The sequence below is a fragment of the Macrobrachium rosenbergii genome, chromosome 41 (assembly GCF_040412425.1).
Source record: "Macrobrachium rosenbergii isolate ZJJX-2024 chromosome 41, ASM4041242v1, whole genome shotgun sequence".
Taxonomy (NCBI): domain Eukaryota; kingdom Metazoa; phylum Arthropoda; class Malacostraca; order Decapoda; family Palaemonidae; genus Macrobrachium; species Macrobrachium rosenbergii.
Genome location: NC_089781.1, coordinates 80737879 through 80809967, shown reverse-complemented (window position 1 = coordinate 80809967; position 72089 = coordinate 80737879). Strand labels below are relative to the sequence as shown.

General features: G+C 40.2%; 1 protein-coding gene and 1 pseudogene across 3 annotated transcripts; both read left to right on the top strand.

The window, feature by feature from the left end:
- The first annotated feature begins 29190 nt into the window (after positions 1 to 29190).
- On the top strand, positions 29191 to 52913 carry LOC136826918 (GDP-L-fucose synthase-like). Of its 3 annotated transcripts, none has more exons than XM_067084485.1 (7): positions 29191 to 29274; positions 39023 to 39162; positions 40519 to 40633; positions 44133 to 44261; positions 44573 to 44764; positions 50653 to 50800; positions 52159 to 52913. In XM_067084485.1, exons 2-7 carry the CDS (start codon positions 39029 to 39031, stop codon positions 52392 to 52394), a joined length of 954 nt encoding a protein of 317 aa, XP_066940586.1. In that variant the 5' UTR covers positions 29191 to 29274; positions 39023 to 39028; the 3' UTR covers positions 52395 to 52913. The 3 variants fall into 3 exon arrangements, with proteins under 3 accessions (XP_066940586.1, XP_066940587.1, XP_066940585.1); XM_067084486.1 differs by lacking the exon at positions 29191 to 29274 and adding an exon at positions 29335 to 29384 and having other exon boundaries at positions 52159 to 52530; XM_067084484.1 differs by lacking the exon at positions 29191 to 29274 and adding an exon at positions 37964 to 38064.
- An 11526-nt stretch (positions 52914 to 64439) lies between these two features.
- Positions 64440 to 72089, top strand: part of LOC136826917 (GDP-L-fucose synthase-like) — a 166613-nt pseudogene continuing 158963 nt past the window's right edge.

Below are 72089 nucleotides of genomic sequence, written 5' to 3'. Positions count from 1 at the left end.
ACGATTTCTACCTAGCTCAGATCGCAAGCAAATCGTGGTCACCCACACACTATTCATCAAAGACTTCAACGTGAGCAGATATGGCACCTTCTCGCAAGGAGCTGCATATATTAATGAACTAAATTTAGAACCAGGAAATTGGTTTAATTTTATACAAGTTATCTTTTAATTAATGCATATATATATATATATATACTATATATATTGTCACAAAGTGTTCCAAGTACCTGGTTATTATACAACTAATCATAGAATTCAAAAGCTTACCTCACTTCAGCCAGATACCTGAACTCTCATAACAACAAAATTATGACTGAGTACTCTAAAGGCAACAGTGATTTCTTAAAAAAGCTTACTAATCAAGTGAGAAATCAGACTAAGTTTATCAAAGCTAGTGTGAGGTATCAACATTTAGACAAGAAATATACTAAAGTAAAATGGTATCACTCCATCAAACAACTTTAACTGTCTTCCCAGATTAGAGTCACATCAGCAAAACTGAAGGAACAAAACATGTTTATCACTATGCCTTATGCACACAATTAATACTATCACTGGTGGTTAATAAATGAAACACTATTGTAAAAATTCTAAATACAAAAATTTATTTTTAAATTCAAAATTTTAATTAATCAGAATTCACAATCTCACTTTTAAAGAAAAAAAATTACTATTACTTTAAAACAGCACAAAATTTAATTAATTCTTGAATTAAATTATTAAACAAAACTAAATCACAAAAACTTTTTTTTATCAAGAAATTAAATTAATCAAGCAAAATTTAAGCTATTAAGAAATGCTTAAGATTTGAAAAGAAAATCTAAGTAAATGAAAATTAAATCAGGTATGCAATGTTAAGCTATTAAGAAACACTTAAGATGCTAAGTGAATAAATGTTAAATCACCACTATATAAAATGTGAAAGTTGAGAGATTGCAAATGAAATGTATAAAAATTAAAATGAAAAAGATTTACCAAAAATAATTTCACTTAGTTGACCGATCTAATAAACACAAATCAATCCAATTTGAATAACACCTCTTCAAACTTCAAATTATGCTTTTAGCCATGGTCAAAAGTTGCAAAAACTCACTTTACCTTACCCAAACTTGTGAAAACTTTCTCAAGATTACCCAAAATTGCTGCAACTTTTCACTAAACGCACTCTTCTGATAGGTGCTGTTACTGGATAAACACTAATTGCAATGGTTATCTGATCTCAAAAGCTAAAATTAATATTAATGACCACAATAAATTTACTTAACGTTAAAAACTTCCCTTTCTTGAAGAGAGAGAGAGAGAGGGAGATATTACAATTAAAGTAACAAGCATGGTATCCGGTCTTACAATGAAAAGGAATTTTATCTTCAGTCAAAAGCAAGACTCCCCTAGATCATTCTAGCAAAAAACGATGACGTCATTATCAGAGCAAAAGTTTTGGACGAGATCTCAATGCGATCGGGACAATACTTGATCAGAGTTTAAATGACGTAATAGCCATGTGCTTTTTGTGCAATAACCCCCTTGATCTAAAACTTTAGTTCATTAAGCACTGCATCATGGTAGTTCTACAGCAAAACAAAAATTTTTTTTATAGCCTATATCTTTATAATAATAGCAACACAATCACACAGTCAATTCTAGATTCATTAAGTCAGTAAGCCTAAGTATTATAATTATATATATATATATATATATATATATATATATATATATATATATATATATATATATATATATATATATATATATATATATATATATATATATATATATATATATATATATATATATATATATATATATATTTTTTATATTATTTATTTATATATACTGTTATATATATATATATCGTAATATTTATATATATATATATATATATATATATATTTATAAATATTTACGCTGTTAGCCCTCGGGGATAGTAGTATCAGCCTGATCAAGACAGGGAAATTGCTTTGTCCCATGCTGGGAGCAGCTCAGTTCAAACTAACGTCCGTTGAAAAAAGATAAGTAGCATTTAGCCATTTTTTCCCCTATAGGAAGATTCCCATATCAGCCTTAAAAATAGGTGGTCCTAAGGTCCTTTTTCCTTTCTACCTGTCTCTTGGCGAATGTTTTGAAAACAGAACTGCGGACGCCTGGGGTGACTGTTCTGACCCAGCACCGGTCAGGGAACGAGAGAGAAAACTAGCCGCCGTCTCGAGCAGACGTCTGGAAGGTGGCCCTGTCCCCGCCTTTGTCTATTATATTTTAGTGAATGGTGGAGCAAGAAACACTACACAACTTCATCACATCCGTTGTAATGCGCGCCAACGCTTCGTCCTTCAGGTAGAGTCTGTGTGCTGTTCGAAACTTCGTCCATTCTTTTAACCTCTTTTCTGTATTTCCAACTCTTTCTTTGTTTCATTCTCCGGCCACCATTGAAGGTAATCGCTTGCACGAAGTCTAGATTAAGCCAAATTATTATATTGTTAGCTTCAACCCCGTTATTCCAGTAAAATACCTAGGTTAGGGTAAGCAACACAGTTTTAAGTCTCGACGCTTTTGTATGCCTCGCGTCCAAATGCTTGGAAGAACCGTTGCGTTTAAAATCAAATCCATCTCAAATATTCTTGTTAAGGTTAATTACCCTTAACTGGCGACCTTTGGCTAATTAACGACTGTCTTTGAGGTTAACTTTTGGCTTCAAGTGGCAGGTTACGTGTAATCTTGGTTTGCAGGGCCGTAAAAAATTACGTAAATTGAATAATACATGATCAACCAAGACCCTCACATGTAACAATATATATATATATATTATATATATATATATATATATATATATATATATATGTATGTCTAATATATACATATATATATATATATATATATATATATATATATATATATATATATATATATATATATAATTATATATATATATATATATATATATAAATTATATATATATATATATATATATATATATATATATATATATATATATATATATATATATATATATATATATATATATACACATACATACATATTATACGTATACACACATATATGTATATATATATATATATATATATATATATATATATATATATATATATATATATATATATATATATATATATTTATATATATATATAAAAATTTCCACTACTACCATTTTCTATATATATCTACTGTATATATATAATTTCCAGTTACCATTTTAATTCAGCTGTATACTTAGACCTACTGACTTAATGAATTTAAAATTGATTGTGTTGCTATCACTATAAAGATATAGGCTATATATAAAGTTTTATTTTGCTAGAGAACTACCAGTTTCCTTCAACTACAATAACTTAGGCCTACTGATTTAATGAATCTAGAATTCATTGTGTTCCTATCATTGTAAAGGCATATAATGACTACTTCTTTTGCGGCCGATGGGTCTTTTCTCATGTAGTTTTTCTACTAGTGTTACGTAAGCATTGTTCCTTTTCCCTTTCCACAATATTCTTTGGATTTTACTTTCCAAAGACAAAGAAGATCTTGATAAAGTTGGATGAAATCTGGCCAAAATTCTCGATCAATGTACATTGTCATCCTAGGATGTTAAAGCAACAAGGGTTGCTCACCAACTGAGGATACTGCATGATGAGCCCATACACATCACGATCTTCAATGTCGGGTGTAAATTGGGATCCCGAACCTAGCAATGTCAAGGCCCCCATACATGCAACGATTATAGCACAATATTGGTATCTCAAGTAAATCGGCGTGTGTATGGGGTCACCGCACTGCCAAGAGTAAGCGGAGTCTCGAGATAGCACAATCTCGTCGGCAACCTGACACTGCTAAGTTCAGGCTCCTGAGTTTACACCCGATATTGAAGATCGCGATGTGTGTGGGCTAATCGTGCGATATCCCCCTAAGTTGGTTAGCAACCATTCCGCCACATTAACATCTCAGGATGACAACACACTGACCAAGAATTATGGGGGGATTACATCCATCTTGTCTTTGGAAAATAAAATCCAAAGAATATTGTGACAAGGGAAGAGGAACTATGCTTACGTAAAACTACCAGAAAAACTACGTGAGAAAGACCCATCGGCCACAAAAGAAGTAATCGTTATATGCCTTTACACTGATAGGAACGCAACAGATTCTAGATTCATTAAATCAGTGGGCCTAAGTTATTGTAGTTGAATGAAACTGGTAGTTCTATAGCAAAACAAAAAATACTTTATGGCCTATGTCTTTATAATAATAGCAACATAATCAGTTCTAGATTCACAAAGTCGGTAGGCCTAAGTATTATAGCTGAATGAAAATGGTAGTTGTGAAATTATATATATATATATATATATATATATATATATATATATATATATATATATATATATATATATATATATATATATATATAATTTCCACAACTACCATTTCATATATATATATATATATATATATATATATATATATATATATATATATATATATATATATATATATATATATATATATATATATATATATATATATATATATATATATATATATATATATATATATATATATATATTATTTCCACAACTACCATTTTCATTCAGCTATAATACTTAGGCCTACTGACTTCATGAATCTAGAACTGATTTTGTTGCCATTATTGTAAAGACATAGCCCATAAAGTATTGTTCCAAGTACCTGGTTATTACACAACTAATCATAAATTCAAAAATTTACCTCACTTCCAGCCAGATACCTGAACTCTCATACCAATAAAATTACGGCTGAGAGGCTACTCTAAAGGCAACGGTGATCCCTTAAAAAGCTTACTAATCATGTGAGAAGTCAGACTAAGTTTATCAAAACTAGTGTGAGGTATTAACAGTTAAACAAGAAATATACTAAAGTAAAAGGGCATCACTCCCTCAAACAACTTTACCCGTTTCCCTGGTCTTAATTCACTTCAGCAAAATTAAAGGAACAAAACATGTTTATCACTATGTCTTATGCAAAAAATTAATCCTATAACTGGCAGTTAGTAAATGAAACACTACTGTAAAAACTTTAAATACAAATTTTTTTTTTAAATTCAAAATTTATAATCAAAATTCACAATCTCACTTTTAAAGAAAAAAATCAATATTACTTGAAAATAACACAAAATTTAATTAATTCTTGAGTTAAATCACAAAGGTTAATTTATCAAGAAATTATATCAATCAAGTAAGATTTAAACTATTAAGAAATGCTTAATATTTGAAAAGAAAAACTAAGCAAATGAAAATTAAATCAAGTATGCAATGTTAAATTATTAAGAAATATTTAAAATGCTAAGTGAATGTTAAATCACCACTACATAAAATGTGAAAAATTAAGAGATTGTAAACATATGGAACATGGCAAAGTGTTAAGTTCACAAAGAACTAAACAAAGAATTCAAAGAGAATCAAATAATTCAAATGACATTAAGAACACTATTTCCCAAAACATCCCTTAATATATCGACCTTATTATACCACGGTAATAATAAGTAAAAGTCACTTTACCTTACACAAGCCTGTGAAAACTTTCACAAAATCACCCCAAATGCAGCTGCTCGAGATTCACAAAACACACTTTTTTGACAGGCGCTGTTACCTATATATACTTTTTTTACTACTGTTATCAGATCTCAAAAGCTAAGATTAATATCAATGACCACACAAATATTTTACGTTAATAACTTCTCTCTGTTCAAGAGACAGAGAGATAGAAAGAGAGAGGGAACCACATGAAAGGTCTCTGAAATCAGAGAGAGCAAAATTTTAGGATTCCAGCTAGAAGTAAAACCCGCATAGAATTACGTCATTACATTTTGGGAATAAGATACAAGAGGAAATTCTAGAAAAGGATGATGATGTCACTTCCTGAGCAAAACATCTTGGGTCCAAAACTAATGTGTTAGAACAATACGTGATCAGAGCAATGTAATCTTAAACATGATGCAATTGCCATGTACTCTGGTGCAATAGCCTGTTTGTATTTCTCAAAAAGGCACAGGTGTCTTTACCAGAAAATTGTATGGAACAAAACTTTTAACAGACTTAACTCAATCAAAACAGACTGCATCTGGCTAACCATGATTGGCATGTTTTTTTAAAACAAGACAAAGACCCAAAATTGGTTTTCAGAAATATTGTATGTAGTGTAATGTCAGATCTCACAAGAATTAATAATACGTGTTTAATAATAACGTAGTATATAATCACACATTTTGTCTCCCAGTAACACGTGTTCCAAGTACCAGGTTATTACACAACTAATCATAGAATTCAAAAATTTACCTCACTTCAGCCAGATACCTGAACTCATACCAATAAAATTACGGCTGAGTAACTCTAAAGGCAACAGTGACCCCTTAAAAAGCTTACTAATCATGTGAGAAATCAGACTAAGTTTATCAAAACTAATGTGAGGTATCAACAATTAAACAAGAAATATACTAAAGTAAAAGGGCATCACTCCATCAAACAACTTTAACTGTTTCCCTGGTCTTAATTCACTTCAGCAAAATTAAAGGAACAAAATATGTTTATCACTATGCCTTATGCAAACAATTAATCTTGTCACTGGTAGTTAGTAAGTGAAACACTATTGTAAAAACTTTAAATACAAAAATTTATTTTTAAATTCAAAATTTATAATCAAAATTCACAATCTCACTTTTAAAGAAAAAAATCAATATTACTTGAAAACAACACAAAATTTAATTAATTATTGAGTTAAATCACAAAGGTTAATTTACCAAGAAATTAAATCAATCAAGTAAGATTTAAACTATTAAGTAATGCTTAAGATTTGAAAATAAAAACTAAGTAAATGAAAATTAAATCAAGTATGCAATGTTAAATTATTAAGAAATACTTAAAATGCTAAGTAAGTGAATGTTAAATCACCACTAAATAAAATGTGAAAAATTAAGAGATTGTAAACATATGAAACATGGCAAAGTGTTAAATTCACAAAGAACTAAAAGAATTCAAAGAGAATCAAATAATTCAAATGACATTAAGAACACATTATTTCACAAAACATCCCTTAATATGTCGACCTTTTTATACCATGGTAATAATAAGCAAAAGTCACTTTACCTTATACAAGCATGTGAAAACTTTCACAAAATCACCCCAAATTCAGCTACTCAAGATTCACAAAACACTTTTTTGATAGACGCTGTTATCTATATATATGTTTTTACTGCCATTATCAGATCTCAAAAGCTAAGATTAATATCAATGACCACACAAATATTTTACATTAATAACTTCTCTCTTTTGAAGAAAGAGAGAGAGACAGAACCACACAAAAGGTCTCTGAAATCAGAATGAGCAAATTTTTAGGATTCTAGCCAGAGGTAAAACCCCCACAGAATTATGTCATTACATTTTTGGGAATGAGATACAAGAGAAAATTCTAGAAAAGGAAGATGTCATCACTTCCTGAGCAAAACACCTTGGGGCCAAAAGTAACACGTTAGAACAATACATGATCAGAGCAATGTAATCTTAAACATGATGCAATTGCCATGTGCTTTGGTGCAATAACTTGTTTGTATTTCTCAAAAAGGCACAGGTGTCTTTAGCAGAAAATCGTATGGGACAAAGCTTTTAACAAAATCTTAACATGATCAAAACAGACTGCAGCTGGCTAATCATGATTGGCATGTTTTTTAAAACAAGATGAAGGCCCAAAATTGGTTTTCAGAATGGAGAAGCCTACTGTTATCTTGACCTGTGAATACGCTATCTTTCATGATGACACTCAGAGCAAAACAAAGCATTCACTATCAGTACAGAACACATGTGTTGCTGGGAGACAAAAATGTATTATTAGTTCTTGTGAGATCTGACATTACACTGCATATGATATTTCAACAATTATTATTATTACACAGAACACATGATATCTAGAACAATAGATATATAAAAATCATGGAAAGATATACATTTTAAAGAAAAAATATATATATATATATATATATATATATATATATATATATATATATATATATATACTAATTAAATATATAACTTGTATAAAATTAAAAGATAACTTGTAAAAATTAACCTGGTTCTAACTTTAGTTCATTAAACAGTGCATCGTGTGATAGCTCATTTCTCTTCGTTACCTACTGTTTAACCCATTTCCTCTTCGGTTTACCCTCTATGTCAGCAAAATAAGCCACAGCAGCAGCTCCCAATGTTAATATATACAGCTCCTGGTGAGAAGATGCCACATCTGCTCACAATGAAGTCTTTGATGAGACTGATGATTGCATGCGATCATCGGAATAGTGTATGGGTGACCACGATTTGCTTGCGATCTGAGCTAGGTCGAAATCGCGACCGACGATCATTTCATGTACAGCAGCCTTCAGGTTGCTGGCAAGATCGCGCTATCACAAGACTGCCCACTTTTGGCAGCGCAATGACCTCATACACAAAGATTTACTTGCGATACAGATATCATATGCGATAATCGTTGTGTGTATGGCAGCCGTTACCCTCATTTGCGATTTCTACTGATCTCTAAACTGACTAGATAGGAGGTTTTGTTGGCAAAATCCCTGCAGAAGATTTTGTCGACAGCAGGGCTCTCATTGATGGCACCAAAACTTCCTCTAGAATGCTGATACATTGGGAACTGTTCAGTTGTGCATCTATTTCTGTAAGTTCCCCTGGACCACTGGCAGCCATCCTTCCCCATAGGGATGCTGCAGTAATTCTTCCGCTCTTCCGAGATGGTTGGATGTTTTCAGGATAATAGCTATAAGTGATAAACGATTGTAAAAGATGAGGAAAATTATATCATTAAGAATATGAAGAAAAAAGAAGAATATATCCTAGGCCTACTCCCTATCTCAGTATATGCAAAAGTGTTCATATAATAATTTACATTTAACGTTTGCATGAAATATAAATGGGCCTTTTCCAAGGGAAAAACATGCTAGAATAAAACCAATATTCTCTAAAATATACACTGAATATAATAGCTCTATAACGAAATAAAACCGTAATTCGTATAATAGACCTATATTGACACAAATATCTAATTCAAATAATAGGTCAAAGATGATATGAAGATCAAATCCATATTATAGCCCTATAAAGTGTCATACAGACCTTCGCTGAGTGTGGACATGTTTTTGATCGCTCATGTACTTAGCTTACAACCAAGGTTTGTCCTACATGCCTCACAGGCAGTTTACCTATCAGGAGAATGGCGAGTGCAAGTGTAGATCACTACGTTGCGACTTTAGGACACCCAAAGAGGACGGATTCCATTGTCCTACAATTTTCTGTTCGCCCAAATTATGAGATGGCGTGCTTTGTCACTTTTGACAAATTAGGCTTGGAGGAGATCGACATAGCGGGATTCCAGCAAATGGCTAACGACAGGGCTATAGTGAAACTTCAAGAACGCCTGCTTTTTGAAGAATTCGTTTAAAAGTTTGATGACAAGCTTACTGAATTTGACAGCGTGAAAACGGTAAGAGTAGTAACTTGAGTAGTGCAAGCACATGTTTCCATTCATTATGCTCCATTTGATATGAAAGATGAGCTCCTACTTGGGGTTTTGAGTCGATATGGAAAAGAGTCTTTTATTAGACACAATCGCTTTTTGTATGGGAAAGCTAAAGGTTTGTTGATTGGTACTTGTAGAGTTAAGAAGGTCGTGAAAAGTAACATTCCATCTTCAGTGACTATTTGTGGACATACGATTGCCTTTATGTATCAGGGTCAAGTGCAGACATGCTATAAATGTGGAATAGTTGGTCATGTGGCTGTGAATTACGTGATGGACAAGGAGAACAGATGAAACTTTTTCAACATCACCGATTTCCCGTGTTTATCTACTGAGAGACCGTATCAAAGGAAGGGGTGCAGAAAAGTGACATAAATAGTGAGGAAATTGCCAGAGTATTTACACAACAGGTGCAGTCAAACCTGGTAATCGAAGGAGATACGATAGCCAATGGAGAGAGCATGAACCCTGATAACTTAAGTAGTGTGGAAACTGTTATTGAAAAAGCAGCTGCCAGGTAGAACATGTACAGCTATGCTCAAATATGAGGCGACACGATTCTTTTTGCATCATCCAAAATCTCAGACTCAACATAACATGGCCAAGTAGTCTTAAACTTTTCTTTTATTTCCAATGTCATACATGTTGACAAGTTTGCAAATTCACAGCTAGCACTATTTTCCCTATGGTTATATAAATGTGACCCCTTTTATGCATTGGTATATTTCGTAACCTGTGTGATTTGAACTAATTTTCTTTTTTACATTGTTTAGCATAAAGCACAGTGTGATAAAGTTAGCGGTGCTGTCAATGACAACGCACTTAACATGCTCCTCGAGCTGGTCAACATAACTACCTCTGCAGCATTATAACCAGGCCTGTACCGAGGAAGGAGGTCGAACGACCCCCAAAAAAAAATTTCTGGAAGTCCATATTTTCTGTGACTATCCTTTTCATTGAACTGTACTTATAAAGTAATAAATAACAATCTTTTGTTTTTTTGGCAAATCTTCTTTTATAAATTTTGTTATTAAACATTAACATCATTCTTTAATAGTAGGAAATACAAGAGTGATAGTAGGAGTATGATATAGGCCACCATATTTGTAGATTTTAGTAAAGAAACGGTAATTTTAAAGCTGTGGTACGATAATCTGGTCAGAGAAATTTGATGACACTGCAGCGAGGCTGCCGAAACATGGAATTTACGTCATCAAGAAGGCTAATCTACTCTACATCTTCATCAAGCATGGAATGTGGAATCCGAGTGTTAATAAATTCCACACTTTGTAAAGAGATGTTGCATGTCGATTAAAATATAAAAAAAGTAATAAATAATTAATATGAGTGTTTTATTATAACTAAAATAACATTTTCAAGTATTTCATCTTGTATATACCTATATATGCAATGACATATATGGAAGAAAGGGTACAGTTTTGGGAAAAATGACCCACCCCCCGTAAAAAACTCTGGGTACGGGCCTGATAACAGTAGACCTAATAAGCTCAACAGTCTTAACATTTTCAAAATAGGAATATTGTAAAGTCTCCGCTAAGCGGGTCTTATATGATGGCGACCCGTTCTCTGTGCCGCTCCTAGGATAACAGGTCATGCAGGATCAGCCATACCCAATCATTTAAACTAATCTATGTAAATATTTACCTGTTACTAACTTGTATGGCATATGTTTCTTTTGCTCATGTATCAGAATGTTGTCAACTTCATTATTGTCCATTTTTGCAACTCAGAGTGTATTTATTCATTGTATTTATTGTCAAATGTTATTGACCTCAGGTCACCCTGGCTATCATTGTATTCCTCAGCGTGACGTCAGTCCGCCGCTATACTGTATAAACCACCTGTGTCCTCAATAAATTAGCCGTAACTTTCTCCTGCTCGTTTCTTTAGCACCTCTTAAAGTGGTGACCCCGGAGTGGTTCCCGGAGCCATTAGCGGACTCACACGGCGACTTAGTCGTGGCTCCAGGAACTACCCACGCCCGTAGTGAACTTATTACAGCGCTGTAACCAGCGTTCGGGCGTGCTGACTCTCATCGGCAAATCACCAGCATCATTAACGGACTCACACGGCGTGCTCCCAAGTGAGTATTGACGCGAGTATCCCACTCCAATTAAGAGGGCTAGAGCGAGCATGGATGTGGACATTCCCTCCCACATTCAGTTAACCGCGAACCTCGCAGACTCAGACGTTTACCTCCCACCCATATCACCCGCATCAAGATTCACGCACTCCTCCACACCGCTACCTGCACCCCGCACACTGCCCTGCCCGGCAGGACAAACAAAAACCACCCTCGCCATAAAGCTGCCACCTTTCACACAGGGAAACCCATCATCATGGCTGTACAGGGTCGAGGGTCAGTTCAGGCTGGCAGAGCTCACGGATGAGGTGCTGCAGGCTGACGCAGTAATGAACACCCTGCTGGAGGAGGTCTACAGGGGACTCGTCCCATGGGTGTCCACTGCACGCCCCCTCACCTACCACCACCTGAAAGCATCCCTCATTGAGACTTGCTCCCTGCTGGTCGCCAGGAGGGCCGCCCTCACCCTCGACCTTGTCATCAACCCGCGACAGGAACAGAGCGTCATGGAGTCATGGGGCATGATCCAGGACCTCCTCACCCTCCCTGGCACCAACAGCAGCGGCAGGCAGTCCAAGATCAGCCTGTTGAGGGAGATCCTCCTCCACCAGCTCCTCCCGGAGGTCCAGACCCAGATCCTCGGGCCTTACACCATGCCGCTCGAGGACTTGATTAGGACGACGCAGCAGCTGACCGACTCCGCAAGGGCAGCGAAGCGGGCATCAGCGCTCGCACACCCCATCAGTTCCATTCAGCAGGAGGAGGGCGCAGAGGAGGAGATAAGCGTCGTCACCAAAAGGCGGCCACTGTATCATCACAAGAGGAACCCACTAGGCCCTTGCTACTACCACCAGAGGTACGGCAAGGACGCCTGGAACTACCAGCCCCCGTGCTCATTCACCCATCCAAAAAACGGGGGAGGCAGTGGCCAACAGAACAGGCCACCATGGCAGCAGAGGAACCCATGAGCCCAAAACCATTAGGCTTCTATGTCCGCGACACCATCTCCAGCAGGATGATGTTGGTCGACACCTGGGCCGTTAGATCAATATTTCCGCTGTTCAGGGAGGACCGCAAGAGCCCACCGGACCTGGCTGCCTTCCTGACAGCCGCCAATGGGTCCCCCATCCTCTCCTATGGCACCAGGCTCCTGTCGATCTCCATCCTTGGCCGGAGGTATTCGTGGAACTTCGTCATCGCGGACGTAAGGACCCTGCTCCTGGGTGCAGGTTTCCTCGCCCGCTTCGGGCTGGCAGTCGACGTCAGTCGCAAGCGTCTCCTTGACACCGACTCCTACCAGTCCCTTCCATTGGCAACAGGACCCAGTGCGCCTACCATCTGCTCCGTCGCCCCCCACAATACGCCCAGCTGCTGAAGGAGTTCCCCAATGTATTCAAGCCCGAGCTCTGTCAGGTACCCAGGGCCCCAGCAAAACATAGCATCTATCATCACATAAAGACAAAGAGCGCCCCTGCACACACAAAGTTCTGGAGGCTTCCCCCTTGGCGCCTTCAGGAGGCCAAGGACGCCTTCACCGAGATGGAGCGGATGGGCATATGCAAGAAGGCCTCCAGCCCATGAGCCTCTCCCCTCCACATGGTGCAGAAACCAGATGGTTCCTGGAGACCCTGCGGTGACTACAGGCAGTTCAACCTTGCAACTGAACCTGACCATTACCCTCTGCCGAACATGCAGGACCTCACGGCCTCCTTCCACGGGGCCAAAATATTTTCTAAGCTGGATCTTTTAAAATCTTACTTTCAGGTACCAGTTGCTCCAGAGGATATCCCGAAAACCGCCATCATCATGCCCTTCGGGTCCTACGTCTCCGCCCTCTGCACCTGTGTCTGCTACGTGGATGATATCCTTATATTTTCCAGGTCTCATAAAGAGAATCAGAGGCACATCCGGGCGGTCCTGCAGCGTCTGCAGGAGAACGGCCTCATCGTCAGATTTGACAAGCGCACCTTCGGCGTTGAGAAAGCTGACTTCCTAGGCCACGAGATATCCCCGAATGGCGTCCGCCCGCTCACATCAAAGGTCGCAGCCGTCGCCAGGTTCCCCGTCCCCACCTCCATCAAGGCTGTCCAGGAGTTCCTCGGGATGGTAAATTACTACAGGAGGTTCATCCCCAGGATCACACACACCATGGCCCCCCTGACAGAGATCCTGAAGGGCCAACCAAAATCCTTAGTGTGGGGACCCAGCCAGCAGCAGGCCTTCTCCCCGACGAAGGCCGCCCTCGTGGAGGCAATGGCCTTGGCCCACCAGGACCCCAGTGCTCCCCTCCAACTGACAACGGACGCCATTAGTGTCACCTGCGGAGCCATCCTGGAGCAGATCGTCGACGGCGCCCCCCAGCCCATCGCCTTCTTCAGCAAAAAGTTCAACCCCGTGGAGGCCCACTACAGCACCTTCGACAGGGAACTCTGCGCAGTGTGTCAGGCGGTCTGGCACTTCAAGTTCCTCCTGGAGGGCACGCCCTTCACAATCTACATGGACCACCAGCCGCTGCACCACGCCTTCACCAAGCAGGGGGACGCATGGTCTTCCAGGCAGCAGCGACACCTCACTGCCATCGCGGAGTTCACCTGCTCAATCAAATACCTCCCCGGCAGGAAGAACCCTGTAGCAGACGCCCTCTCCAGAATCGAGCTCAACGCGGCGCAGCTCAGGATCAGCTATGGGGACCTCGCCTGGGAACAGGCCACCGACCTAGAGACTCCAGCCTACCACACCGCCATCACGCCCCTGAAGTGGAGGGACGTGGCCCTCACACCCGGGGGTCCAAAACTCCTCTGCGACGTCAGCACTGGCCAGCCTTGTCCCCTGGTGCCCGCCTCCCACCGCCGCCAGGTATTCGACGTCATCCATGGGCTGTCCCACCCCTCCGGCAGGACGACGGCCAAGCTGCTGACAGAGAAGTTCATCTGGCATGGAATGCGGACGGACGCGAGGACTTGGGCGAGATAGTGTCTTCGGTGCCAAACCAGCAAGATAGGTCGTCACACCAAGTCCTGAGTAGGCGAGTTTCCACAGCCGGGGCAGCAGTTTGGCCGCATACACATCGACGTCGTTGGCCCGCTTCCTCCGTCAGGCGGGGCCAGATATCTCCTGACGATTGTCGACCGCTCAACCAGGTGGCCCGAAGCGAAGCCCATGCAGGAAGCCAACGCCAGTGCGTGCGCCAAGGCCCTCCTCTCCAGCTGGATCAGCCGGTTCGGCGTCCCGGACCACATAACCACCGACAGGGGCCCTGCCTTCCTGTCCGAGTTGTGGTTCGCCCTGGCACGCCTGCTGGGGACATCTCACCACACCACCACCGCTTACAACCCCACTGCCAACGTGTTGGTGGAGAGGTTCCACAGGTCCCTGAAAGTGTCCCTCATGGCCCACTGCACCGCTGAGGATTGGAAATACCAGCTGCCGTGGGTCCTCCTCTGAGCCAACGGCAACCCGTCCGCAGTGGAGAAAATCTACGGGGAGCCCCTCGTAGTCCCGGGCGAACTGGTCACAGAGGACCGCCACAACCCATCAGTCCAGAGGCTTCGCGACATAGTCGGCAAGTTCGCCCCCTGTAAGCGGACATACACCGACAGGTCAATCACCTTCACACCTCCTGGCTTGTCCTCCACCACTCACGTCTTCGTCAGGGATGACACTGTCTGCCCACCGCTGACCAGGCCCTACAAGGGGCCCTTCCGCATGCTGGAGAGGAACAACAACGCTTTCCGTCTCGCCCTTCATGGACAAAACGGCTAGGTGTTGATCGACCGCATCAAGCCCGCCCTCCTGAAGGAGGAAACAGACGTCACCGCACCACACCCTCCGCCTGAGCAGTTGTCTCCGCAGCTGGGCCGCCGCAGAAGGAGGTCATGAGGCCGCTCCCGGAAACATCCTCCCACACCTGCAGCCAGCCGCTCCCACGCACGGCGCAGCCCCCCGTTCACTTCGCGTAGCCGTGGAAGTCTTCAACACCCCAGCAGATACGTGGATTAATCAGACGTTACCCAAGTCTTGGGAGGGGGGAGTATTTGTAAAGTCCCAACTAAGTGGGTCATCTATGATGGCAACCCGTTTTCTGTGCCACTCCTAGGATAGCGGGTCAACAGAATCAGCCATAACCAATCATTTAAACTAATCTATGTAAATATTTACCTGTTACTAACTTGTATGGCCTATGTTTCTTTTGCTCATGTATCAGAATGTCATCAACTTCATTATTGTTCATTTTCGCAACTCACAGTGTATTTATTCATTGCATTTATTGTCAAATGTTATTGACCTCAGGTCACCCTGGTTCTCATTGTATTCCTCGGCGTGACGTCATTCCGCCATTATATAAACCGCCTGTGTCCTCAATAAATTAGCAGTAACTTTCTCCTGCTCATTTCTTTAGCACCTCTTAAAATATGAATTACTACGAGTTTTCTTTGAATGTTGAAGTTTTAGGCTGTGATCAAGCTGCCTGTATGTTGCAAAATGATTTATAGGTCTAAAAAATAATCGAAGCCTTCTGAGGTGTAATCTTGGTTACTAAAGAATTTATTTGTAGAGATTACCTGTTCTTTGAAAAATAAAAGATGATGATGGAGAAGATGGCTATTAATCGAAATATCTATTAGTATTAATGTCAAGGCCTATGGAACACTTGTTTTTTAACCGGCTGAAAATATTATTTTCTTGAAAGTCCTTCTGCTCGCTTTTGGTGTATAATTTGTTCATTCATCAGGTAACTTGAAATGCAAGGATGTGTAGATAAGTTTATATGCTTTCTGGCCAGAAATTGTTAATATAGAGGTGTGAGTGTTAAGTGTAATGTATATATAGTAAGTAAAGAAATCTAACACGCCTAGGCCTAGGAACAAAATCTCAGCTTTAACAAAAGAATAATTGCACAGGCGAATATTTGCTAGTAAGCCATAATTTTTTAAGTGGTTAAGAAATATAACTTGAATAATTTTATTTTTATGAAAATCCAAATATTCCTCTAACAAATATAAACTAAATTTTTTCAAGATAATTTCAGTCATTACTCATTATAGACCTATGTGCCAGGTGGTTGTGCCACTGCTCTAATGGTTGCTTCACACACTCCGCTCACTTGTTGGTATCGATGGATGCATTCTACTTTTGTATTTACTTATTTATATTTTTTCAGCGTTGAGGCGTAAAAGCAATCAAATAGGACTATTTCAAATTTTATGGTTGGATTGGAAGTTGTATTAATGTTATGAAAGATTTTTTGTTTTTATTTAGCATTTGAACTGAGGTTTGATGATGATTTTTTTTGTCAAATGCTTTGGCGATGGGTGAATGAAAGTTTTGAAATATATGAAATTTCAGCCATATGAAACATATTATGGCCTTATTGTATGAAATAAGCATGTTTTCGAATTGAAATAATTGATTAATATGGAGCACGTTATGTTGCCAGTTCATGAATTTTGAACACAATCCTATGCAGTCGTGTTGCATCACTTCAGAGCATAGCTGTACAAGCTACTGCGTTTTTGAATTACCATGACATTGAACATTCTGTAGAAACTAAAGAAGTTTTTGAAGGGTCCATGCATGAAACAGAAGAGGTCCCTCGAGTAGAGGAAAATGTTTTGTTTTCTGGAGCGAATGAAAGCGACAGTGGAAAGTGTACATAAGAATGTGAAGGCCTGCAAGAGATGGTGGTGGAAACATCGGTACACGGTGAGGATGAGTCAATGGATGTACTTTTTGACAGTGGAGATGAAAATTTTTCTACTGGTATGGATGCTTAAATACTAGAAGTTAATACTGAAGGGAAATGGAATTTAAACCTAGAAAAAGTAGGGAAATAAAAATTAACTGGGGAATCCTTATGTCGAGAGAAACGGAAGGAGCAGAAATCAGAGAAAGGTGTAGGTAAAAATGCTGTGAAAAAGGAAAAGTTATGATTTTCTTTAAACACAGGCAATGTTTTTGAAAATTGCAACCTTGAATATTAACGGAGTGCATGATGTAGGTAAACAAATGAAAGTTGTTCACATAATGAAATATTATGGTATTGATATTCTGTTATTGCAAGAAGATAATAAGAAACGTTTATCAGAACTGGAGTATATAAGCAGTTATTTTGGTATTGTTTTTAAAACTTCTGTTCTCGTGAAGGGTGGAGCGTTAAATTGTATTTCTAAGCAAAAAGGTACAAAAATTCTGAGGGATGAAATGGATGAAAATGGGCGATTCTTGGGTGTGAAAATATTGTATGATGGTTGTATGATTCCTATCGTTAACGTTTATGCCCTGCAGGAACGAACAAGGTAAAAGAGAGGATTTTTTTTTTTCCGAAATGATGTACTATTCTTTTTAAGGCACAACGCAACCTCACTGATCACTGTGTGTGACAACCAAACCACAAGAGATTGTAGTAGTGCTAACAATAATTTGGTATCAAAGGCCTTACTTGCTCTCATTAAACAATTGAAATTGAAAGATAATTATCAATCCTGGGGTGTAATGCCAGAATATGCCTATATTAGAGATGGATATGGTTCCCGACTGGACAGAATTTACACTGTAGGTCTTTTCAAAGGCATTGTGGATTCTCAAACTACACCATTAAGCTTCTCTGGTCACAGTATGGTGGTCTTAAAACTAAAGGTTAATAAAAGTAAAATAGGCAAAGGGATTTGGAAACTGAATGTGCAATTTTTAGAAACTGAAAACATTGCTGAGATGTTTTTAAGAATTTTTAGGAGGATTTGAAATTATCCAAAAGTCGCTTTGTAAACATATTGTTGTGGTGGGACTGGGCAAAACTGGAAGGTAAACGGTTTTTTGCTACAATGAGTAACAATTATCAAATGAGAAACATAGTTTGTTGAAATTACTGCAAGTGCGTTTGAGGCAGTTGTATGACATCCATTATCGCACTGGTGCCAAATACGAATGTATATAATTAATAAAGCAGAGGATTAGTCGGATTCAGGATGAGATTTTTGAGGGAATTAAAGGGCGAGAGTTTATTTTGTCAAGGTGAGAAAGTGTCTGCATACTTGTTGGGTAGGGAGAAGAATGGAAATAGTGATCACAGCATTTCCAAAATAGTTTCGAAAGATGGGAAAGTGTTTGACAATAAAGACGGGATCTTAACCTGTTTAAAAAAAAAAAAAAACATTCTGAGGAAGTGTTTACCTCTGTACAAGGCGAAAAATCTCTGCTGGATTATTTTTTGAATTTTTGTTGATCCTTCGAAGATGGAAGGTTTGGGTGACACACTTCAGGATGACGAAGTGTGGCGCGCGATTAAAAGTATGCACAACAATAAATCTCCCGGTTGAGTTGGGTTACCCATTGAATTTTATAAAAAGTTCTGGGGAGTCATAACAGATGAGTTTCTTGACATCCTGAGATATAAAAATGTAGCTGGAACCATGTCATTAAGTCAGTACCAAGGTATTATTAAATTACTTGCTAAACAGGGAGACAGGACTGATAGAGAAAACTGGAGACCAGTTACCTTGCTTAATACAGACTATAAAATGTTTGCGAAGGTGCTGAAAAATAGATTCCATGATGTGATGCCAGAGGTTATATCAGATGGACAATACTGCTCTGTTCCAGGCAGGTCAATAATAAACTGCAATAATACTATTCGGGATTTTTTTTTTATGTGTAAGATACAAGGAAGGATATTTGTACTGAGTCTCGATTGGGCGAAGGCTTTTGACAAGGTACATTTAGATTTTTTGTATCAGGTATTGTGTAAATTTGGTTTTCCTCAAAGATTTATTGACATGATAAAAATATTGTATAAAAACTGTGAAAACAGTATATGCATGAATGGTATTTTGGGTGATTCCTTTCATGTGACTCTCAGTAAGACAAGGCTGTCCCTTGTCTATAAACCTTTATTGTCTGTTTCAAGAGCCTCTGTTGAGACCGATAATTTGAAACGAGCCTCTGTTGAGACCGATAATTTGAAACCCGAACATAAGTGCACCGAGGCTTCCTAATATGGAAAAGTAAAACTACAAGGTTTTGCAGATGACCAATATGCTTTTATGGCTACAGAGTTGTCTGTATATGAATGTTACAAGGTAATAAATAATTTTGAAGTGGCAACAGGTGCAAGTCTGAGTAGAGAAAAAACAACTGCTATGGGCTTCGGGAACTGTGAAGATAAGGCCCTAGCCCAGCTACCATGGTTGAAAACTGCATCCGTCTGAATGTTACAAGGTAATAAATAATTTTGGAGTAGCAACAGGTGCAAGTCTGAGTAAAGAAAAAACAACTGTTATGGGCTTCGGGAGCTGTGAAGGTATGGCCCTAGCCCATGCAGCTACCATGGTTGAAAACTACATCCCGTCTAAAGATCCTTGGCATTGTATATTATACGGTGTTTGAGGAAACTTGTGATGAGACTTGGAAATTGTTGGTAAATAAAATGAAGAGTAATTATGATGTGTGGCCGACCTTTAACAATCTTTCAGAAGGGCATTCTTATCAATCCATTGCTGTTGTCAAAGGTGTGGTATGTGGACCATACTGTTCCACCTATAAGGAAGCATGTTTCTGAAATAAATTCATGTACATTTAATTGTCTTTGGAAAGGTATGTATCGCCCGGTTCGAAGAGAGACACTCTGTTAAGTAAATTTGAAGGTGGTCTAGCAATTATTGATACTTATTCTAAAGCTCTGTCGATTTTTAGTTGTACCGCATTACGAGCGGTCAAAAATGTAGGACTGAGTGTATATTATTGCAAAATGAGGGTAAACTCTTTATTTGAGACTCCTTTTCTGCGAGAATATGGGCACTGTTCCCCGTGTTTTTTTTCGATTGCCATTTCAGTGTTTCGAATAGTATGTAAGCATAAGAGCTTTCCTGTACTGACTAACAGGGATATTAATCATACTTGAATGTAACCTGGCGCTGCACCGAAGATTGAAGAGCAGTATCCTCTCTATAACTGGAAAGTGATATGGAAAAGAGTTAACAGTGCATTAGTTGGAAATGTTGAGAGAGAATTTCTGTATAAATATGTACATGGTGCTATTACCACTAACCATCGACTAAGTATTTTAAAACTTGAGGATCATGACTGGTATGATAAACGCGGAGAAACAGAATGTCTTACACATATTTTACTTTGCGTTCATTTACGACCTGTTTTGTGGTATTTCCAAAAAGCGTTGTATGACACTTGTAACATAGCACAAGACTGTTTTATAAATGTCCTAATGTTCAATTTTCCGAGCAGACCACGAAAGGTGACTAACAGTATGTTAGTGTTAATTACGGGGTATCTTTATGCAGTTTGGGTCAGTAGAACAAAAAGTTGGAATCGGAGAGAATTGCTGTCATTCGTCAAAAGTAAATTCTGCTTTGACCGTTGGTTACTAAAAACGGTATACAAAGGGAATCTGTCAAAAATGTTCACGGGCCAGTATTTGAAGTATGCTTTAAAATTGTTTTCCTTTCAGTTAAGTGTCTGTTGAGTTTTTGTATTGTGAATGTTTTCCTTCCTGAGTTTGTGACTGGTAAATTTATTAACATAAATAAAATTTACATACATTGATTTTGTTCCCATCAAATTGTTTACAAAGACATTGTCTAGAAAGTGATAATATAAAAAAATAAAATCTGTAGTCCCAAATATTTGTAAACAAAACCGACGAAAGAAAAAGCTAGTAGGCATTTCTTTCCAATCTAAGGCTTTAGGCTTAGGATGACACCGAGAAAGAATAGTTAAGTAAGGTATAACATAAAGTAATTTTGACTTATTTGGAATAAATAACAACAAAAATTCATGCAGAATCCGTAGGCACTTGCTAGGTTAAAGATTCTTTTCCATGCTGTTGCCATTCTTAAAGGCTACTTTTTCCTTGCCGTGATGGTGCTATAACTTTCACCAAAAAAATTATTTTTATATATTCGAAAACAATTTGTACGTTATCAAATTAATAATTTGAGGGCATAGGCCTAGCCTAGGCTACCAAATTTCATTTTGTTGCTGTTACCAATCTATGAGACGTTTGGTTCGATGAAAACACATTAAGCCAAGGTTTGTTACACAAAAAAATACGAATATTTTTCACTTCGATTAGAGCAATAGAAGTTCTTTTCTTGGATTTGGTTAAGTCGTCCAAAACACTTTCCCGGTAATACGTTTAAAAGACGAGACTTGTTGACAAAACCAGTAACCTATACATCTACTTGCTGCTAAGCCTTTTCAGTAACGGTCAAGCTCGTTTTTACATATGATAAAAAGTTAAGTATACCTTAGTTTTACCAGACCACTGAACTGATTAACAGCTCTCATAGGGCTGGCCCGAAGGATTAGACTTATTTAACGTGGCTAAGAACCAACTGGTTACTTAGCAACGGGACCTACAGCTTATGATAAGGCATATATAAGATGAATGAAGTTGCGATTTCAAAACTGAAGTCACCAATGCCCTTAAAGGTGCCACAGTAATATGTTGAAAGTATGACATTGACAAAAAAAAGGATTTGCTACAAATAAAAAAAATCCACAATTTAAGATCGAATAATAGTTGTTTTTTACATTTTGTTTACATTGTCCTGAAATTTAATGCTCTCCCCAAGTGTGACGTTTTGGAATGTTGTTGAGAAACTAAGTATGGTGGTATGTATTGTGTTAAACAACACTGACTTTTATGTCTAAAACTGAAAAAATTATGGCATAGACCTATCGTACAAGCCTACATTCATACTGAAGATAATTCTTAATGACTGACAAAATACAGCAGGCCAGTGCATATTTTAAGGAAATTTCACTGGGCGACCAGATGGATATTATGATGTGCAGTATGGGGAATACTACAGTACTACTGCTAAGTGCCGTAGGCTTTCCCTGTGGGGTCCCAAACTTTTAGTGAGATTTGAAGGCAATTGAACACATTTCCATTATGACAATTACAACTGCAGATAGTCAAAATTTTATGATTAAAGAAAATAATTTTATGACTAAACCCTGCCACAAAAAACTAATAGCCAACCTTAGCCCTTGCCCTCCCTTACAAATATGTATTTATTACAACTGTTGTAAGTTTTCCATTTCTTAATAATAATTCCTGTCAATTTTGGGGATTTGTCTGGTCACCCAGTAGTCAAAAATTCTTCCTACTAGGCGACAATTTTTCTTCACTGGGCAACCATTTGGCCACCCAGTTATAATGTTAAAATATGCACTGCAGCAGGCATCCTCATGCATCACAGTTACATGCTTAAAAGACAAGACTGGTTGATACGTCTCGTGTTATGCTTATAGGCCTATGTACTACTAAGCATTTTTAACAACCATCAAGATCGTTCTTACTTTATATCACATATCATGTGGCATGCACATATTAATGATATTCTGATATTAAAATTTAATTACCATTACACTTATTTGTGTGCCATGATAATATGCTAAACATATGAGACATAAAGAGAGAAAGTGGATCTACTGCTACAACATATATCTGACTAGCACAAAATTAAGGATAAATAAGTTCAATTATGCATCATTTACCTGTGAAATGATGTCCCATTTTCTCTTGAAACTTGTTTTTCCTATTTTGGCAAACGTAAGTCGCACACCATACCATTATTGCGATCAGGATTAAAAAAAAAAAATCACAATTGCACTAAGACCCTGTTCAATTTGCACGGTTAGCAGACCTTTCAAGATGGCCACAAAGCTCTGCAGCGTTGCCGCGGTGGAAGGCCACCGAACTACGTAGTGCTGGTACACAGATAGGATCTCCTGATATCTACCCTCTATGGTTTTCCCGCCCACGCGATGAGTGACGTCATGATGAACAGTGTCACTCAAACACGGAGGAAATCTTATTCTTTATCTTAGATTGAAACGAATATCTATAGATATCGACATTAATTTAATCATTTGTCTTAAATATAAATATTCGAATGCAATAGCACAAGTAAATGGTCACAGTCATTGAAATTTTGAAAAAGATCAACATGCTCCGTACTTCAATTCTCTAATTGCACCGAATGATAGTTCTGGGTTTGAAAATGCTTCGGTAAATTTTATTAATTCATGTTATTTTTCTGCCAATTTTATATATTATATTGTTTGTATGCATATTAATCTTATTCTGATTGTAAACTTTGGTTTCTGTGTGATTTTAAGAAGAAAGAAATATCTATTGGTGAAAGAAGTTCACTAAAAAGTGTGCCAGAACTTTCCAGGGCAAGAATAAAATATTTCTCACGGTTATGTTTCAGATTCTTCTTAAATTATGAAACAAAACAAGATGTTCCAAGAATGAGAGAACCAAAGTTATTAGACTTTGGAGAGAACTGCAGAGTTGCATAGCCTTCAACGTTCCAAATCTCTTCTCACAACCCGTTACTGCTCACATATGACTCCTTAAGTCTGTTAACAGTTTATACGTATCGATGAATTATGTGACTGAAGGAAAGCCTTCCGAAAGTGAATAAAGAATTGATCGAGAGGTGAGTTGAAAATCTGTTCACCTCTTCATTCGTTGGTAACTAAAAATATTGCGCAATGTTCTGAGCGAAGGAACAGGTGCTTCTCGGAGTGTGATTACTTGAAACAGATTTTTAGCAAGATAAAGAATTGTAAGTTAAAAGTTTTATGAAACTGGTATAAAAATACACACGGTATCAGGTTAAAGTTATAAAAACTTGAGGCATTTTTATCTTCAGTATCGGAAGCTCATTACGACTTGAATCGTTGAAACTGATGTGTTCGTAAGATTATCTTCTAATAATGTACAAAAGAAAGCTCTCAAGAATCTTCTCGGTTGTCCTTTGCAGATGAAACTCTTTTATACATGTTTGTAAGATTCTTGCAAGTACATCGTTGTGAATTTGTTCCCGATCATTATTATTATTGTCATTATTGTTATTATTCATGATATGCAACCAAATGTGAAAAACAAAAAATAGTGGAATTAAATCGGTATCATTGATAAAAAAAAATTAGTTAATAACCAATGCACAAAATTTCCCTCTTCATGAGTCTACGTTGTAAAGTCACGTGACTTCAGTGTTTTTGGTGCATGTATGCCAAAGCCAATAGTGCATGCTCAATGCTGAAGCCGTGTGACAGACGAGAAGGCCCTTTAACTGTTAGAATCTCTCCCCGCATACAAATCTGAATTATCAATACTCTTGAGCCAAATAAGGGTGGGTATTTCCACTTTCGTCTAAAATTCCTTGCCCAGTACAAAGCTTATGTATTTTAGGGGGGGTTCATATTTGAACCTGAGAGGTCGCTGCCCACCTGCTATTTGTTTGTTAAGCAATGAAGTTTATAATTCTGGTTTAGATGATGAAATGTACGGAACTCCTTCAGTGAATGAGAAAGGAGGGGAGAACAGCAGCATTCGCTGAAGATTTTTGGCATTAACATTTACTACAATATTGTGATACGAAGCAAACCATACATATCATATATCTTAAAGTGTCATCTTCCTTACAGTGACAGACCCGCAACCAAGATGTAAGTGATCCCTCTCTTCCCTACGTAATGCCGTCAACCACATGCATATCCTGGTGGGCTACCTTGGATATTTTAAAAATAAGGGTAGCTATCCCTGGGGTAACTCCCTTTGGCACTATTCTGAGAGATGAGGGCCCTGTTGGGCCATCACTGAATTTCTTAAATCTAAAAAAATCCTTCCGTGCACATCTGACTTCAGTTTAAACGGTTTTCACTACGCATTACAGTGCCAGGTCATGTTCTTTAACCATGCATACCAAACATCCTTCTAACACAAAGAGAATAATAAGCGCAGAAAAAAATAAATGAAAGCAGCCAATGAAGAGGAGTGACAGGGACCTTGAGTAGTACCTTTCCCTACGTGTGAGGCCACAGCGAGCATGGACAGTCACTGCTCGGCGTACCAGGTAGGTACCCGAGATGACTCCGCAGCCAGTAATTACGGAACAGGTGAAGACGAATGCGTGTGAAGAGTATAGAAACCATGAGATGATCCAGATATTTTTTACAATTATGAAGGATAACGAATCAGTGAAAGAGAAAAATATCCATCTACTCAACAGCCGTGAAAATATCTCTATCAAAAGTTTACTGAAGAATTCATTTTAACCATACATCTTTCAGATGAAGTCCGATTACTCACTGTGACTTCGTTATTCATACATAGGCCCTGTGGTGAAAAAGTGATCGTATAAATAAAGTGAGCTGTATGCTTAATGTTGTTACTTGGTTAAATACCGCTAAAAGCCTACGTAACAACACCACGCTCCCTTTGCGGTTTCTAAATTACGGGGGAGATATCTCTCAACATTCAGCGCTAACGAGGATAACACACTAAAATCATTAATGAATATTAGCACAGTTAAGTACTTCCACTTACTGTGCAGTCCCTAAGGACACGAACTCAGATCATAAGTTGCTGTAAGATAAGACGAGAGGTGCTCCTCTCTCTCTCTCTCAAAATTTTACGAGTACTCACGGGTTGATTTTCAGACCTAAGAGGACTCGATATAATATTGTTACCTCGTTTCTATAAGTTACTTGCGTAACTTCACAGTAGGAACACAATAGAAAGTTTATCAGATCAAATTATATTCACCATTCGATGAAACAGGATCACGGGAATATGAAATAAAATGTAGGAACACTGAAACGCACATACTGAATTTAAACGTAGAATTAATTTAATAACTAAAGGTTAAACATATCAAATGGGTAATTATGTAGGAAATAAATGAAAATGAATTACTCAAAGCGGGGTTACAGTTCAAAGGCACTCAAAAGAACCAAAATTACGAAGTTTAAAGAACAAAGCACGCACATCACAACACGACACCAGATAACAAGTCAACTCCAAGAAAAAGGGGGTGCCGGGCAAGAAGCTGCTGGTTCCCTCTGCAATCGGGTTTTATTGGGGAAAGGGAGACAAGTTATACAATTACTGCGAATACAGAACCGATTTACAAAGTTCGCATGAACAAAAAACTTAAAGATAATTATCAAGTTCCTTATCAAAAGTGAATTACAAAGACAATGCTCTGGAATTTCAACATATTTGTTAAATGTAACGGGTTAACTGGTGGTGCGATATTACTATTTTGGTTGATGTCATGCCCACACAGTACACGCAGTACGCGCACACATTGCCAGGTACAGTGCTGGAAATGGCAAAGTGACAATCGTCGGGCATCATCAACTGTTACGCAGACGTGAGCATCTTTTTCATAAACATACTACAAAACTCTCCCCCGACTCTTCCTTTCAGCTTCTTCACAAAGTGATTTAAGCAGTATTATAGAAAAATCAAACAAAATAATGTAAGAGTGTCATTCTCGAATAGATGTGGTCCCTTTAACCCTTATTACCATGACATGCAATAGAGACGTACATATTTCTACAAAACTCATAACATACAAATATATTTGGATTTCACATCAATAACAGACACGAACAACATAGTTCTCGTCTGTTGATTACCTGACAGAAGGCAATTCACAATAAAAGATAAAATCAGTAATTTCCTTATGACAACAGACGATACTAATAATTCAACAAAATAGATCATATGAAAATATGTTAGTACACAAAACATCATGAAAGGATTGTTGTGCGGGGAATTTTCCACAGGCCTGACGGTTTGATTGACTGAATGGCTTCAACATATAGCATAGTTGTTTATCAGAGGAAAAGAGGCGGGAAGAGATTGGTCAGCATTAACGAAAAGACAAGGCATATTTGTGGTTGTGTGTGTGAATGTGAATGAGTAATTGATAAGTCCCTTCGAAGATTCTGAAAAATAAGAGCAAGTTCAAGTTAACATCATCATACCTGCGCGTTAACACTGCCTTACCACCTGTTTTGATGTAGACCCGAGACCCGCAGTGTTGCCATATTTCCACACTACTGACTTCGACGCTTACCTAAATTTTATGTTAATGCAACCATCGTTAAATTTTTCTAACGTATATATAGAAATGTATGCTTTTCTTTACTGTCTAAAGATTGCTTGCCGTAAACATATGTTAACCGGAAAATCTACATGTTTATCAATATTTATGGGTCTCTTGACATGCTACAACATTAGCTGATAATGAGACTATTATATACTGTAGATCTAAACATTAATTGCATTTACAATATCACTTTGCAAAGAACTTCCCTTAAGTTAATCACAATCACTTTTTACAATTATTAAAACAATTCTAAACAGATTTAAGTTACCTTAACTAGATGGAAACCTAAAGCTGTCATTCTGTTATTGTCTGCATTCGATGTGTCAATCAAGACATCACTCCTCGATCGACTTCTAATTCTTCATAAATTGTCGCGTAAACAACCATTCTTTGATGGTTCCTCATTCAGTCATTTACTATATGAGCATAGCCTACATATAAATATGCAAATGACCGAGAATATAGGTCAATGAATCACATGATATAAGAAAATAATATATTTGACCACAAGAAACCCCCAAAAAGAGTGGAAATTATTTCCATTCTTGGTGTGGCAGATCGTAAAATGAAGGCGCCACTTCTGCACCTGATCATCTTGTGTATGAAAACTTCCACACCGGAGGCCACATTTTCACGTTTCGGCAACACTGGCTGCAAGCCATGAGCCAGATTTCCCAATTCCACTGCTGAATGACAAGCCTGATGAGTGATTACTGACTGGTGTGTGTAAAGTGTGACTACAGTTCCAGACGTACGATAATTATCGTACGAGTACAATAATTTGACCCTCTGTACGATAAACGATAACGTGCGTACGATATACGATAATTCCCGATATATGTAAGATAATTACTGGAAATGTACGATAATTTGAACCTTTTCGTCAACTTAAAGGAATTTAGAAGATTCAAGGCTATAAGACATCTAAGGCCATTCACCGCCTGAAAATAAGTAAAGCTCAAAAGGACAGAAGACGTCTTCTAATCTCATTTGACCACCTTGATCCAACCATGCAAGACATTGGAGGGTCCCTTATAAGCACGTTTAAGCACCCAGGCGAAGGAAATAGTCTACAATGTTTTTAAATATTTACAGCAAAAAAAAAAAAAACCGGACCATTAATTGACATCTCAAGACTGATGGATCGTGTAACGGCAATCAGTGAAGAATTGAAAGTAAACAATTATATGATTTTGCTGGATATTTTTTTTGTCTTGTATTGGTGTTTTAATTTGATTTTTAAGAACAATTGGCAATTTTCTTAAAACAATACTCATGTTAGTCGTGATTTTTTTCTCTTTTTTTACGTTTACATTGGTGATATATAATGACAATGATAATAATCACTGAAGTACTAAATAGGCTACTTTGTACAGCCTACAGAAAAGTTATCTTTTTGTTCTATTTTTTTGTCATTATTAGCAATAAATAGGACTGCTATCACGATTTTTATATTTAGCCTTACATTAATAGATATAAAGATATATTGGTGTAGGTGGAATACAGCTATACTGCGAAATGAAAAATGTACGATAATGATAAAAAACGATAATTTGAAGAGGTATGGTACGATAAGTTGGTCTGATACATCTGAGAACCCTGGGTCACCGTCACCGCCGCCAGCCCGCCACTACACTCACTAGTCAGTCAGTGCGAAGGCGCCGAGCTTACAAACAGGTTGGTTGTATTTCTCCGGCAGTTTCAGTTGGGACTCTGTCCTGGCAGATTATCTGCATACTCCTGAAGCGTTTTGGAATCATTCTTTATTATTTTACTGTGTTTTGGAGGTGTTACCAATATATCTGAAAGATCTCAAAATGTATTATTTTGTTAAATTGTATTGTAGCTCGAGAATTTAAGACCAAATCAGTACACTGTTCATGCAAAGAGAACGCCTTCGTTGAGTTTCAGAAATTTCTTGCGAATACCATCTACATTTTAATGCTTTTAAACATGTAGTTTATTATCAGGAGTGAAACTGCTTTTACTCTGAGATATGCGTCAAGTAGAACCGTGGATTAGCTTGAGTTCAGGAGATCCACCTTTACAAGATTTCCAGTTAGACTCCACAATATATTTTCTTATTATATTTGCCAATATTTTGTTATATTTATATAATGATTACGCATGAGCTCCATCATCTTTGGGCCGAACGAGTGTGTTAACACTATAGGCTACTTTACCCAGGATCCAGAGAAGAACCGGTCTGCTAATGCGCAGGTCTGAGCGATTAGGATAATGAGCTCCCCCAAACCTCGACTGGGGTTTTGGCTAAGACAACCTAAATCAAAGATTTGGCTTAAAAAGGCAACCCAAAATATGTCCTTCTATTAATATTTTATCTTCACCGTCTCTAAGGATTTTTGATAGGTATTAATTTGTGTAGATTCTAGCACAAAATACCACTTGTCTTGTACAATGGTTTATTTGCCAACATTTCTTCTCGCAGTAAATGTCAGTGTGAAAAAATTTTTCCTGGTCAAACATGTTGTTAAAGTATTGTCAGCACAATGCCGAACAACTGCACAGTTTTTGGCTGTTTTAACACAAAAAGGAAAATCAAATCCTTAGGTTTAGGCATAATTTTCTTTCATTTTTTCGAGATTTGAAAGTTTCAGAGACGCATGCATACAAGCATGTCGACTATTTGATAAACTTAACCCAGATCATAATATGATTTGCTCTTCGTATTTTTGCAAGGATGATATTACTGACGACATGAAATCAACTTGCGAGATGGAAGTTTTGTTCCCGGTTCTTCCATTCGTCAGGAAAAGGCAGAATGTGGTCTTTCTTATAATTTTAATGGAAGTCATTTTACCTTTTTAGTCCAAGAAAAACAGCGTGTGAACTGGATAACAGTTGTTATCCAGTTCGATTGCAAGTGCAAATGACTACTTAAGGAAGAAGGGCTCTTAAACAGCAGCAATTTAGAAAAAACTACTCATTTATGGTGCTAAGTGGTTAGATATGAATTCTTCAGTATATAATGGCAGTAACACGAAATGCCTCTGGGATTAATTATGAAAGCATTAATTATGAGGAGCAGAAAAAGGTAGATACCATGAAAACCATGAGAGTAGCAGACTCACGATTTAATTGCCTTTATAGATTTAAAAATTGAGAGATTCTGTCAAGTCTCGTATAGACCTTTACGAAATACTAAGTAAATTATATAGTGTTAAATTCATACTTACAAGGCGATTAAATCAAGATATGAAATATTTTTTTGGTTGCATACGTCAAATGAATGGACTACATGACAAGCTAAATTCGGTGAATTTTCAATTTTGCTTGAGAGAGTATTTGTCAGGAAAAGACATTGCGCTGTGAAGTGAAAGAAAAACTCACTGAATGTGAAGAAGACGAATTTGATTTTTAAATATGTAGTTATCTTTTGCTGGTTCACAGTGGTGAACGAATGGATATCATCAGTAGAAATGTCTGATTAGCGCTCTTTAAAATTCTAACCAGTGAACTTGAAATTGAAAATGAAGGCTTAAAGGATGATGTTAGAGAAGAACAGAATCTGATTAAGAAAGCGGAAGGAAAAATTGAAAAACCAATTTCTGACGTAAGAGAAGAAGAGTCTTCGTTACATTGATGGCTGCATCATCAAGAGATTTGCATTGAAATGTCTTAATTTAGGAGTTTAAACAACAGGCCGTAATTTACCAGAAAATTCATGGCTGAACACAATCAACATACGCACACTATATTCACCTTCTGATGCTTTCACGTCTCGGTTATCTATAATGAGAGAGGCATTTATTGCAACTCATGGTGAAACTTCCCGGGAAGTTAAAGAATTAGAATTGTATGACGCTGATGATCCCAAAGATGTAAAAATAAGGGTGAATTATTATCTAAATAAAATTACTGTAGTAAAGAAAAAGAACGAGTGCTAAAGCACGAAAGGAAAATCTGTGAAACTAATAAACTAATACCGAACGGGTATCGAGAAGTTCTTTGTTCTTATTTTGTTAAATTAATCTATACAATAATACTTACGATGAAAACAGTTTTGTTTTTACCCCTCTTACTGGACATTTTTATCCTCTCGGACCTTTAGTGACTCACGGCCTTAGTGAATTTGTTTAGCATTAAAGTGAAAAATAAGAAAAACTTTTAACTGAAGATAAGTTTTACTAAAGGAAACGGATTATTAGAAAAAAAATGACAGGATAAATGAGCGGTATACCCAAGATCTAAAGACTAGTCTTTAGATCTTGGGTATACCTGACATACGAATCTGTCGCGGGGAGGGGCTCACGTGACTACCTGCGCACAAAAGGTTTTATTTTCGTTACCACGTTAGCAGTTACCACAGTGGTCTAAGCCAGGGCGCTCTTTTAAGCCTTTTGACCAGTTTGTTCAAATTGAGCGCCGCTCCAGAGTTACCGTTTGGAGTCTTTTCTGTATTCTAAGAGGAATAAACCGCTACCGACAACATGAAAAGAATGAGGAAGTATTACTCCAAACATTATTATGCATACTATATTAACAGAAAATTTTCACTTGTAAAATCATTTTAATATTAGACATAAACAAATTGTCGTAATTTCTATAATGATTATATATATATATATATATATATATATATATATATATATATATATATATATATATATATATATATATATATATATATATATATATAATAGCAGGTTAAAGAAAACGGGGTTTTGAGGGAGATAGGAGCTGGAATGTCGTTGAGTTTGAATTTTCTAATTGGGCCCCACAATTCCTAGCACCGGCCCTGGTCTAAGCACGGGCATAGCTTATTCGAACTGATGCAAGGGAAAACCAATAGCAATTGCTTTGCTTGTAGATGATAAGGAAAAAACAATAGAAAATGAAGAGAACAGTTTGGGTGAACTTCTATATATACAAAAAAAGGAATGAGAATTCTTTACTCTATAAGGAGCTGATTGATGATGAAGAAAAGTTTTACGAATCCTTAAGGATTCAGGGAGCTTGATTTTGTTTAACAACTTCAGAAAATAGAGAAGGATCTCAAGAAGCAAAACACCACGTTTCAGGAAACCATCTGACCCACTGAGATTAGTAAGAAGTTTTCAATGCATGTCTGAATTTTACTTTGGGATACCATAGCAGACAATTTGAAAGGCGACAAAAAAAGAAAATCTTTGTGGAAAACTCTTTCGTTATCTAATAAGACATAATGCACCAAACTAAACTCGTTTATTTCAGTTTACAATAATAGATTCATTTATTTCTGACCCGCTTTCTCAGAGGACAGCACAAAGTTAAGTATACCTTAGTTTTACCAGACCACTCTCCTAGGGCTGGCCCGAAGGATTAGACTTATTTTACGTGGCTAAGAACCAATTGGTTACTTAGCAACGGGACCTACAGCTTATTGTGGAATCCGAACCACATTATAGCGTGAAATGAATTTCTATCACCAGAAATAAATTCCTCTAACTCTTCATCAGCCGGCCGCGGGAATTGAACTCCGGCCCATCGAGTGACAGTCTGAAGACCGCACAGTTTTTTTAAAAACTCATGGGAATATGGAAAACAAAGTTTCTAGGATCAAGTGTTTTAGGGCTTTAAAGGTAGGCCTGTTGAGATTCATGACAGCTGCCATTGCTGATGGAAGAAAAATTTGAAAGGGGTGATGGTACTGATGTTGTCGAACACTGCCTCAGGGTTATTGAGCTGGTCACTGGTGTCATTGGGGATAAGTTTGGCAAGATCAAATACAAGAGTTAACACTTTCATTTCGCACGTTTTGATGACATGGTGAAAATCATCTCACGGTGATTGCTACGCTGTTAAAAAATGAATCAGTTGCCTCTTCAGACTTTCCCTCCTTACTTTCAACGAAGTATCGCGGTGCCGTTGATGCTGCCGTCTCAGGTCCTTATCTAGATTTATTAGCTTGAACTTTTGACCAAATTTGATTTATGCTAGTTTGACCACCTGAAGCGTTATTTCGTCCTTGTCTCTATCTTTATTTTTCCTTTTCTTCCTAACCGATAGTTACTGAGTCTCAGCCTATTCTCTCTCTCTCTCTCTCTCTGAATGATGATCGTAGGCTAAGTAGTATCATGTAAATTGGCCTCTCTCTCTCTCTCTCTGAGTGATGGTCATGAGTAGTATCATGTAAACTGCTCTCTTTCCTCTCTCTCTCTCTCAGAAAAGGTAAGGTAAAGGACATAGCATCAGCGTATTTGCATTTCTTTGGAGGCTTCGATTCCTGTCCACTCTTGGTGTTACGTTACTTCGTAAATATTTGATAGCGATCAGGAAGGTTAACCCAATTCTGTTTGCATCCTGGCCTGAAATTACGAAGGCAATTATGTGTGTGTATCACCGGCTACAGCCTCGAAACAAAATCATTCAGCTATCGCTGAAGCGCATAATGCTAACATTTAGAATCTGCAAGGCGTAGTGATGGTTACGCCCTCAGTAGGGGCTGGGAAGTAAATATCTTCTGGTTATTTGGACTCGCGGAGTTATCTGAAACATATCCGAACTATTAATGGGAAACAAATGTAGCTCCAAGCGAAAACAAATAGTGGCTCTCAATTTTACAACTATTTGCAATCATTTTCCATTCTCCTTGCGCTTGAGGACGTGAATTACAGATTTATTGCAGTTGACACTGGATGCTATGGGAAGAATGGTGACAGTAGTATTTTTTTCCACCATAAGTTAGGAAAAGCTTTGTAAAATGGTAAGTTGGATACAAGGCCAACGGAAGGGTTACCGTGACCATCTACTTCAGCACCTTAAATTACTGTTGATGCCTTGGTAACTGACGGAGCCTTTCTTTCGAAACTGATGATTGCGAACAGAAAGCCATTTCAATTCTAGACTCTCCCTTTTCCGAAGAGTAGTTGAGAGTGCATTTGCTGTAATGGCCAACAAATTTATATACCTGTTGCGAACCGGAGATTGTTAAATGTTGTATTTGCAACTTACCTGTTGCGTAATCTCACACGTGAACAAAATGTTACCGTTGCTGATATTAGTGATGTTGCAAATGCTAATGTAAGTGATGTAAGAGAGAAATATAAAGCTAGCTTTGGTAGTCCTCCTGGGCCCTGCCTTGAAAGACATGGTTGAGGAATGACGACAGGTAGGCCTAAGGAATAATACTGTTCTTATCTGCTGTGCATTAGTCAGTGATAATGTTTATGATATGCTTATATATATAGTAAATATAATGAACATGATTCTTGTTGATAGGTAACAACTTGAAAGCCAACGGTTTTAATGATAAAACTTAAATAATTTACCGGTTTTAATCATTTCCTCTCCAGTTATCTTCCAAATCGCGTCCTTGTAAAAATGACTCCCAGTACCTTAACTTACAAATATCATATGGTCATTCTGTACTGATTGCTCTGTAAAAGTGGAGGGAAGGACGCGACGGAAAAGAAAACACAATAAAAGCGTAAATGATTAAAAGCAACTCTGGGGAAACGCATGGTCTATGGAAGAACAGAGAGCCGTTTCGATTATACTAAAGAAACTAAAAATAATAATAATAATAATAATATAACAAGTAGGGAATCTGAGAAGCAGTAGGCCTACTCACTAATTGCACCTCAATATGTGGAAATAAAAAATATAGCAGGAGCTATATTAAGAGTATTTCAGAAGGGAACCACCAAAAAACTCAAAAGTTATACAAGAGTGGACCCCAAGAGCCCACACATATATATTGTATTTGAAAAAGTGACCCTTCATAGCGAAGACAGCAATAAAACAATGAAACTTCGTTATATAAAAATTAATTAACATTTTATTGCTTTAGGTGTCCGTACAGCACTGTGCACACACCTGCTGCCTCTGTTTCACCTGACAGTATATCATCATCATCATCAGATGATTGTATTAGGAAAATATATCTAATATCCGAGATGAGTAACATATGTGAATCTCTGTAAGTACTGTTTTTCACATCCCAGAGGCAGGGATGTTACCTATACAATTCTATTTAGTTCTGTAATTCTGCTCTAGATTATGTGTTATACAGAGAATTATGTGAAATCCAGGGATTTCACGAAATCCCCAGGGAATTTGTCAAATGAGCAACTCGCTTAGGAACATTTGATCACCGAGGGCTAGCACGCTAACACGGCGAAACAGTGATTCATCTGCACTGTTTCGACGTGTTTAGTACTAACCCATGGGGGATCAAATGTCCCTAAGTGCATTTGATCCCCGCCCCCAGGGTCCTAGTACTAAACACGGCGAAACACATTTGACTCCCCCCACGCCAGGGGCTAGTACCAAACACGGCGAAACAGTGTAAATGAATCACTGTTTCTCATGTTTAGTACCATTATAGCCATCGATGATCAAATGTTCCTAAGCGAATTGGCTATTTCACAAATTAATTTGGGATTTCGTGAAATCCCTGATTTCACTTATTCCCTGTAACATGCAGTATATAGGCTTGTGGTCTTTGCTGGAAGCCGGGGCAGCCTTACGTCCGATCTTTGGCAAAAATTTGGAGATAAGCTACTGAAGTTTTTGTTTACATTGTTGAGTAGGGAGAGTTGCCAAGCTATTCAAACGACCAACTCTACAAATTACACAATGATTATTGGTCCTACGTTATTTCACAAAGTTTATATAGAATTATACATCATAATTTCAAATGATAAATGATCACACATCCGGAACTAAACATATCATGGAATATAGTTGGCAACATTTAATATAAAAGATACGACAAACATAATGAGCCTACAAGTCGCGTTGTATATCATTTTAATTCGAAATTTTATAATTCCCATGTTCTCGAACCGCATATTTCAGTATGTATTTCATTTATTATGTATTATTGCTTTGGCATTATCAATGAAAATTTAAAGGCTTTTCTTATACAGTATCTTTTTATAACAAAAAGATCTTGCATTAGATATTTGTATTAACCTTGATCAGATTCATATTCTTGGCCTGCTGATGGCACTAACCGCAGACATTGTCCGGTGTATTTGCCCAAAGTGCTCAACATATGCTTCAGTGGTTTGTCTGGCAGACTCAAGAGGCGAGTCTGTCATTGAGCAAATTTATCACTTCTGTCTGAATACACTATGTTTATGTGGACGGGGCTAAAGAATGAACATTCTTAGTGAACCATCGCTAGTGCAAAGAGTTACGCAATTAATGAGCGCATCTGTGGAATGAGCCAGTCAGGAGTGTGAAGACGCACGAGGAGATAACTAAACCATGCATACATTGTTGCAGCAAACATTGCAATTTCATGGTTTTATCCCGGCTCCTAAAGGTGAGAACATAGTTGAAGGTCTGCCAAGAGAGACGCGGATTTTGTTAATGATTCTTGAATAAACCTTTGTTGCCAGGATGCAGTACAACTGTTAAGCTTGGCACAGACGTTTCTTTCCAAGAATTAAGATTTGTTGTCACTTATTACACGATGGCATCATGGAATTCCTACAAAATATAATAAAATTATTTGAAACTTTGGGAGGTTGTATGTCATTCCTCAACGAACTACTATTATCAGAACCACTACCTTCCATTTTAGGATGTATGTGCTGATTTATTTGTATATGCAGGCAAGGATTTTTTTTATATACAGTAATCACCTTTCGGGCTGGCCTTACATTGCAGCTCATAGCAATAGTGCAACGTCTCAGGACTACAATTGGCCATTATTGGATTGAGGACCTCAATTTTCAGCACTTGGCAGGTTAGGAATCTTGAGTTAATGGCGAAAACTCGGAACCCATCTGTTCTAGACAAGAGATTCAAGAGTGTCTCAGTCCCCTCCCTCCAAAATTTCATTGGTGGTGACTTGGATGAGAGGTTTCTGTGCCCCGTTCGTGCTTTGAGTTAATAGTTGAAAAGGACCCAATCCCGGAGATCTGAGTGCAGAAGACTTCATTAGTAGCCTACAGGGAGGCACAAGAGTAGGGTGTTTAGGAACACCCTTCTTTCTGGCTTCATGAGGTGATCAAGCGGGAATATGGCTCCTCTTGTCGGGAATTTCCTCGACAGAAGTCACTATTTTCGTCGTGCCGATAGACCGCACGATCTACGAAAGTGACTTAGCCCCCATGCAAGGATAAGCTAGTCACGTACCAGGCTTTCTCAATTTATTTACAAAAATAAAACCATCTCAATCATCACCCTTACATAACAAACACACAAAATCCCCTCAAACAAAGACACACTAACGAACTTGCAATTTCCGTACCTGCAACACGAAACAGGTGGGCTGCACAACTGCCCCCAACTTCAAAAAAAACACCGAAATTTAATTACAACTAATGCAACGCCACCGCAGTATACAAACGCCCAAACAATTATTCTTACCCAATCATTCTCACTACAACCACACAGGAGCACTCGCAGTTACTAACCTTACACAAACCCTTAGGAGCCCAAACACACGCGTCTACTAAGAACGAGATTCCTGGAGCGACAAGACGAAACATGACGTTGCATACTGCTGCGGTACGTGCATTTCAACAAAATGTGCAATAACAGTCGTGTTTATGACGTGCCTTGTCTAGTAAGTTCCCGCCGTTCTGTGAGCCCCGTAGAATCGGCGGGAGTTTGAAGCGAAAAATTCCAGAGCACTGAACTTTTTCGCGACACCTCTGATGAGGAAGTTGGTCTCCCTACTTACTCGAGAGGACATGAAGCCAGGGGGCCAGAGCCATCCCTTGCTTTTGGAAGAATTTCTCAGTATTTTAGATATCGAGGGTGTAATAGTTTTAATTTTTTTTTTCCTTTGTTTGCTCTGCCTATTCTGAAACCCTCGCTTGGTAATAGTCAGAATTAGCTGTCTTCCGATAAGAGACGCTCTCGGGGATATCAGTGTTCGCCAAAAAGTTTCCTTACTCGAGTGCCCTCCTGTTTTGCAAGGTTACTCTAGCCCAGTGCCCAACGGCCCTAGTAACCCATCTACCAGACATGATGAGAGGTTACAGGAATCATGACATCCCTTGCTTGCCCGGAACATGGCGCTTACTGGTGGATTCAACTTTAGTGGTTGCAAGACGACTCCACACCAAAGGGGTACATTCCCTTTATAAAAGCAACAAATAACAAATGTTCCAAAATAACTTGTATTTCCCATTGTACAAACCACCTACCTCCCATCTATGTATCTGTGGCCTAAAGGAAAAGTGAATGTTGACATAAGGAGAGTTGAGGTGTTCCCCACCCGCACCCTTTAACCACCTTGTTTCCAAATTTAACGACCGCTCCAGCTCCCTCTGAAGGATACTCCTATATAAAAGGCCCCAGTCTGCATACCTAGGAACACTATAAAATTACTTCAGTAATATGTCAAATCTTAAACAGTTTCTCAGACCTTCAGTTGCATTTTCAAGGTACATTTAATGCCATTCTTTAAAGGTAATTTAGCCTTCAGTTCCATTAACCAATTCTCATTAAATTTTCAAAGGCAATCATGGAAGAAAAGATGAAAATTTTGGTGACTGGAGGGTCGGGTATGGTTGGCTACGCTCTTCAGAAAGTCGTCAAGGAGAAAAAACGACCCAATGAAGAATGGATATTTATTAGTTCTAAAGATGCTGATTTGAGGTAAGCAGTGCTCTCTCTCTCTCTTTCTCTCTCCAACACACAAACTTTTACTTTTCTTTAAAAGAAAACTATTGTGCCGGCTTTGTCTGTCCGCCCTCGGATCTTAAAAACTACAGAGGCTAGAGGGCTGCAAATTGGTATGTTGATCATCCATCAACCAATCATCAAACATACCAAATTGCAGCCATCTAGCCTCAGTAGTTTTAATTTTATTTAAAGTTAAAGTTAGTCATAATCGTGCGTCTGGCGACGATATTGGACGGGCCACCACGGGCTGTGGTTAAAGTTTCATGGGCTACGGCTCGTATAGCGTTATACCGAAACCACCGAAAGATAGGGGTTTTCGGTGACCTTGATTATACACTACAGAAAATTCGATTGAGCTGAAGAAACTTCGTCGCATTTTTTACTTGTTTATTCTTGTCATTCATCATTACTTTTACTCTTCTCATCAACCATGAACTTCAGCAGTAATAGTGTTTGCAATAAATTCAGCAATGGATAATTGATATAGAATTTTGTTTTGCCTTATGTCCTGTTTTTTCACAAAATTTATTATGGTAATTTTTTTCTATCATTTGTATTCAAATTTCTTGCTACAGTTTGAAAATTTATTCACTTCAACACCTAAGGTTATTTCGACCTGTGATCTAGCGCCATCTTTCATTCACGTTCTTCATCTTCGAGGTTTTACCAAAAGTAAATTTAGTCTCATTTAAACAACCTCAATACCAAACTCTGTATCACTGGGGACTCGACAAAGAACGTTGGTGCTGTCTCAAGAGTATTAAGGTATGCTGTAAATTTTGCGTTCCCGAAGTCATCATCCTCGCGTGTATAAAAGACACTTCTAAGCGTTTTATGCACGCACTCCCTCTGAAATAGTTAGCTGTAATTCTGTTTTGATTTGTGACACATGCAATAAGAAAAAGGTTAGGTTAGGTTGGAAACTTAATAGCTGTATATAAATATAGCTATTAAGTTTAAATGTATTTTTTTAAGTTGTTGCATTTTTCATATGTAAGAATCGCAGTTGCACTGCATTTTTTATATCCTTTAAAAACTGCCCCGACATTATCTTTGCTGACCACAACAACTACAACAAAAACCCCTAGACTCCTTCATAATTTTAAACTTTATAGCATATTACCATAAAATATGTTGGGTTAAGTACCACCCTTTCAACGTAAAATGCCACTTTAGAAATGAATATGCTTTTTTCCTTTATGCTTTTTTTTCTTCCCCCCCTTTTTTTTTTTTACCAAAAGCTTCTGAAGGAAAGAATAACAAAATATTGCTCTGAAATACACGGAATCCTCTTTCTAATACTTTGGTTTAACATTTTTACTCTCTTAGAGAAATGCATGAAACTCGCGCCATCTTTGAGAAGTACATGCCAACTCATGTCATCCATTTGGCTGCTATTGTTGGGGGGGTGTTTAAAAATATGAAGCACACCTGTGATATCTTGGTAAGTTTCAATGAAAGTTGCATAAATAAGTGAAGATGAATTCTCACGAAGATTAGTAGTATACTGAAGTTTTAAATTCTCATTTCGGTTAGTCACCTTTCATAAGGGATGCTCTTTGATTGTGCATGTATTGGTATTCCCCCAACGAGCATACATAAAGTCTGAAGATTACTCGGAAACTGTCCACCGGGTAGCCGTAGGCTAAAACAAACTAGCAACTCCATGTGTTGTTGTTGCATGTCCAGCCTTTGCTTTTTGAAGTTAAAGGATAAAATATAGAGTAATTTGGTCTACATTTTAAAGGGAAATTGAGGAAAGAGAAAATTATAAGAATTATTACCTCAAAATATAAGGATAATCTGAAATGTATATGTATTTTTAGTGCTCTTCGACCGTCAGCTCGTCAGTCAAAGGTAAAAAGAAAAAATTTAACTTTCAGCACTTTCCGTACAGCATCACATCCAGATCAGGCTTCATTAAAGAGAGAAAGGACAGAAATGTAGCGCTGTATCTTGATCATTAAATACCCAGCAAGGAAATCAAATGTGAAAAAGGAGTGTGACGCTCCTTAATACAGCTCATAAAAACGACAAGCTGGAGAGAATGACTGTGGTTTGATAAACTTATCAAATGGGAAAGGCATCACCAGCGAGGTTTATTATATAATTATTACTATTATTATTCTCATAACCTTGTTAGGTTGGTATCTCCAAGTCAGGATTTGGGATACAAACTGCCTCCAAAGGAAGTAACCATCACTACCCTGTTTTCTTAGGATCCCAATGCTCTTCCAGTTATCTTTATTGTGGCCAACAGTACACTTTTCTGGAGCGAGCTCAGTTCAAGGTTTGCATATCGTATCTTCTCTAGGCTCCTCTTGAGGTCGCCTGAGATTACTTCTAGTGTGCCCAGGCTGCATAGCCTCTTTATTTCCACCTCTAGATGGTGTTGCTCTATCTTTTCCCTGTCTTTGTCCTGGTGTCCTGTTGGGGGTGGGGAGGGGAGGGGTTTGCCATTAGTGCACCTCATACGGTGTGCTGTAGGCATTACTAAAAGGTGTTTACAACGTCCCTTCAGTCCCTAGCTGCACCCACTTTTTGCCATTGTACTTACCTCTATCCCTGCTCCCTTTAATCCTGCTGTCCAACCTCTCTAACTATTACTTCTCAGTGCAGCTGTGAGGCTTTCTCCCAGTTCCACATTTAGATTCTTGTACTTCATCTGCTGTGTTTGCTGGATATTTTTATCTTGCTTTCTAACCACTCCTAGTCCCTCTTTTCACTACCTTGAATGCTAAATGGCTGAAAGTGCCCCAGTGCTTGGTCTGACAGCCTAAATTTCTTAAATCAATCAGTTTCTTGAATCTTCTGGTCTTCAAGCATGTATCACCTGGTCAGTCCTTACATCATGGTCCCAGAGTATCTTGATTTTTGATCGTCCATCACTTTATCGAGTATATGGTTGTACCACTTGTCTGTATATGGTAGGCTATTTTCTTTGCAGACCTTCCATTACAAAGCCTTAGCAGTTGTGCCATGCCTTCCCTTGTGTTCATTTTAAGCCAATGCTGGGCATTCACTTATGATGTGGTTGATGATCTCCAAAGTCTGTTCACATTTGTGGCAGCTAGGTGATGCTGATTTTTTTCCATTTACTGTATTTTGTATATTTTGTGTATAGTAAGTAGTGCCTGATCTCTTGCTGCCATTACCCTACCTCTAGTCTCCCACTTGAGCTCTCCCCTAATCAGCCATTGCTGTCATCTCTAGCTAAATCCTGAGTCTGCCTCTGTTACTAGCTATGCATTTGTTTTTTTTTTTTTCCACTTCTCTTTCCTTTGGGTTGTGATAAATTAATTTTTCATTACATGATGCTATCAACCAATTACCTTTACTGTGCATTCGATACTGCCTAAGTGTTCTTTCCCCAGTGTTGATACAGTCCTCCGCACTTTGTATTCTTCCTCATTTTCGTTATTGGTAAGTAGTGCTTTACCAAACTTGCTCTTGGATAATGTAAGACCTTATTGATGGTCATTTGTGTTCTTGTTTTTCTGTTCGTTTTCTCGTTCTATTACTGGCACAGCCCATGTATTGATTGCCTTCACAATGTTTCCACTGGTGAGCTTGGGCTGTGCTGTTGCCCTAATCCTGGAGAAGCATTTCTTTCTGAGGTTTGCTTTCATTTCTTGGTGTCTGATATTGTTACCCTTCAGGACTATGAGGTATTTTTAGACAATCTCTCTTTTATCCTTGATTATTCTTTTCTTGGAGTAGGATTCCTCTACTCTGGATGGTCCTTCCTTTTACTATATTTATCAACTTCCCATTGTCATGGGTAGCTCCATTTTTATACCTTAATTTATGATCTAGACTGTCTATACAAGGGGATCCAAGCTCTTGGCATAATTTATGATCTAGACTGTCTGACAAGGGGATCCAAGCTCTTAGCATAATTTATGTTTCTAGACTGTCTGTACAAGGGGATCCAAGCTCTTGGCATATTTTCTGTATATCTTGATGTCATCCTTGAACATTAGGTGACTGATGACTGCCCTGTCTTCCAAGTTGATAGCCAATCTTAGTTTTCCTGAGGGCCACTGTCATTGGTTTCATATAGACTAAGAACAGCAATGGTGATAATAAATCTCCTCGGCAAATTACACCCTCTGATATTTATCTCTGCCATTGTGGTTCCTGGTGCTGTTTGGGTTGCTTCCAGTGCTGCATCCTGTTTGAGAGTAATGCTACGAAATTGTCTGTAGTTCCATATATATCTTACGGTTAATCCATGCTATACTTAGATTTCTCTTCCTTCTCTTACAATTCCTCAACACCACTTTATCCACTAAGAGGTGATCTTTGGTTGCTCTGCATTTCTTACATTATTACTACATATTTCAGCCAGACCACTAAACCGAGTTAAATGCTAAACTTTTATGTGGTTGGCTCAGAGGTTTAAACCTCCTTAGATCCTTGATCAACGTTATTCGTCCAGGGTCTACCACTTGCAAGGGTTTATCGGGTGTTTACAATATGTAGACTTCCGTGAAACAGTCACTTGCAAGCTGACAGACCCAGTGACAAATCTGTAGGTTTTGTCAAGCAGGCAGCTTCACCACTGCTGATAAAATTAGAAACCTGGATTCAAATCCTTGTTAAGTATGCATGTTGTGTAACAGTTTCTTGTACTTGAATTCTCACTAGATTCCATTTGTTCTGCCTCTCCTTGGGTTCTTGTTTGTCCTCTGCAGTTCCAAACCACAGTCCCATAATACCTAAATACATGTAGACCACAGACGCATAGCACATAATTTTATTCGGAATTGCAGTTGAAGGCTGAAGCCTCAACTAAAATAATCAAAGAATTTATGACATAACAATTGAAAGGCACAACTCTGAGATATCATAAAGCTATGATATCTGACTGAGAACACTAAACCCGCAGCAACACTACTAGAAAACCATACCTAACATCCAGTTCTTGGTTACCTTTTCAGTTGACAAACCAAAGGATTAACCTCAATGTGTACCAGGTATGTAAAGAAATAAAGGTGAAGAAACTTGTCTCCTGCCTTTCCACCTGCGTTTTCCCAGATAAGATCACTTATCCAATCACTGAATCCATGGTAAGTGTAATTCCAAATTTCTTCATTTTTTATTACAGATATAACTGCATCTGCAGCCTTATGAAATGCTGCATAGGAGCGTTATCATGATTAAAAACTAAAAAGATTCCACAGAATTTATATCAGTTCAGAGTGCTATACAAAAAGTTGACTGCTTGAAATATGAGTGTTACCACTGAGGGATTTGTTCAGAGTGTCAGTCTGTTATACTAGGATATTAATATTTGCAACCATAAAGAAAGCCATTTGTGTGCAGAACCACTGCAAATAAGAACCCTATGAAGTAGAGTGTAACCATTTTCATCCTTCAGCTTCACGATGGACCTCCTCACCCGTCGAATTTCGGCTACTCCTTTGCAAAACGGTCGATTGATGCCATGAACAAATGCTATCGTCGGCAATACGGATGTCCTTTCGTATCAGTCATACCCACAAGCATATACGGACCAAATGACATTTTCTCCGTGGAGGATGCTCACGTCATACCAGGGCTGATTAATAAGGTGATTTGTTTGTACCAATGTATGTATGTGTTTGTATATAGAGTATATGTATATATATATATATATATATATATATATATATATATATATATATATATATATATATATATATATATATATATATATATTTAAATGTATATATATATATATATATATATATATATATATATATATTTATATATATATATATATATATATATATATATATATATATATATATATATATATATATATTATATATTGTAATTTTAAAGCTGGGGTTTTAGAAATGGGGTGTGCTAGGATGATATGCAACTTACCTTAATTACCACAAAAATCTGGACTCTGGCCTTGGGGACAGCTAAAATTACAAACAACAAAATACGCCTGAAGGGCTACTTCAAAAGGTGGGTGATTAGATAAACTCTGGGGTTTAACTTAGTTCATTATATCTACAAAAGAAAACACATCAGGAGAATGGTAGCATAATTCAGGGGTAATGAGGTGAGAGCAAATGACGGGGAATTTCCAGGAGGGAATACAAATGGGTTGCTTGCTTCAAAAGTTGTTAAAAACAAAGTAGCGAGGCCTGCTACGCACATAGATGATACGCAGATCCACAGTTGATAACTCTTAATCTGTAATTGAAACACTCACAGTTACTCAACCGAAACCAGCACTGTAATGAGGGAATCGAGGAATTGCATTGAAGATGCCCAGACTGAACTCGATTCCAATGACTTGTATATCATGCGCTTTTGTTACACTTCTCGTAAATGCTTTGCAAATTTAACAGCACAAAGTATAAAGCAATACAGGTCTCACTGTAATTATATCGCACTATGAAAAGAAAGGAACACAGTTGGAGGAGATTAGAGAATGTGGCTGATGAAAAAACTGTAAACCCTGGTACTTAACCTTTCTTTAGGAGCTGAAGTTCTCTTCTTATGAGGGCAAGTGAGGGGGAGGGCAAGCGAATTAATTCACAACAAAAGTTACTTTGGATACTGCCAGCCACATGTCGAAAATAGGCGGTTTGTTAGAGCAATTGACTGAGCTCTGGAGTCCGTGCCGCTGTGCTGGCAATTCTAAGAGCAAGCTTCTCTCTCCAAGCCCCTTTATAGCTTTGGAAGTTACGGCTTTCTCTTCCTAGATGGCATTGTGATCACTCTGCCCACATGGAACTGCAGGCCGCATGGCTCTGATTTCAAAATGGCGGAATGCATGTGGTCAGCCTGCCAGCTGACCTGCCTCGGGCAACAATTAGCTCTGGTCGGGTCCGCACCTGAAATTAAGGGATTTCTGTCAGCACTTTGGACAAGAAAGGGATTAAATGGGTTTTCCCCCAAAAGGCAGTGGTGAGAGGTTTTAGAGGCAAATTTGCTTACAGTGACTCATACTAAATTGACCTTATTGAATTACTTAGTCCTTTTTACTTTGAATTATTGCCAGAAAGATGGCGTATAAGGGAATATTCTTAATACCTCCCCAACCTTGATGACATTTATACCCTTAGTCGGGTTGAAATGGCTAAAGTTATGTTATCACAACAGGCAATAATTCCTCTCTTCACAACCTTTGGGGTACATTAGTCTAAAATATCATATTTCTGTTAAATATCTAAGTCAAATATAAACAAAAGAAATCTGCTAAATATCAGAGTCAATTATAAACAAAAGAAATCATGACTTTTACTCTACTTTGTAGAATTAATTTACGCTGCTGGCAACAGTAATAATTTTACTTTGTAAGAAATGATAATAAGCAGCACCTGATGAATACATAATAGCTAGATTATTACGTAACTGGAAATAAAATTGAACCTACCATCTTGAGGTTAATATTGTTATACTCAGAATACTCCATGCACTTATTAGTAAAACTTTTAGTCAAGTTCATGCGGTCAATATACCTTAAGGAGGCGATACAACGAAAATATTCATGGGTTTTGTTAGGTGTTGCCACGATTTTTGAGAGCGACAGCTCAGTGTCATTCCGGACATTATAAACACTTGTGCCAAGGGCACATATTATAAGTACATGCGATGTATCAGTACATAGCACTCGCTATGGAAGCCAGAGGTTATGAATTACTAGGAAAGAACAATGATAAAAGAGATTACCTCACTTTGGGAGTCACTGATAAGGCATACAGGCAACACAGCACTGACCTTACAGGTGCCTTGTGGCACTCATCTACGTACGTGAGGTATAAGATTGTGTATAATTTACACAGTTTGCGAGCCTGGGACTCGAGAGTCACCACAGAAGATTAACAAAGAATAAATGACAGATACAAAGTAATTATTAATTGTTGTAAACAGATGATGATTAAATACTGTATGCCAAAATTATATTCCTTAGCCTATGGAAATGGCTAGGTTCATTCTTTAGCCCAAAAGGCCTCAAGGGGAAGTCATAGGACTTACCAAATTGGGATATCTGTCAACTGCACCCTGCATTAGCAGAGTGGGAAACAAGGTAAAACATAAGCCTTTGTGAGGCGTAAAATAATATGATTAATAGAACAGAATAATGAAAGGAAAAAATGTTAAAGGAAAAGAATGAATTACAGAGTTATAAGGAAACTAAATAGGTGAGGAAACCTGACACCTCTTCTGGATAGAGGTGCCAAGGTCCTCGTAGGATAGAGGGGTGGCACTGTGCCAGGTTGCCACTAGTGCCAAAGGAGCTCAGCGGCTCTCTTTTGGCGATCTGGAGCCATCTACGCCCATGATTTTCTTCTGTGGACCTGTTTTAGGTTGATGGTTTTCCTTAGTAGGGGAACCAGTCAAACCAAGTCTGAGGAGGACAACTTAGTGCCACCTGGGTCGGCTTCTTTGATGGCTGGAGCAGGGGCATTCTTTACAGGCTCTGCCCCAAGTCGTTGCAGTTGCTTGAGTTCATTGGCCAGTTGAGGTGTGGCAGAATCCATATTCACACTCGTGTCTGCAGAGGACTGGGAAAGGGAGGAAGATGTTCTGGAGGGCGTGGGAGGCTCGCAGGTTGCAATGACCAGCTCAGGCACGGGTTGCGAGGCAGCACCTTTGAGGAAGCCTCCGCTGTGGCCAGAAGAAGCCATCTCTCTTACTGGTACTGGTAGTGGAGCCAAGCCGGACGAAGAGAGGGGATCCGAAGTGGGATCTCTCGAATGGAGATCTGGGGCGTGTTCTGCCACTGGCCCTAAGGCAGGGCCAGGCACTGGTATAGGATTTGGAGATTGCTCGCCGTTCAGGATGGATGGAGCTTGGCACTGCTCAGTGTGCTCAAGTGGCACTGGCAGAGATTGAGAGTCAATTTTTGGGATCTCCACGAGGGAGATTGATTGAATGCCTTGGCATTGGCACTGGGGCAGGGCCTGGCACAGGACTGGGCTTTGAAATTTGCGTGGAAGGAGGTGGCCACCACACAGAGTACTCAGGAGGCACTGGCAGTGGAAAGAATGGAGGCTCTTTAGAATTACTCATGCCTAATGAATAACTTGAGGGGCTTGGAAACCCAGATTGTTGTATTTTTGATGGAGACTAGAAGTCTTGTCCCAGGAGGGGGTCATAACCTCCAGGAATGTAGCCTCCTACGGCAAGGTTGCAGATTTTGGATGTATGAGGCCTAGTGACTCTCAACTGAACAATAGGAAGTATCATTTTATATTGATTGATACCCTCAATTGTGATGAGTTTGTCTGTTAATGTTAGCTCCATAGGGAACCTTGTCCTTCCTTATGAGGGAAATTTGTGCACCAGAGTCATCAAATGCCTCGACCTGGAGGAGGTGCCACATATATGGGACCTTCAGCTGGAGGGCCCAACAACTTAGAATTTGTAACTGCCAAAGCAATGGCAGATGTACTTGATTTATTTGGGCATTTTACCCATCGGGTAGAGTGCCCATAAACTTTGCAAGCAGGGCAATAACTCCTGCTATAATCTTTGCTTGGCGCTGCCCCATTGGAGGGAGCAGGCCCTTTACTTTCATCCAAGAGCCAGATGGGACTTGTTGGGGCATTGTCCCATTTGAGAACATAGAAGGATTTTCAGGCTGAGCCTCAGTCTTGAAACGTCTCTGTTCAGTGGGATGCCCTATTTTCGTGAAATATCCACAAACTGGTTTTTTGGGGGCTTGTCCATGTTTGAGGGGGTGTTGAGAGTTGGCTGAAGCAGTCGAAGAGGGATATAATTTTCTTCCATGAGAACTAAGATGAGGATGATTGGTGTCCCAGATGTCAGCCCAGAGACAGCACTCAACCACTGTCTTAGGCGCCTTGTCACATAGATGGGTCCCAAGAGCTGGTGGGGCATAAAATAAGAAGTCCTCGAGGTGGAAGAGTTCGAGGATGCCTTCCACACTAGTGGCTTTGAGAGATTCTAGCCATCGTTTTAATACCTGGGTCTTATTGAAGATCCACTCTGACCAGATTTGGCCGGATTCTTTGGGCATATTTCTCCACCTTTTCCTCCAACAGTCAGGAGTTATTTCAAAAGCTTTTATAATGGCTTAGCAGACAAGGGCAAGATTTCCTTGATCCTCAGGAGGGAGGGTATTGAAGGCAATGGCACCTTTCCCTTCAAGATGCCGTTTCAGAGACACTTCTTCAGTAGAGGGCTAATAGATCGTCAGGACTTTTTCAATATGGTCAAGCCAGGCTTCGGGCTCGGCTTTGTCCCATGTTCTTATGAGGGAGCCTACACTGCTGAGGGTTACATTCATTAAAGAATTCAGGTGTAACCTATAACACGTGACATGGGTAGCTTGATGGAAAATGCCTATTAACCAAAAGTAAATGTAAATACTAAACTTGATTTAGGATGTTGTAAAACAGCGTTCGTAACAGTCACACAAACCTGTAAATTATATCCCATAATAAGTCGGTAAACAATAAAATGTTGTGCCACTAATTATTATGAAGGAACTCTTCTGTCAAACTGGAAAATGCAGTAAATTGAAGAACAACATTCATCCTAATTACAGTGAAAAATTAACTTTCTCAATATTTGTTCAAATTTTTGTGCCAAAAAAATGCATAGCCCAAGCTGATTTCATATTCACTGTATAGAGGTTAGATGTGTTATGTTTCATATTATTTTTTCCTACAAGCAAACAACAAGGGATAATTATTTTTTTTTTTTTTGCGTTGGTACTATACTTCCATGGGACGGGGTATTTGGTAGCTTCCAGCTTTTTCTGATTCGACTGCACCCTTCCATAAAAGCTGCCACTCTCGCTAATTCTTCTTTTAGTGCTATGAAAAATCCAAATATGGGAGACTGGTCATCCTCGGAGTTCTACATAATATTAGTAGACTGAATTATCCCGGTTGCCCACCAGGTTGTAAAAGGGGTCAGGACAACTGCACCCCTAACTGTTTCTTGTCTTATAGTGTGTTCTGCGAGTAAACCAGTGCCACCCTATAACCAGATCTGTGATTTTTACGTCTCACAGTAGTTCCTCAACTGACTTCCCCTTAAAAGTGCCAGATGATAATGAATCGTCATCTGTGTCATTTTCTCAATATTTTCTTTCAGAGTTATAGGAAAAGGAGTCTTTCATGAAGACTGGTATTATTGCAGATTTTGAGCTTAAACTTTCTTAATAATAACTTATTTCTTTACCTGCTCATCTACAAAGATTCTAGATAAAAATGAAATTGCATTCCCTAATACTCAATGAAAGGTTTATAAACAAAATACCCACAAAATCCTTGGAAAATGTTTGAATTTTCAGGGGGCCAACTTCCTTCTCTCTTCCGAAATATGTGCCTTGATATATTCTGAAGGGTGGAGAAGGTGTCTCTACAAAGACCCAGTCTTTTTTTCACGGTTTTATTTGTTTTACTTTTTGGACATGGGAAATATTTTTGGATTTTGATGAAGGGTGCGTCCCTGTTCGCTAAAGAGGAAATTTACTTGCAGGTGCGCATGTGCAAAAGTGTCAATACTCCCTTAGTAGTTTGGGGAACAGGAAAACCTCTCCGGCAGTTCATATTTTCATATGATTTGGCTAAGCTCGTGATGTGGGCGATTAGAGAATATGATGAAGAAGAAAACATCTTCTTGTCAGGTACTGTTATCTGTCTGTAATTTTTTTCAGTAATTAGCTGTTTACTATCCATTTCAGGGACCACGAGTCATCGTTTTTCTCAAATATCTTGCAGACTAATTATTTAATCAAAATGGTACTTTAACAGTGTACATACAAGACACCTCCCGCATTGTCAAATGATTTTAGTTAAGGCATTTACTCTTGACTTACATGGTGTTGCCAAGCATCGCCAAACTATGCATTCGAACGTCCATTACCCCCGTCCAGTCCCTCCCTCTCCCTTCCCCTCCTCATCCCTTCCTAAACCCACTTTCCTGACCTCCCCATCTCCGCTCCCCCTTTCCTGTCTATGGGGGATAGCTGACTCATGCGACTTTGCCTTTAAAAGTCAAGAGTAAACGCCTTAATTAACACCATTTGACAATGCACTATAATACCAAAAATTAGTGGGAGGTGTCTTGTACACTGTGTCAGAGTACCTTTTCGATCAAATAACTATAGTCTGAAAGATATTTGAGAAAGACGATGACTCGCAGTCCCTGAAATGGATAGTAGTAAACATCTGATTATACACAAGTCCAATCTTTTTGTAACTCGTTTTATATTAGCTATTAGATAGAATTTCAGAAGTCGATTCAGTTACCCAGTTGCTCACTTTCATAAAATTCCTTTGCTCCCATAAGTTAACGTTGTGTTATCTTATTAGACCTGAATTTCTTTCTTTATAAACAAAATTATATTGACATACCAGCTCTTAGGTGGTCAAGTTACGCAGCAAATGGCTAATACTAAGATTATTGGTGTGAAAATTTTATATAAGCGATTAAGTCTGAGCATTTCTGTGTAACTAAGTGAATCTTTTGGAAGATGATGGCTGGAAATTCAAGGTGTAAAGAGTCTGAGACCCTGTAGTATGAGTGGCATCTAGTAACGACAAGTTTATGCAGAAGCTCAGCTGGAAGGTGGAGATGAGTGAATTTTTATTAGGGGGTAAGCAGACGAGATATTGCTGCTTTGTTACTGAAGTGGGTATCTCCATGATTTCATAACTGATAAGAGTGGTGAGGTGATATTGCTGACAAAGAGAAGGCATAATATTAGAATATTAGTCCTTCCACAGTTAAGTGACTTCAGTACGTAGTGACTGTCCTGAGCTGATTTTATTTGCTATGTTTATCATAATTATAACACGTTTGTTATACAGCTGGTGAGCGAAATAATGTTGGGTCTGGATAGTACTTTGTTGGGTGTCCGCCAAGGTACACAAGACGCTATTAACACTCAACCCCTGGACACTTTCTTCCCAATCATTTACTTCGAATCCCATCAACAATTTTCTCTCCATTTAGTCTTTTGTATGATTTTTATTTTTGCAGTTGACGAAGAGGATGAAATTTCCATAAGGGAACTTGTCCAGATAATAGTGGAGGAATACGGTTTTAAAGGTGAGGTTGTGTTTGACGACACGAAGACTGATGGTCAGTACAAGAAGACAGTCAGTACGGCCAAACTGAGAAAATACCTGCCCGACTTCAAGTTTACCCCCATAAGAGAAGGAATTAGAGAGACAATACAGTGGTTTGAAGAAAATTATGACATTGCAAGAATTTAAACAGTTCATCAAATTCAAGATTAGCATGGCTTAGTTGGTTTTTCTTTGAGCATTGCTACGCTTCAAATGTTGGCTGCACAGAATTTGACTGTTGTTTATCAATATTGTTCTCAAGAACTAATTCACGCCTGAGTACCATTCAATTATGGCTTTGAGTGTTTTAGGTTATATAATGTATTGTTTGTCTGTACTTATTGTTTTAGGTTATATAATGTATTGTTTGTCTGTACTTATCCGTGTAGATATGACGTAGCACCTTTATTTAGTGCTTTTACTTGGGTCGAAGGATTTTTCAGGCAACTTCAATTTATTCTTTAGCTTTTATTGACAAGCTGCCTAATTATCATAGAAAAATTGTTTTACCTTAGTAAAGAGTTTCATTGATCGTGTAAGATATTGTATAAGTTAATCTTGAGAACTATGAATGATTCCTTTACTTCTTCAGTTGCCTGAAATGCAGTTTCAAGATTGTATATTGTTCGTTGTGATCTCTTTCTAGGAAACATGATATGAAGCAAATTTATTAGTCTCAGTCTTCCAACAAATTGAAACTTCGTACTATGAATCATGAAATAAGCCCCCATTACGAATAAAACTGAACATACAATTAATATCAAAATTATATAATTCTGAGACTGTGTTTACACACTTCGGTGACTTTGTGAGAGCGGTGCTAAATAATGAGCAGGGAGACAAGTACTGCTGATTTATTGATAAAGAATAGCTGCTTATAAAGCAGGATGCGGACGTCTGCGTAGTGCGCAGAGACCGCTGATACAAAGATTTACGGGTGACCTTAAAAAAACAGGACAGGTTTATACAGAGAACATAGTGATAAACAATGTCTGACATATGAAATGAATAACTTGTTAATAAGTGATTGATTGGAAAGACAACATATACATAGTTTATAATTGTAATGATAAATACATATTCCGCTCGACCTAAGGTCGCGGAAAGGCACTGCAGAAAACAGGATGTTCTCCACAGAGAACGCGTTGAGCAGGGACTTTACAATACCTCCCCTCCCCGCCAAGATGGAGGTAACTTCTGGGGCGACGAAGGAGGCCTCTCTTTCTTGATGTCAACTGGAGAGGGTGGTTGCCTTCCCCAATGTCCTCTGCAGTGGTTTGTTGTGGTGCATTGTTGTGGTGCATTGCTGGGCCAAAGATGTTGCTTTGGCGAGGGAGGCCTTCGTCAGGAAGAAAGCCTTCTGCTGGTCGGGTCCCCACACTAAGGTCTTTGGACGTCCCTTCAGGACCTCCGTCAGGGGGGCCATGGTGTGAGCGATCCCCGGGTTGAATCTTCTGTAGTAGCTGAACATCCCGAGGAATTCTTGCACAGCCCTGATGGAGGTAGGGGTGGGGAACTTCTCACTGGCTTCAACCTTCGATGACATCGGCCGGACGCCCTCCAGGGATATCTCTTGGCCCAGGAGCTCCACCTTCTCGACGCCAAAGGTGCATTTGTCAAACCTGACGACGAGGCCATTCTCCTGTAGGCACTGCAGGACCTTCCGGATGTGTCGCAGGTGTTCCTCCCAGGACCTGGAAAAGATTAGGATATCGTCGACATAGCAGACGCAGAAGTCCAGGTCCCCCAGGATGCTGTCCATCAACCTCTGGAAGGTTGCGCCTGCATTCCTCAGGCTGACGGTGGAGAAGGCGAAGACATAGGACCTGAAGGGTTTGACCATGGCGGTCTTGGGGATGTCCTCCGGAGCTACTGGGACCTGAAAATAAGATTTTAGTAGGTCCATTTTGGAGAATATCCTGGCCCCTTGGAAAGAGGCCGTCAGGTCCGCATGTTGGGCAGGGGTTAGTGGTCCGGTTCTGTTGCCAGGTTCAACTGCCTGTATTCACCGCTGGGCTTCCAGGTGCCGTCTGCTTTCTGCACCGTGTGAAGAGGGGAAACCCATGGGCTGGGAACCTTTTTGCATATGTCCATCCTTTCCATCTCTGCGAAGGCCTGTTTGGCCTCCTGAAGGTGCTGCGGGGGAAGCCGTCGGAACTTCACATGCGTCGGGGACCCCTTCGTCTTAATATGGTGGTATATCCCATGTCTGACAAGAGTCCTGGGCATCTGGCGGAACTCAGGTTTGAAGACCTCCGGGAACTCCTTCAGGAGGGAACCATATTGGTGGGGCACGATGGAACAGATGGCAGGCTCCCTGGGGCCTGGCGACAAGGGCAGGGACTGGCAGGACTGGGTGTCTAGCAGGCGTTTGCGTCCGATGTCAACTGCTAGACTGAAGTAGGTGAGGAAGTCCGCCCCCAGGAGTGGAGTCCTGACGTCCACGATGATGAACTCCCAGTTGTACCTCTGGCCAAGGATGGAGATCGACAGGAGCTTAGTGCCATAGGAGAGGATGGGGGACCTGTTTGAGGTCGTCAGGCAGGTAGTCAGGTCCGGCGGACGTCTGAGGTCCTCTCCTGAAGGTGGAAACACCGAATGCATGGCTCCAGTGTTGACCAACATCATCCTCCCGGAGATCGCGTCGCGGACGTAGAACCCTACTGGTAAGGGGCCACTGGGTATTTTTGTTGCTGCTGCCATGGCGGCCTTTGGGGTTGGCCACCACCTCCTCTGTTTTTTTGAAGGGAAGAAAGGGCAGGGGGCTTCGCACTTCCGGGCGGCTCTCCCGAACCTCTGGTGGAAGTAGCATAGCCCAGGCCCTTCCCTCTTCTGCTGGTGGGACGACCTTCTCTGCTCAATGGAGTTGATGGGCTCTGTGGTGGGGTCCTCCGGCAGAAGGCAGTTGGCGGAGTGTGCGGGCGTGGTTGCCCACTTGGCCGCCTTTGTGGAGTCCGTCAGCTGCTGTGTCAACCTGATTAGGTCCTCAACTGGCAGGGTGTATGCGTCCGTGATTTGCCCACAGACCTCTGGTAGTAGCTGCTGCAGGAAGATCTCCCTCGACAGACTGATTTCCTTGCGCCTGCCGCTGCTGTCAGTCTCAGGGAGGAGGAGGAGGTCCTGGAGGGCGTGCTACAATTCTAAGAGGTTTCCCTCCTGCCGGTGGTTGAGAGCGAGGTCGAGGGCGTGGGGAGCTCTCTTGGAGACCGGCAGGGAGCAGGTCTCGACGAGAGTGGATTTCAGTTTTTGGAAGGTGGCGGGGACCGTCGTCGTCATCAACCATGGGGCGATCTTCTTATAAATCTCCTCCGGGAGGGCGTTAATGGCAATGTCCGCCTTCAACACCTTGTCAGTCAGGCCTGCTGTTCTGAATTGCCCCTCGACCCTGTAGAACCAAGACGCTGCATTCTCCCTGGTGAAAGGTGGCAGCCTTATGTTAAAGGCCATCTTTAGTTGGTCGGGAGCCATCGTGTGGGGCAGCGGTACCAGTGTGGAGGTGCGCATGGGAGAAGGTTGCAAGAGGGAGGTGTCTGCTTCCGAGAGGTTCGCAGTAATTTGTATGTGGTTGGGAATGTCTTTGCACTCTCACTTAGAGTGTGTGGGAACACTCACACCAATAGACACTGGGGGAGCGTGCCGTGTGGGTTCACTAATGACGTTGGCGACCTGCCAACGAGGGTCGGTTAACACCTGAACGCTTTGTTAGAGCGTCATAGTTAGTCTGTTAGGGGCGTGGATTAGGTTCATCGGACCAAGACTTTGTCGCCGTTTGGGTCAGTTAATGGCTTCCGAGAACCACTCCAGGGGTCACCACTGTGAGAGAGGTGCGAAATAATGAGTAGGGAGACAAGTACTGCTGATTTATTGATAAAGAGTAGCTGCTTATAAAGCGGGATGCGGACGTCTGTATAGTGCGCAGGGGCCGCTGGTACAAAGATTTACAGGTGACCTGAGGTCAAACTAGTTCCTTAAAAAACAGGACAGGTTCATACAGAGAACATAGTGATAAACAATGTCTGACATGAAATGAATAACTTGTTACTTGTACATAATAAATGATTGCTTGGAAAGACAACATATACATAATTTATAATTGTGATGATAAATATATATTCCGCTTGACCTTAGGTTGCGGAAAGGCACCGCAGAAAACAGGATGTTCTCCACAGAGAATGCTTTGAGCGGGGACTTTACAACTTTACCCCTTGAAAGGACAAAGGCATGCATACAGTGATTATATATCAGTGATTATATATATATATATATATATATATATATATATATATATATATATATATATATATATATATATATATATATCAGTTTGAGAATACAACCACAAGAAGATTATTAAGAGTCACCTGGCAAGATAGAAATGATGCCAGAAAGGAAACAGCTGAAGTTCCATATGCGGATGAAAAAATGATGACTGGGAAATGGTGATGGCTTGGATATGTCCATGGAACCCCTCAGTGGAGAATAATACATGATAGTGGCAGTTGGTTTCCTGTGGGCATTAGAAGAATTTGAGGACCTAGGAGTACTTGGATGAAAACTGTGAGACGGGTGGCTGGAGATGAGTAGATATTTGTGGGAGATGAAGTAAAAGAAAAACATGGGTGGTAGTATATATATACTGTATATACATATATATACATATATATATATATATATATATATATATATATATATATATATATATATATATATATATATATATATATATATATATATATATATAAATGGCAGATGGGGATTACAAAGGAAAAAATATGTACCTGGAATCCAACACACAATTGAAGAATTAGCAGACCTACTGAAAAGGGTTAATATTTAAGAGATTTTACAAAGGATTAGGCTCAACAGCTCAGAAACAGGGACAGGATAATTAAAAGATTATACAAGGAAGGCGACTGACCACCAAAGAATGTTGTGAAAATACAACTCAATAATTCTGATTCTGGTGAACAATAGAAATTTTTTTTATAAGGGGAACATTTCTACAAAAATATATATATTAAACATATGAATACATAGAATATATATATAAGTAACTAATTTTTAATTAAGTCAATGATTTTATCTTTTAAGCCATTCTTGAACATTTTACTTATACAGGGTCCAAATAATACATGCCAAAGCTAAGATTAAAATTACAACTGCAGGTTAGCTGTATAATAGCAGATTCTAAAAGATTTCGTGAAGAGAAATCTTTCGATCTGACAATCACTGAATTTTCAGTCCAATTTATCCTGTGAGAGTTTTCACTTGAATGAATATAGCATTGGATATTTGCTCAGTTTTGACAGAATACTTATGCTGCTTAATCCGTACATCTAAACCCTTGCTAGATTGGCCGATATAAAAAGAGGGGCAGTCCAAACATAGAATTTTATATATTATGTTGTTTTCCTTACAGCTATTTTTTATTAACTTTCCTTTCAGTGGGTTATTATAGGAAAAAATGAGGTTGGCATTAAAAGATTTGAACATTGATTTCATGTTTTCAAAACCACTAAAATAAGGCAAGCTAAGAATGTTCTTAGGGGTTTCTTTCTCCATGTTACTTTCACTATAAAACTTTTTGTGGGCTTTATTATAACAAATATCTAGTATATATGAAGGATAACATAAATCTGTCCCCATTTTTCTTATGTATTCAGTTTCTTCATCTAAACACTGGGGACTGAGAAGAGAAAATGGATATTTTGATATTAAGGTGATGGCCTGAATAAAAATGGACATAAGTTAAGTTGCTGGTTGGTTTCCTATAAATACTGAATTTGCATTGAAATGATTCTCTATCCATTAAAACATCTAAGAAAGGGAGGTAATTGTCTTTTTCTAATTCTAAAGTAAACTTAATGGATAGTACTTGGTTATTCAAATTAGAGAGTAAATAATTTAAATCAATACCAGTAGGCAAAACAGCTAAAACATTGTCAACATATATATACCAATTTAAAGGAGTATGAATGAATATTAGGTAAATATCGTTTTTCAAAGAATTCCATATACAAGTTTGAGAGGGTGGGGATAAATGGTTGCCCATTGCCATACCAAATATTTTTTGGTAAAATTCACAATTGAATATAAATGTACAATCACAAATGCACAACCTAGTGAGTGAAATAATATGACTTACAGGTAGAGGTAATTTATGATGGATTAGTTCATTACTAAGATACTTAATATCAAAATATCCACTTTTTTTTTTCTTCTATGTTTTTAAGAGCATTGTGCATTGTCAGTCACCAGTATTTGAATCAAGAAATTGAATACATAAGAAAAATAGGGACAGATTTATGTTATCCTTCACATATACTAGATATTTGTTGTAATAAAGCCCACAAAAAGTTTTATAGTGAAAGTAACATGGAGAAAGAAATCCCTAAGAACATTCTTAGTTTGCCTTATTTTAGTGGTTTTGAAAACATGAAATCATTGTCAAATCTTTTAATGTCAACCTCATTTTTTCCTGTAATAACCCACTAAAAGGAATGTTAATAAAAAATAGCTGTAAGGAAAACAACAACATAATATATAAAATTCCATGTTTGGACTGCATCTGTCTTTTTATATCAGCCAATCTAGCAAGGATTTAGACATGCGGATTAAGCAGCATAAGTATTCTGTCAAAACTGGCCACGCATCCAATGCTATACTCTTTAATTTAAGTGAAAACTCTCACAGGACAAATTGGACTGAAAGTTCAGTGGTTGACAGATCGAAAGGTTTCTCTTCATGAAATCTTTTAGGATCCGCTATTACACAGCTTACTTCCAGTTGCAATTTTAATCTTAGCCCTGGCATGTATTATCTGGACTCCTGTATAAACAAAATGTTCAAGAATGACCTAAAAGATAAAATCACTGACTTAATTCAAAATTAGTTACCTGTGAGGTCAAAGAGACAGAACTGGGTACTGACTAATTTATTTACCTGGGCACAGGTGTACATAGCAGCATGCGGACGGAAACGAAATGCCCGACCTTCGATTGCCGTGACCCGTACACTGAGTGACAGCAATCTGTGTTTGTTAACAGTCAGTCAAATAGCAATAATAAGAGACATAATGTACATACAGTGATAAAATATATATTGGCGAGAAGGCCAGGAAATTTTGCATACAAAGCTATATATGAGATTTTCGCTGTGTTGATAGATGCGATACATGATCGTGATTGATGGGAAAGGAAGAGACGTCTGACGTCTTTACAAGTACTCCCCCCCAAGACACTTATTATGAAATAATGATTGGGAGACCTGTTGAATGTCAATCACAGTATCTCTTTGGGAGCAGGAGCCGACCCCAAGTTCTTGATACCTGCAGTTGTGGGGCAGCTTCGACTGCTGAATTGCCCGGCGGTTTTGCCAAGTGGAAGACATCCTTAGTGCAGCCCTTGGGACGTCCTCGACTACGTTTCGGGATGCCGATCACTCCATCTGAGGCCTTGTTTTGTGGAAGAATTCTGGGACGCCTGCCGGTTTCCTCCCGAGTTCCGCTGTCCATTAGGAAGGCTGGCTTTAACCTGTCGACAGATATCCAGTCTTCCCGCCCATGGATGTTGTCAAGGTAGGCCTTGGATGTTCTAATGACAACTCAGTATGGTCCTCTGTATGGTCTGATCAAGGGTGGGCGGTGGGCACCGTTCCTGATGAAGATGTGCGTACAGGTATTCAGGCCTTCTGGGCTGAAGTTATGGGTCCTGTCTGCGAAAGTCTTTTGGCAGGGCGCGAACTTCTTTGCTATTTCTCTTAGCCTTGGAAGGGGTTTATCTCAGTCGTCCGGCTCTGTGGGGAAGAATTCTCCAGGTACGGTCAGTGTTTCACCATAGACTTTCCCTGCAGGAGATTCGTCGCTGTTTGCCCTCGGTGCAGTGCGGAGACCCAGCAAGACCCAGGGCAGCTGCGCCTTCCAATTTTCGTCAGTGCAACGTGCCATCAGAGCTGCTTTCAATGAATGGTGGGTTCTTTCCACCATACCATTGGCTGCAGAGTTGTATGCTGTTGTACTGTGGAGTGTTGTCCCCATCAGGTGTGCCAGGGAGAACCAGAGTTCCAATAAGAATGCCGGGCCTTTGCCTGTAGTTATGTCATCAGGCACACCGAAATGGCTTATCCAACTTGACAGTAGCCTAGGGCTTCCGCTCAGGCACTTGTTGGTACTTCTACCATTGGGGTTGCTTCCGGCCATCTTGTGGAACGGTCTATGATTGTCAGGAGGTATCTGGCGCCCCCTGATTGCGGCAGAGGTCCTATGACGTCTAGTTGGACGTGCCCGCCACCGTGGTTGAGGGAAGTCTCCAATGCTTGATTCCATGTGCCAGGTGATCTTACTTGTCTGGCATAGTATACAGTTCTTCTCCCACTCTCGTATGTCCTTCCTGATCCCGTGCCACACGAATTTCTCTTTCATCAGGGGTGTTGTTGTCCGTCCTGATGGATGGGACAGCCCGTGGATGATGTCGAACGTCTGCTTTCTTTGTGACGTGGGTATCAAGGGACGCGGGCAGCCTGTGCTGGTGTTACAGAGATGTGTTGATCCAGATCCACCTACTGGCACGTCTTCCCACCTCAGTGCTTTAAGTGCCATGTGGTAAGCTGCCGTTTCCGGGTCTGCGGCCTGTTCTTTTACCAGGACTTCGTAGTCTATGCCCAGGTGGACTGAATTTATTTCAATTCTTGATAGGGCGTCGGCTACTGGGTTCTTCTTGCCGGGGACATAACTGATGGTGCAGCCGAATTCGGAGATAGCAGCCAGGTGCCGTTGCTGTCTTGCCAACCATGTATCTCCCGCCCTTATGAACACATGTACCAATGGCTTGTGGTCTGTCAAGAATCCTACTGGCTGGGGTTCCTTAAGGTTTGTGGCCACTGCTGTTATGGGTGGCCGCCTTTCTAGTTTTTTTGTGAAAGAACAGGGGGCTCTGCAATTTCTGGCATCGCTTCTGAACCTCCAATGGAAGTAACACCAGGCTGGATTTGTCATCATCCTCTGCTGCTGCAGCGGCGCCCTCTTCCTGTATACCACGTTCGTGTCCCCCACTTCAGCTTCTGCTACCAGGCTGGAGGCTGCGGGTGTTGTGGCATGTTTGGAGGCCTTGGTGGCCTCATGGAGTTTGTATGCGATGTTCACCAATTCGTCCATTGAGAGGGTGTCCGCATCCATGATTTGTGCCCTCACCTGCTGCGGAAGGTGTCGCATTAATATTTCCCACGACAAGCTGATCTCCCTCCTCCGTCCGTTTGAGTCAATGCCTGGCAGCATCAGGAGATCCCGTAGTTCGTCCCAGGTGTCCCTGGGTGACGCATCCTCCAGGGGCTGGGTCATCAGGTTGAAGACGCATCGGGCTGTCTCTGGGACGGGCATGGAGTATGTGTCAATGAGTTTCTCTCCCAGGTCTCTGTGCTTGACTTTGCCCAGCTGGGAGTCCAACCGTGGGGTGATTTTGTTGAAGACCTCCTCCGGCAGCATTGTCATGGTGATGTCCGCTTTGGTTTCCTCGTCCATGATTTTTGCTACCCGGAAATGGATGTCTGTCCGCAGGAACCAGGATGCAGTATTTTGCTGCGAGAACGGTGGGAGTTTTATCGCCTGGCTTATTGCTGCCTTTGAAGGTGAGAGGGGGATGCAGAGGATCTGTGCGTCCTTGGAACGACTTTTTACCTCAGTGTCTGACATTTTGCCTCACACCAAAACGCAAAATAAGTTCCGTATTTAGTCCGTTAATGGTGTTTGGGGCTCGTCAGAAGTCAAAACTGTGTGCCGTGTGGTTCCGTTAATGGCTTCTGAATACAGTCGATGTGAATCATAAATGGCAGGGCCAAACCGTTCGAGAAAGCTAGAACGTACCTGAAGGAGGTACGCCATAATTAGTCTGTTAGCAGCGTGGGTGTTCTCCGAGGAAGGAGCTTTCAGATGCCTAGACGTCGTCGCCATATGGTTCCGTTAAGGGCTCTCTGAAGGTAAAGCAGCCATAGTAAGTCCATTAATGGTGAAGCCAAAACCGCTGTGTTTACCATCGCTCCTCGGGTCACCAGTTGTGAGGTCAAAGAGACAGAACTGGGTACTGACTAATTTATTTACCTGGGCACAGGTGTACATAGCAGCGTGTGGATGGTAACAAAGTGCCCTACCTTTGATTGCCATAACCCGTACGCTGAGCGAGAGCAATTTGTGTTTGTTAACAGCCAATCAAATAGCAATAATAAGAGACATAATGTACATACAGTGATAAAATATATATTGGCGAAAAGGCCAGGAAATTCTACATACAAAGATATACATGAGATTCTCGCTGTGTTGACAGATGCAATACATGATCGTGATTGATGGGAAAGGAAGAGACGTCTGATGTCTTTACAACCTTACATATAGTATATGTTCTATGTATTCATATGTTTAATATATATATATATATATATATATATATATATATATATATATATATATATATATATATATGTTCTATGTATTCATATGTGTAATATATATATTTTTGTAAAAATGTTCATCTTATAAACAAATTTTTATTGTTTACTAAAATCAGAATGATTGAGTTGTACTTTTACAACATTTTTTGGTGGTCAGTCACCTTCCTTATATAATCTTTTAATTATCCTGTCCCTGCTTCTGAGCTGTTGAGCCTAATCCTTTGTAAAATCTCTTAAATATTAACCCTCTTCGGTAGGTCTGCTAATTCTTCAGTTGTGTTGGATTCCAGGTACATGTTTTTTTCTTTGTAATCCCCATCTGTCATTTATACGAGCTCTCTTTGTAAACTTATTTTTATATTTCTTCAGTATGCTAAGTAAAGGACTATAAGTCGAAAAGCATGGCAGTACTCCATTGTTTCTCTTTCCTTTGTGGATTTTGTCTATATATATATATATATATATATATATATATATATATATATATATATATATATATATATATATATATATATATACTGTATGTGTCTGTGTGTGTGTGTGTGTGTGTGTGTAGACTAAACGTGTAAGTTTAGTTTTGTGCAGTGGCCATTCCAAGAAGACAAAAATTTATTGTTATATTTTACTTTACACAGATATGTGTAGAGGGAATTGAATACCGGAAAGCATTTATTATATGGTACCACAGAAATTTAACAGGCAGATAAGAACGAAATAACGACCTGTTGCAGTCTACTGCTGTGCCCAGCATAAGGCTGCTTAATCTAAAACGAATGAACGGAAAGTGCACAGCAAGTTGTCCTTTATGATCCGAAATTGGGGCTTCATTCAACCACAAGATTTAAAAAGAGCAAATCACACTATCTGGAGCATATCGACAACAGTAACAGCAATAGGCTTCTCTAAGAAATGACCTTAAACCAGTAAGAAAACAAGAAAACACCTTGAATTTTGCAAACTGTAGCTTATACAAAGGAGTTAAATTGAATAAAATCGAATCGATTAAGGAAAATAAAAATTATGAAAGATCGAGACATTAAATCTTTGGGAAAAAGAAATAAATGAGCAACCAACACTGAAAAAAATTAAGGAAAACATATAAGAAAAACCATTGTACGATAGCTCTGATATAAACGAAATGTTTATATCATGCAGAGGTAATTGAAAATTAGAGCATTTGCGTAATTGTCTTGTTTACAACAATATTAGGAACAGATTTAGATTCATGTAGCAGACATATCGGGAAGATAAAAGAGGAACTAATAGCTGACATCCTACTATTTATATAGAGAGGAAAATGAAAATAGGAGCGAATTTATCAAAAACGTGTGGTACCATAGCGAAAAAAAAAAAACTACAATCGAAGGCGAAAATAGAAGAACGAAGGAGCCGTTTCGAAGGAGGATCCCTGTGATTACCACTACTAACGTCTAGCGCTACTATCCAACTTGAGTTCTCGATAGATAATGTTGCAAAACCGTTGCTTTGTCCCGCGAATACTTAAAAATGGTTGTAATGTCATTGTCAGGTAACAAGGTTTATTTTGGTGGCAAAATAGTACTTTAATCCCTTACTTAAGTAGTAGTCATCAGTTTTACCAAATAGCCTATATTCCATGTTTTAATGTAGGCTAAGCTTCGAACGTTTCAGACATTTGTAAGACTTACGTAATTGTAGACGTAGTAGTCCCTACCCTATAATATCCTACAATTCAGGGAACCACAGTTAGGCCATTACGTCCGGGCTTAGGTTCCGTTAACTACCTAGCTTAAGGTAAGCTTAGCCAAGTCATGTCCTATTCCCTCAGAGGTAAAACTGTGGGGTGTGGTAGCCCAGTAGTCTTCAGTTTTACCTTATATTTTCAAGTCTGACTTGAAATAATGGGTAAACCTAAAGACTATTATCGCGGCCTGGTACCCGTCAGTCGCCGACCGGAATATTTTCCGCCTTTAATATTTTGTTGTTTATGGTAAAACTACAGGGTGTGTTGTTGTTATGGAATGGTTCCATGCATGCGCAAGTCGTTAGGGAGCCATATGTTCAAGAAGGGATTGACTAAGGAAACCTATTAGCCTATAGCCTAAAAGTAACTGCACTAACCCAATGTACCCTAACCTAACCTAACCTAGCAGGCCATGTTACTTAGGCAGGGGCTTGGCCCCCTAGTGAAGGAAACTCCACTTTTTACCAAAACATCCCCCATAACACTGCGCATGCACGATAGCATTCCAGGATGGCCAGCATACAAAAACACACCAGTTCTGATGTTAATTACAAGTTAATTACAGTCAACCACCAAAAAATTATGGTAAACTGTTAAAAAGCAACCTAAATACTACAGGAAAAGTCAGTTTACAAGGTAAGACCCGATGCAGAATAACCCCATAGTTCTATCATGCTTATGTTTAAGGTATTTACTGTCTTTTGTTTTTATGCTCCTTCCCAGGGATAGTACTAAACACGGTGCCTGTTTTGCTTGTAAACTTTTAGTTACTGAACCAAAGGGGAGCAGTAGTAGTCTTGGTAGAACGATAGTACAACTTTGCATGGGGTATTATCTTGGAAATTGACTTTTTCTGTTGTATTTTGGTTGCTTACCAAGAATTTACTGTTATTTTTTGTTGTTCCACTGTAATTGGCCTGTATTTAACCTCAGAACTGATATGTTTTTGCATGCTGGCCATCCTGGAATGCTATTGCACATGCACAGTGTTATAGGAACTTTTGGTAAAAAGTGGAGTGTCCTTCACTGGGGGTCCAGTAACATGGCCTACTAATAAGTTAAGGTAGGTTATAATAGATTTATAATAGGTTTCCTTTGTCAATCCCTTGAACATACGGCTCCCTGATGACTTGTGCATGCATGGAACCATTCCCACAACAACGAGTCCGGTCTTTCTCTCATCATTTCTTTCCTCCACCCAAAACCCTGCATTCCCAAAGGGTCCCCAACCATGTTGGGTAGAGATATGAGGTTAATAATGATTGACCAACAACAAACAACCCCACCTCCTTGATCAGCAACACTAAAAGTCTAGGAAAACTCAGTTTCCAAGGTAATAGTCCGTGCGGAGCTGTTCTGTAGTTTTACTGAAGTCTTCAGTTTTACTCCTCTGAAACAACTGATAGTGGTAGAATGAAGAGTTAGGGGCTACGGCTTACTTGGCAGGGTCCACGAGGGGTGAACCCCCCCTGGCAGATTAGGTCATGGTGTCCAAGGTGGTCATTGAAAACACAAAATGAGTGAAATAGAGGGATCAGTTTAATCTAACCTAACCTAGGGGGCTGTGTCCTTACCTACCCTGATGGGCTTTGCCCTCCTGACTTAGAACACTGGATCCTTATCTAAACATAAACCCTGTACCTAACCTAATGTAGGGGGTGTGCCCTAACCAGGCCAGAGGGGCTCCCCCCAAACCCCCACCTAACCTAACTTAGGATGCCAATCTTTACCTAGACCCCCCTAATTAACTAAACCTAGGAGGCTGTGTATTTACCTAGCTGAGGATGTTGGGCCTCTTCCCCCTTACCTAACCAGGATGTTGGGCCCCAAACCCTCCTCCACCTAATGTAGAGCACTGTGAATAAATAACAAGATTGCAACCTAACCAAACACACTTAACCTAACCTAGGGCACTGGTCTTTACCCTAATGCATAATATTAGTTTGAAAACATTCCAGAGAATTGCCTTAATGTGAATCAGAACTATGCGTAGGATTGATGTCTTCAGACTGGTTAAGGTTTTCTTTAGGTGTGGAAGACCTCTGTGTCAGACTGTGGTGACAAAGTAGCCATTCATTAACAAAATTAACTTCCATGATGGGAGGTGAGAACCTTCCAATAAGGGAACTTTGAAATCACTAATTGAAAATTACATCATTGTCTTTTACTGTAACACAACATTACCAAAGGTGCCATTCTTCCCTATAATTTAGGGAAGATTTTAACTTGGGATACTGCAAAGAATTATATAAAATTTATTCCCAAAGGAAAACAATAGCATCAGTGTGAGAGGATGAAATTCGACGTGGAATATAGCGATTCATTCAAAATAATCCATGGCACAAGAAAACCAGGGCGCCATGACTGCAAACTGAAGCAGGCTTTTTCAGCTTTTTCTCCTGTCCATGCACACCAGTTTCAATGATTCAACCTCTCCTGTCCAGTGCAGTGGGTGACTCAGGAGGCAGTCATGTCCTGGTGGTTACATGCACCGCTGATCCTTCTTCGTTGCCTCCTGCTGAACTTCCTCGGGCTGTCATCCTTCTGGAGCAATATCTCCTTCGTCATCTTCACTTGATTCATTGCAAGATCGTTGATTCAAAACCTGTAGTGAGTGCATTGATCCTGGGTCTCCAGTGCAGTCTGGTGCACCTGACTTTTGAACTCATGGTAACATGCCTGTTCCACTACCACCACTACGGTGATGATGATGGCGTCATTGAGACAACCACCTCCCCAATGACCTTGATGACCCCGGCTGTGATAGATAAGACCTGCTGCATGCTCCTGCTGCATGGGGACCAATTTTCTTTCTGTCATGCATGCTGTTCCTGATGCTTAAAGAAGATGTCCAACTTTTGACCGCGAAAAGAAGATGTCCAGGAAGAAGAGAGGTATTGTATGGTGTCTTCGTAGTCTTTGTCTTCGTCTTCATCTTTGTCTTTGTCTTCTGCTGTTTCCTCTCCTTTTCTTCTGGTGCTTGACAGCCGAAGAAGAAGAAGGTTGCTTCTCCCAACCAACCAAGAAGTCCCGTCTCGGGGCTTCTAAGGGGCTGCCTTCCCACACAGAAGTGGCAGTTGGATATCTTGCTGGTTCTCCCCAATCTTTGGACTCTGGGACTTTTTCGCGTACCTTGCCAAAGGTCTCGTGATACGGGAGCCTTGAGCACATGAGTCTCCTGGGCCCACGCTTTCGGAATCGGTTCTGGGAAGTACGCTTCCAAGACTGGTGCTGCATCTGCCTCCTCCAAGTTTCTTCAGTTACTTGGGTAGGAGGGGCTCCTGTTGATCTTCCTGGATGAGATAAGGGAGCTTCAGGTGCTCGACAGGATCGAGTCACTCCAAGTACTTGGGGTTTGCCGAAACCTCGAGTACCCCAAACCAGTACTGGAGAGTCTGCTCCCCAGTCTGGTTTAGGCACAGGGCGAGAGAAGGTGTCGAAGCATGTAGGTGCTTCTGCACCTCCTGCCAGTACTTCATCGAGTACTCAGCCAGGTTCCCGACCTAGTGCTCTGGATTCGAGGGTCCGAGCACCTGGATATGCAACAAGGAGGTCCCCTCCTTGGTCTTTTCCCTGCCAGGAGGCTTTGGCCTTGAAGAAGACCGGAGCACTTCGGGAGGACAGTGCAAGTTCACTCCCGGGAGTATGCAATCGCTCTTCTCTGGCCAGCCCTCGTTCATGTTTGTGTGATCTACTCTGCTCGCCTGATGGGAGCTTTCGGGTGCGTTTGAGTGAACCTCTACGCTCACCTCAGGACAGTGCCTTGCCTCATGAGTGTAGGCACTCTCCTAGACCTGTGCAGCCATCGTCACTGCGGGTTGGCGATCATTCACGGCCTTTCTCTCCTGCAGGTACTCCCAACAGGACAGGAAGGAGTGCTCGATTTCCCTCACCTATCCCCTCAACCTCCTGGGGTTACACTGGGAGGCCAGAGTCAGACTGGAGGGGCTCCAGTGGGAACACTTCTTCCCAGTGAAGTTCTACCACGAAGGCCTATGCTCTGGGCTTGGTTCTCGGACCCACCTGGATGTATGCCCAAGTGGTTGAGGGTGGATCAAAGGGGTCTAATGAGGTTCCCCCTCCTGTAGGGAGCGTAGATTGGGAGTGCTATGCCCTAGAAGGACTTGAGGGTCCTCTTCCCCAGGACTCAGACACCCCTGAGATACAGAGGACCTTTGCAGAGATCATTGCACTGATTCGTCAGTGCAACAATCTCGGGGAAGGGACCTTGGCCACTTCTGTGGATCGTCCGTCACACCTCAAATCTTTCTGGGGTCCCAAGAGGGAACCCAAACCTTCGTTGGGGCTGCCGTGGTCCAAACTTTCTGAAGGGGTACTCGAGCAGGTGAATGCTGTGGTCATTGGGCAGGAGAATTCACTTTGCTTGAATTGTTCGGATAACTTGCTTCCTCCTCCTCTGCCTCACCAGAAGCATTTCTACATGCCCTTGGAGAGGTCTTTGCTGACTAAGCAGGTTGACCCGGACCTAGTTTTGTAGGTCCGGGCCTGTCGCTGCAGCAACATACAGCGGAAGGGATGTCTCTCTCACAGCAAGAGGCAGCAAACCTGGAGGCTACTGCCACTGCAGCACTCCAGGCAGTTTCCTGGTTGGGTCTGTGGTCCTTCACAGTTTCCAAGGTGGCCGCATCCTTAGGTTCAATCACCCCTGGGGAGGACTCTGTCTTTGGGAGACTATGCCCTCTGGAGGTAGGGCTATTTCCTACCTGGACCACCAGACAGCAAACCTGTGGGCTAACCTGATGTTGGAGAGGAGTGACTCTGTCCTGAATCAGATCTCCAGTTTGTAGGACCCAAGTTGGCTCTGATCCTTAGGAATGGACCGCTGCTGGGTTCTGCCTCTCTCTTTCCTAGAGATCAGGTAGATGCTGTGGTGGACAAGAGACATGTCAAGGATAATGACTGCCTTGTCCACCAGGCAGCGACTAAGACTTCTGGGTCTTCGTGTGCCACTGCGGCTCGACCCTCAGGTCAAGATTGCACTTCCTTGGCCCCTAAGAAGTCCCAGGCTTCGAAGGGTACCCGAGGAAATGCCGGCCTCCTTCTTCCTCTGCCAAGAAGGGAGTGCAGCCGTGCCCCTTTCAACCCCCTTTCCAGCCTGGAAAAGGGGACAAAGGAAAGAAGAGAGGACAGTAGGGGTGGCGTTTCCCTCCAGCTACTGCCATTGTTGGGGGTTGCCTGTAGAGCCATTGGGCAACACAGCAGCGATATGGAGCCAAGACCTGGGTAATGGATGTCCTTTGGGAGGGCTATCTACTTCCTTTGAGTCTCGACCACCCCTCACCAATGACTCAGTCCATCTGCTAACCTACAAACCTGACTCACCAAAGGATCTGGTCCTCCTGGAGGAGGTGCAGGTGATGCTGAAGAAAGGCACTGTGGAAGTCATGACATCGGTCCCCAGGCTTTTACAGCCGTATCTTTCTTGTAAAGAAAGCCTTGGGGGTTGGAGACAGGTCATAGATCCCTTTCTTTAACCGATTCGTTTGCCAGACTTGGTTCATGATGGAATCAACACGTACCGTGCTCGCATCCATCAGGGAGAATGACTTCATGCTTATGGTGGACTTGAAGGATGCATATTCTCAAATACCCATCCATCAGTCGTCTTGCAAATACCTATGCTTGATCGTCAAGGGGACGGTACTCAACCACTCTCCAGGTGTTCACACGAGTGTTGACCCATGTCTCAGCTTGGGCTCATTCACACGGGATACGTCTGTTGAGGTATCTCGACGATTGGCTTGTTCTAGCAAGCTCCCGCTCGCAGTTGCTACAGGACAGAGATCGACTCCTCGAGTTTTGCCACAACCTAGGGGTTGTGTTGAATCTCAAGAAGTCCGATCTCATTCCCAAGCAGAGGATAAAGTACCTGGGCATGCTGATACATATGGCAGCAGCAAGAGTCTTCCCCTAAGACTCACTTATCAGCAAGTTCAGGAAAACAGCTCAGTTGTTTCTGTCTCGACGGGAACAATCAGCTCGGCAGTGGCAAGTCATTCTCAGAAGCTGGTCCCTCATGGGTGGCTTCACTTTCGTTCTCTCCAGTGGAGAATGAAGGAGCTCTGGTCACAGGCTCGATATCCCCCGTCCTTTCCTATTCCCCTCTCGAGGGAAGTAAGACAGGACCTAGACTGGTGGATGGATGACAGGAACCTCATAATAGTAGTATCTCTGCATACTCCCCCTCCCAACATGCTTCTGTTCTCAGACGCATTGAGCGAGGGATGGGGTGCACACCTGGAAGAGTTGCTGGCTTCAGGTGTGTGGGACCGAAACGACAAGCACCTTCACATCAGCATCCTGGAACTCAAGGCGGACACTTGGTGGTGTTGATGAGCGACAACACCACAGTAGTGGCATATGTCAACAAGCAAGGGAGAGTAGTATCCCTTTCCCTCCATCAGTTGACAATGCAGGTGCACGAGTGGGCAGTAGCTCACTCAGTAGAGCTGTCAACCAGGTACATTCCAGGCAAGAGGAATGTAGTGGTGGACAAGCTCAGCCACCAGGATCAAGTGATAGGGACAGATTGATCCCTTCACACAGACATTGTGGAAAGGCTGTTTGAGGTTTGGGGGCGCCCATCCATCGATCTGTTTGCCACCCGGCACAACAGAAAGCTCCAGGTATTCTACTCCATCATACCAGACCCATGGGCCGCTGCAGAGGACACCTTGCAACACCCATGGGACAACCTCAGTGCATATGCCTTCCCTCCATTTTGTCTGATTTGCAATGTTGTCAACAGAGTGTTGATCACCCTGAATCTCAGAATGACCTTGGTGGCTCCCAAGTGGCCACATGCCGTTTGGTATCTGGAAGAAAATTGGTGCTTCTGTTAAAGTCCTGATGGACAAGGTGAATGTGAAAGATAATGGTGAAGTGTTAGTGAAGGAGGTGGCTGTCTGTCCCGCTGATTCTCTTAGGCCAAGGTCCCTGGCATACTCCCCTAAACCTGGGAGGAGCCAAACTGGCAGCCCAAAGGAGGTTGGTGGGATCTGCCCACAGGCAGTTGCCCTTCAGTCATACCTGTTGCCGAGTCCCAGGTTACGACAGAGCGCTGCTGGAAATGTGTCTCTATGGAAGTGGATTGTCTTTCATCTAGCATTTCCAGCAGTGACTCCAGTCCTAGGTGCCAATGGCATTTTCAAGGTGAATCTCGCCCTCTGAAGAGGCACGCCCCGCATGTTTCTCAGTCTCCTGGAGTTCAGTTAAGAACGTTAAAGAAACTTCTCCAGAATGTTTACCTTCCTGTAGCTTTTGGGACAGTCTGGAACATTTGTCCCAGGATCATCCGAAGTTAGTGGGACAATTTCAGCCTACTAAGCGCACTACTGCTCTTAAGCACTCTTCTGCATTGAGGACTTCGCCTTCTTCTAAGCACCCATCTTAAGTTTTGGAGGATTTACCCAGGCATATAGTGATGTCAGAGCGCTCACCAGCTCCCATGCGCCCAGCTCCTGCTCCTGTAGCTCCTGAACAATCAGCTGTAGCTGAATCTTCTTTGGCTTCTGAAAAGCAGTCTTTGGCGCCAATGCGCCCAATGGCACCAGAACTTCCTTTACCAGTTGAACATGCTGCTCGTTAATGTATGGCTCTTTCTACCATCGTCTCCTGAGTGCCCTTTGGCTCCTGAGCATCTTCTGGCGCCCGTCAGCTCC

Excerpts from the sequence above, each read along its gene's own strand:
- LOC136826918 (XM_067084484.1), top strand. The coding sequence starts at position 38,044 with ATGACGTTGCATACTGCTGCG. Across the intron at positions 39,163-40,518 it reads TCTAAAGATGCTGATTTGAG|AGAAATGCATGAAACTCGCG; the intron begins GTAAGCAGTGCT and ends TTACTCTCTTAG. Across the intron at positions 40,634-44,132 it reads AGCACACCTGTGATATCTTG|TTGACAAACCAAAGGATTAA; the intron begins GTAAGTTTCAAT and ends TTACCTTTTCAG.